At 61.0% G+C, this 67,266-nt stretch overlaps 3 protein-coding genes across 10 annotated transcripts; all 3 read left to right on the forward strand.

The window, feature by feature from the left end:
• The first annotated feature begins 725 nt into the window (after window positions 1–725).
• Window positions 726–13,884, forward strand: MIDN (midnolin). Of its 2 annotated transcripts, XM_042794964.1 has the most exons (8): window positions 726–904; window positions 2,758–2,983; window positions 4,024–4,111; window positions 4,432–4,494; window positions 10,072–10,461; window positions 10,988–11,120; window positions 11,227–11,541; window positions 13,544–13,884. In XM_042794964.1, the coding sequence occupies exons 2-8, from the start codon at window positions 2,766–2,768 to the stop codon at window positions 13,804–13,806; spliced, it is 1,470 nt and encodes a 489-aa protein (XP_042650898.1). In that variant the 5' UTR covers window positions 726–904; window positions 2,758–2,765; the 3' UTR covers window positions 13,807–13,884. The 2 variants fall into 2 exon arrangements, with proteins under 2 accessions (XP_042650898.1, XP_042650899.1); XM_042794965.1 differs by lacking the exon at window positions 726–904 and having other exon boundaries at window positions 2,209–2,983.
• Window positions 13,885–41,686: 27,802 nt separating this feature from the next.
• On the forward strand, window positions 41,687–46,556 carry LOC104356337 (cold inducible RNA binding protein). 6 transcript variants are annotated; one of them, XM_042794449.1, is made up of 8 exons: window positions 41,687–41,792; window positions 42,531–42,639; window positions 42,726–42,832; window positions 43,215–43,353; window positions 43,449–43,533; window positions 43,660–43,727; window positions 44,152–46,212; window positions 46,391–46,556. In XM_042794449.1, the coding sequence occupies exons 2-7, from the start codon at window positions 42,537–42,539 to the stop codon at window positions 44,166–44,168; spliced, it is 519 nt and encodes a 172-aa protein (XP_042650383.1). In that variant the 5' UTR covers window positions 41,687–41,792; window positions 42,531–42,536; the 3' UTR covers window positions 44,169–46,212; window positions 46,391–46,556. The 6 variants fall into 6 exon arrangements, with proteins under 6 accessions (XP_042650383.1, XP_042650385.1, XP_042650384.1 ...); XM_042794451.1 differs by having other exon boundaries at window positions 46,108–46,212; XM_042794450.1 differs by having other exon boundaries at window positions 43,663–43,727.
• Window positions 46,557–50,167: 3,611 nt separating this feature from the next.
• Window positions 50,168–55,786, forward strand: FAM174C (family with sequence similarity 174 member C). Of its 2 annotated transcripts, none has more exons than XM_042794962.1 (3): window positions 50,168–50,695; window positions 51,011–51,172; window positions 51,788–55,786. In XM_042794962.1, exons 1-3 carry the CDS (start codon window positions 50,415–50,417, stop codon window positions 51,789–51,791), a joined length of 447 nt encoding a protein of 148 aa, XP_042650896.1. In that variant the 5' UTR covers window positions 50,168–50,414; the 3' UTR covers window positions 51,792–55,786. The 2 variants fall into 2 exon arrangements, with proteins under 2 accessions (XP_042650896.1, XP_042650897.1); XM_042794963.1 differs by having other exon boundaries at window positions 50,169–50,695; window positions 51,056–51,172.
• Window positions 55,787–67,266: the final 11,480 nt, after the last annotated feature.

Here is a 67,266-nt window from a genome sequence, read left to right on the forward strand (position 1 = left end):
GGGCCTCCCACGCCCCCCACATGGGGGGGAACCGGGCTGTGGCCTCTGCTCCGGGGCACCAGGGCATCACCCCCAGCACCACTGGTATGCCAGCCCGCTTCTCCTCCACTCCACAAAACATTGCAGGGCTGAGTCTTTGTCCTGGCTGTGAAATAGGCGGTTGGGCAGAGGGAATCCCCAGGGGAGGGATGGCCCAGCCTCGCTATTAGACATCAGAGACTCTCCACTGGGAACCACTTTGAAGCTCAGCTCCCCAGGAGAGCTCAGCCCCTCGGTTCCCTGCGTACCGACTAACATAGACCCCAGTGACGGGGCACCTGGATGGGGAGAGGTGTCCAGACTGTACCCCGCTCCCAGCACCCGCGGGGGCGGGTCCCCCGTGTCCCCCACTCCCCACCCGCGGGATGCAGCGGCCCCGTGTGCTCGTGAGTGGCGGGGGGCTGAGCAGGGATCGAGACCCCCGGAGGGGCAGAGCCGGGACCCCGGGAGAGGCTGGGACCGGGAGCAGGGGGACGCCGAGACGGGAGCCGGGACGGGGTACAGGAGGCTGGGACCCCCAGGGCAGGGACCGGGAGGGACAAGAGCCGGGACCCCCCCCGGGAGCGAGTTCGGCCGCGTCACCTGCGGGTCCCGCCAGGGCCGAGGCCGGGGCCGGTGCCGGGGCCAGGCCGGTCCCTGCCCCCGCCAGGCTCCACCCCGGGCGGTGCGGGATAAAACTTGGGGCACCTCCCCGGCAGCTCCGCGTCAGGGCTGCGCTCGGGCCGGCTCCAGTGCTCGGGAGGGGGCAGCGCACCTCATCCCCCCCCTCCGGGAACTTTCTGGGGGTCTCTTCTTCCCTTCGGGCCGTCGGAAGCAGCTCAGCCCCGGCCGCGCCGGGGACCCGCGGGGCCGCGCTCCGGGCTCGGTGAGTGGGGCCGGGGTTGGCGGTGGGGGGGTATCCACGGACCGGAGCTGCGCGGACTCGCCGTTCCCGGAGCGGGCGGGGTGGCCCCGGGAGCGCTCCCCGCCGCCGGGACGCTCCGTATCTCCGGTCGCTCGGGGCTTTGCCTTCGGGGCACGGGCTCCCCTCGCTCCGGCTGCCGGGGACCCCAAGCGCGGCCTGCCCCGAGGTGTGTGTGGGGGTCTGTGTGCCCCACTCACCCCCCATTGCGCCCCGGGGAGCGGCCCCCCGGCTCCGGGGGGGGTGGTGGACGGGACGGGACTCTCCGTTCCGCGGGCTGGTTCGCTCCGTGGCGGCGGGCGGGCAGCGGCCGCCGGGCCCCTTGGTGTTTGGGCGAAGGCTCCCCGGGCCCCCCCGGACCCCCCCCCGGGCGCAGGAGGCGTGGCGGGGCCGGCAGGGGGCGCCCGCGCTTTGCTGACTCATAGTCGTGTCCCCCGACCCCCCCCCCCGCGGCCGTTCCGCCCCCCCGGACCGGGGCCGCTGAGTCCCCGCGGCGGGATGTGGCGGGGGGGGTTCAGCCCGGTGCCCGGGCAGGTCCCCGCCGCTGTAACGGCGTCACCGGGCGGGTGCGTGTGACCGGGCGGGTGTGACCGGCCGCGGGTGACTCTGCGTGTCCGTGTGTGTGTGTGTGTGTGTGTGTGTCCCGCCCTTTCCGCCTCGGTGTCCCCGCGTCACTTGGCTCCGCGGGCTCCGGCTCCCGCCCGGCCCAGCGGGCAGTCCCCTCGGCCCCCTCCGGTGGGTTGGGGGCCGCTCCTCGACACCCCCAACCCGCCGCCGCTCTCCCGTGTCCCGCCTTCACCCCTCCGCGGCGCCCGGGCCTCGGCTCCCCGGGCAGGGGCAGCCCCGACACGGTGCTGCGCGCTGCCGGCCACCCCTCCCCGAGCCGTGCCCGGGCCCGGCGCCCCCCCGGGCCCCCCCGCCGCTGCCCCGGGGCCCCTTTGTTGTGGGCCCGGGGTTATGAATGGCTCCCAGGCGCGGCGCGAGGGCGCGCGGGGGGCGGGGGAGGGGGCGGGGCCGCGCGGCCGCGTGGGCGGGAGGAATCCGGCCGGGCCGCCCTCCCCCTCGAGCCACGTGGGGAGCCTGCGCCCCCTCCCTATTGGCCGCCGCCGCGGATGTCTGGGCGCTGGACGCGCTCCCATTGGCTACCTCCGCCGGAGGAGCCGAAGTGAATGAGGGCGAGGCCCCGCCCGCGGGACGTTGCTACATTGTAACTTCCCCCCCTCCCTCCCTCCCGCCCTCTCCCCCCCCCCCCCCCCCCCCCCGGTCGGGCGCTCTCACGGCAGCGCGCGGCGGCGGCCGGTTCGGCGGGTCCGGCCCCAAAGAAAAGGGGGGAGCGAGCGGCCTCCCCGCCCCTCGCCGCGGCCTCCGGGCCCGCACCCCGCCCCCAGACACCCCGCACAGCCCGAGCGAGCGGCGGCGAGGAGAAAGGGAAGGCGGCGGCAGGCAGGGCAGGCAGCCGCTTCCACCACCACCCCCCCCCCCCCCGCCGGCACCAGCGCCGCCTCCCCTCGCCCCGCCGGCAGCGGGAGAAGAACGGGAGGGTTTTTATTTTATTTTTTGTTAAATATTTTATTTATTTCGCCTGGGCCGCGGAGGGCCCGGCCGGTGCCAGCTCGGCCTCGGGGATCGCCTCCCCCCCCCCCGCCCTCCGCCACCACCCCCCTTCCCGGTCCCCCGCACGGAGCACTCGGAAGCGCAGCCGGAGTTCCCGTGGGCACCGCCGGGGCGAGCGGCGGAGCGGGCCCCGCTCCCTCCTTTGTCCGCTCCCCGCCCGCTCCCGCCTCGCCCCCCGGCACCGACCGCCGCTCCCCCCGCAGTTCGGCGGATGGACCCGCAGCCCGGCGCCAGGAGCTGCAGCCGCGGGGCTCCCGCTTGCGAGGCGCTCCCGAACGAGCCCCCCATGAACCTCTACATCAACACCACCACCGGGACCCGCTATGAGCTCTCCGTGCCCGCCGAGGAGACGGTGGAGGGGCTGAAGCGGCGGCTGTCCCAGCGGCTCAAGGTGCCCAAGGAGCGGCTGGCGCTGCTGCACAAAGAGAGGTAGGGCTCGGCTCGGGGGGGGGCCCGCCGGGGTCCCCATCCCCCCCCCCGGCAGCGGGGCTGGGCGCGGGGGCGGCCCCCTCGCACCGGGCTCGGCACCGCACAAAGGCTCCCGCCCCCCTTCCCCCCCTGCCTGGCCCCATTCCTCCGCGGGTCGGCGGGGGGGGGGGGGGGGGGAGCAGCCCGGGGGGCCGCGGGCGGGGGCGAGCCGGGGGCCGGGGCGGAGGGGGGAGGGAAGGGGGGGGCTCCGGGCCGTGCCGGGGACCGGAGCGCAGCCGCCTCCCCCTCGCCCGGCCCTTGCCGGGGCTTCCTTTGTGGGCGGCGGGCCCGGCCGTGCCCCGCGGGGGCCCTGCCCTTTGTTCTGGGCTCAACTTCGGCGGCGGCGCGGCCCGGCCCCCCCCGAGCCCCCAGCGCCGGGAGGGCCGGGGGCGGCTGCGGGGAGGGGGGGGGGGGTGTCGGTCCTTTGTTTGCCAAAAGGCCGGGGTGAGGGGGCTGTGCGGCCTCCCCCCACGAGTGGAGCGGAGCCCGAGTGGGGCCGGGCTGCCCTGCGCAGTGCTCAGCCCCAGCCTGGAGGAACTTGGAGAGTCTCGCCTGAAGCGGGGAGGGGGGGCCCGCGTACATTTGCCGGCACCTATGGGTTGGGGCGCAGGCACGTCTCCCCGTGCTGCCTCCCCCACCCCACGCTGGTCCCAGCTTCAATCCCACCCTCCTCCGTGGGCAGGTTTCCTGTGCTAGCCCCCCCGCAGCCCCTCGCTGGCTCCCTCGCCCCAATCGCTGCAGCACCCCTTTGCACAGAGCAGGGGTACCCTGGCACCGGCCCCCCCCTTGACGCAGGGGGCAGATGGGGACGAGGCTGTTGAGCAGTGGGGGGGCTGGGGTCCCCTCCTGCCCCTCAGGTGCTGGGTGCGGGGTGCATTGTGGGGGGCTTACTCCCCTGGGAGCAGCCAGGCATGCAGCTTGTGTGTGTCCCCCCGTGTCAGGTGAGTGTGGCCAGGGCCACGCTGACGCCGCCTCTGGCATTTCCCTCCTCTCCCCCACAGCCGCCTCAGCTCTGGAAAACTGCAGGACCTGGGGGTCGTGGAAGGAAGCAAGCTGACACTGGTGCCCACCGTGGAGGCCGGTTTAATGGTAAGAGGCCTTTTTCTGCGGCTCCCTCCCTCCCTCCCACTCGTCCCCATCTATTATTAAAGCCCCGGGCGAGGATGTGCTGGCAGCCCTGCGGCTCCGCTGCCCCAGCCCTCGCTGAGGAGGCAGCGCTGGGCTGGGCACGGCAGCAGGTTTAATATTTCACTGCTTTTCTCAGGGCTTGTGTAGAAATAGTGGAAGTGACATGTCATCCCTCCCCTCCTGCCGCACAGACGCCCCCTCCTTCTCTGCATTTGTAATGTTAATCCCCCCCTCCCCTCCTTTTTTTTTTTTTTTTTTTTTTTTTCTCTTCTTCCCTCCAGTCCCAGGCGTCCAGGCCAGAACAGTCGGTGATGCAAGCTCTGGAAAGCTTAACTGAAACTCAGGTGAGAGGCTTGATGCCGCGGCACCCCTGGAGACAAAGGAGGCTCCGTGGGGTGGGGGGAAGGGACTGCTGCGACCGGACTCCTCTTCCCCTGCCGAAAGGCTTTGGTGTTGAGTGCCCTGTTGGGGTTTCACCTTCAGAAGGGGTTGGGAGCGCTGAGGGTGGTGCCCGGGGCGGGCACCGTCATCCTGTGCAGCGCCCAGCGCAGGGAGGTCCCACGCTGCAGCGCTCGCAGCCCAAACAAGCCGGGAGCCGGGGAGGGCAGAGGCGCTGGGAGGTGAAGTGACTCATTCAAGGTCACGCAGCAGGTCGGCGACAGAGCCAGGCAGCCCCGGGCCCTGCCCCGGGGTGTGGGGACACAGCCCCCCCCCCCGGCAGCCGCCCACCCTGGGGTGCAGAGATGGGGCTGGCTCCCCGTGCCCCATGGTGGGGGGGTGCCGGGGGCTCGTGGGGCCACTGGGCCATGCTGGGGGGCTTGTGGGGCTGCAGAGCCCAGCTTTTCCTCCCAGCACCCTGAGGGCTTGCCCCCCTCTCCTTGGAGCCGTCCTTGGGGGGGGGGGGGGTGGGAGTTGGCCGTGCCTGGGCATTGTGGCAAACTCGGTGTGCGTTCTCGGTGGCCTTGGGCTGGGGCGCCGGGTGCCGAGGAGGGGGTGCGGCGGGGGGGGGGGGGCCTGTGTGTGTGGAGGGGGGGTGTTGGCAGTGCTGGCGGGGGCTGTGTTTAGAATAACTGTGAAGTTTCTTGGCGGCTGGCGGGGCGGCCTCCAGCGCGGGAGGTGTCACTGGAGGGGGGGTCCTCCACCCGCGGCGGGGGGGAGCGTTCCCAGGGCTGGGTGAGCCGCCGCGGGTGCGCGCGCAGCCGCCGGCCGCCTGCCGTGAAGGTGGAATTTACCCCCAGCCGTGCAGGCCCTGGCTTCTTTGTTTTCAGTCTCTTTATTATTGCTGTTAAACTCTTTCCTTCCTTTCCGGCCAATGCTGCAGCTTATTTTTTTAAAAGGGTTTTTTCTCTTTCTTCTTTTTTTTTTTTTTTTTTTTTTTTTTTTTTAAAAAAAAAACCTGCTTCACTGCATTTGGAGAAGGGGGCTGTGAGCCCCTACACTGTGCCATGGCTCGGACCGCGGGGGGCTTAGCAGGGGCACAGCCGTGCCCCCCATGGGGATGGAAGGCTGCCCTGTCCGTGGGGACCTTTGCTGACCCCTGGTGCCCTTGGCTGCCCGGGGTGACCTTGACTTTCAGCAGCTGGTTTAACCCTGTGTGGGCCAAGGGGATGAGCTGGGACCAGGAGTCCCACGCCAGAGGCTGGCTCCTGCCTCTCCCCTCCCCAGCCAGGCTCCCCATGGTGCCTGCTTTGCTCGCCCGTCCCAGCTGGGGTGCAGAGCTGCAGGAGGGGGGCTGGTTCTGGCAGCACAACCCAGGGGTCCTGGTGTGTGTCCTGCAGCCATTTCTGGCAGGGCTGTGCACACCCCCCAGGGGTGGGCAGCGAGGTGGGATGGACTGGGGAGCAGCAGGGCCAGGGAGCCCATGGAGCTGCCCGGAGCAGGGGGATTTGGGGTACCCCCTGCATCTGGGGGGGCAGCTGCTCCTGCAACGCCCAGCGTTGTTCCCATTGGGTGGGTGGCCACGGTCCCGCCAGCCATGCACGGCAGAGGGGAGGGGGTGTGTGGGGGGGTTACAGTCTGGTGGCCCTGGTTTTCCCCTCGGGGCTCTGCCAGGCGGGCCGGGGGTCTGGCAGCCCCAGCGTGCGGCGGCGCGGGCTGCGGGCAGCAGCTCCCTGCCCACTGCAGGTTCCTCCAGGGTGGTGATTCAGGAAACCGGGGCTGTGCAGGAGGAACCGCCAGCACCTGGGGGGGTGGAGGACTGAGGCGGGGGGGGGGGGGGTGGGGGGGGGTGGGGGGGAGCAGGAAACCACTCCTCTCATTCATGCTTTGCTCGGCTCTGCCTGCGTCACGCATCCTCTGGCAGCGCAGGGAGAGCTGTGCCGGCTTCCTCTGGGGGCGGCGAGGGGGGGGGGGCCGGGGCGCTGCCACCCCCTCCCCACCCAGGTGCCTTTGGGGAAGTGGCTGCCGGGCAGGAGGTGACGCTGCGGCCGGGGTCTTCCTGGAAGGGCTCGCTGTGCTTCCTTCCGCCCGGCACGCTTGGCGCCTGCCCCCGCTTTCCAGGGAGCCGCCGGCCCCGGCGCGGCAGCACCGCGGTGGGCAGCTGGTGTTTGAGCCCGCAGCTTCTTCCTTCCCCCGGTTGCAGAGCGCTGGGGGACGGCGGGGGGGGGGTGTGGGGGGGGGATGTGACATGGCACGGGGACACATCCTGCCTGGCCAGCCCGGGGCTGCGGCCAGAGGAATGTGGCTAGGGGGCTCTGGCCCTCTGCCCTCCTTGGCATGGAAAAACCCCCAGGCCACGGTGGGACCCGGCTGTCGGCCACAGCTGCACCCGGCTGGACGCCGTGACAGGAGGCTGGGGGGGGGGGACATTTCCTGCTCGCCCCCCCCCCCCCCCCCCGTCCTCAATCTGGCCTTGCCTTTCCCCTCCGGCTCTGCCAGGAGCCGAAGCAGGACAGTTTGCCTGTGTTTTTGGGGGGTGCTGCCTTCCCTACTGGGGGCTGCTCCCCTCCCCGGCGAGGGGGGGGCCCAGGGGTTTCTGGGGCTGGGGGCCGGGGTGACGCGGGGCCAGGCGTTGGAGCGAGGCGGGAATGCAGTGTTCTCTGAGTCATCGGCGTTTCTGAGAAGCAGCCGGGAGACACTTGCCCCATCCCTGCGGGCCCCCAGCCTGGCACGGTGCAGCCGTGTCCCCTCCCAGGGCTCGGTGGGTCCCGGCGGACCCCTGGGCCACGGCGGTTTGGGGGGGCCCGGTGGCCCCAGGCCTCTCAGCGGGGCTGTCCCAACCCTGGGGCTGGGAGGGACACGGGGTCCCTCCCGGCTGGCTGTGGGCGGCCAAGCGGGCGGCTGGGTGGGACATGTTTGCATTGGAGCGGCCTGGTTTCGCCGGGGGGGGGGGGGTTGGCAGGGGCGTGGGTGTGGGTGCCGGGAGCCCCAGAGCTGCGGTCCCACCAGGCCAGCCACCCTGCCCGGGGCACCGCCGGGACCCAGCCGGCTCCATGCCGCAGCTGAGCCCCCCTCCCCGGGGTAGGGGGGAGGCCGTGGGACCCCCGCCCTGGCCGAGGGAGGGGGGGAAAGGAAGGGGGTTATTTTTAGTGCCGCCGGGAAGCGCCCGGCAGCACGGGCTTGGCGTGGGTTTGGGGTGCTCTGGTTTCTCCCCGACGCTGGCGAGGGGTCAGGCAGGTGTGAGTCACATGGAGCGGTGAGGCGGCCTCGGGTGCCGGCTGACGTCAGGGGGGGGCCCCGGGGGGGGGGTGCGCGGGGCTCCCCCGAGCAAGGGTGGCCGGCAGTGATGGAGGGTGTGCGGGGCTGGGGTGGGTGCCCCCCCTGTGTGTGGGATGGGGCCAGGAGGGCTGCAAGAAGACGCCCCCCACACACACACTCAGGCTTTCGGTGGGGGGAAGGATGGAGCTGGGCTCTGCAGGGGGGGTGGGCCCCTTCCCCTCCGCGCCCTGTGGAGCTGGTTTAGGTGTGTGTGTGTGGGGGGGGGTGTCCTGTGGGGTCCCTGTAGTTGCCCCGTGGGGAATGTCCCACCTACACGGGCTCCGTGGGCAGGCGCTGCCTGCTGCCGCCTGCCCCGGCGCTGCTGCCCACGGGGGCTCCGTGCCGGAGTCGTGACGGCAGCGCCGGTGATGCCGAAGGGGCTGGTGTGGCTGGAGCCGGGGTGGTCGTGACCGAGCAGGGGGAGGGGGGAGGATGACATGGTGCTGTGTTCACCGGGAGATGGCGAGGAGGGGGGAAACACACACACACAGACACGGAGCTGCCGGTCGGATGTGTGTCCATCCCTGGCTGCTACGGGCAGGGAAACTGAGGCAGAGCCTGGGGGGGGGGGTGGGGGCAGGATGGGGGGGGCTGGGGTGCCGCTTTCCTGGGGCCAGGCGCTCTGTGCAGGCACACGCGTGTGCGCACACATGCCCATGCGCACGCCCGCCGTCCTCTCCCGCCCCCTCGCCCCGTAACCTCCGTGTCCAGAGCTGCAGTGTCTCCTTCACGCCCACCTCTTCCTCTGCAGCCTCCGCCTGACACGCTCGGGGCTTTGCTGCTGGTATTTTTAAAGCTGCTTTTCCCACGGCTTCTCAGAACCGGCCTCCGCTGGAACGGGGCGCGGGGGAGCTGGGCCGGTGGGGGGGGGCGGGGGGGGGGGGCCGTGCCCTGCAGAAGTGCTGGCCTGTGGCAGCGGCTGGGGAGGGGGTGGGGGGGGAGTGGGGGAGCGCAGCGCCGCAGGGACCGGCTGCACCCCAAAGGGGTTGGGGGGGTTGTAGGGGGGTGTGTGTGTGTGTGTGACGTCTGCTGTAGCTGTGCATGGCGCTGCACGTGACGGGCTGGGGACACCAGTGCTTGGCTGGCGGCGGGGGGGGGGCGGTGGTGGCGTCATCCCCATTAGCTGTGACCCGGTGTCCTGCCCACGGCACCGCCTGTGTGGCTGGACTGGACGGGGTGGGGGGGTGGGGGAGAGGCGCGCACACACACACACACACACACCGACTCCCCCCCAAATTCCTCCCCCCCTCCATGGCAGCACATGCAGAGGCGTGGGGGGGAAGTACCGTGGGGGGGGGGGGTGTGGAATGTGGAGGGATGCTCAGCAGAGCTGGGGGGGCTCCCCTGTTCCCTGGCGCAGATGTAGAGTGATTTATGTATCTGGTGGGGGCTGAATGGGGAGGGGGGGGGGAATGGAGCAGGTGTTGGGGATTGGGGGGCCCTCCCCTCCTCTCCCCTCCCAGGTCCTGAGCAGGGTCAGGCCCCTGCTCTTGTCTGGGCGCTGCAGCTGCTCCATCACCTGCCCACGACGGAGCCTCAGGGGGTGGGGGGCAGGAGCAATCCTGCAGCTGCCCCCCCCCCCCTCCTTGGGCTGCCTTTTGGGTGGGGGGGGAGGTGGGCTGCCCTCCTCTGCCTTTCCTGCCTGATAGCCCCAAATCATGGCCGTGGGCATGGCAGGGACCTGGCGTGTCCTCACCTGCCCCCCCCCCTCCCCCCCAGCCTCCTGGCAAGGGAGCTCGCTCCCTGTGCTGGGGAGGGCAGCCCCCCCCTCCCACTGCTCCCCATGCTGGCACTGGGCTGGCCGGAGGAGCGGCGCTGGCCCGGGGGGGTGGGTGTGCAGCTGCACCACAGCCCCTGCCTGGCCCTGCCTGCTGGGCTGTGGCTGCTTTGCTGCTGGGGGGGCACGGCACAGCCGTTTTGTGCTGGGAAAGTCTGGAGAGGGCAGGAGGGAGAAAAAAAATGCACACACCCCGCCCCCCCCTCAGTGCTGTCAGCTGGTGGAGCTTCAGGCTGGGGTCGTGCGGGGACGGTGGCCGGTCTGGCCCCCCCAGGAAATGGTGCCCTAGTGACCCGTCCCCACGGCCGCATGGCCCCGGGGTTGGGGGGGGATACCCTGCAGGGGCAACAGCCCTCCCCCTGCTCGGCAGCAGGGATGGGGGGGGGGGCTCGCTGTGTGCGGGGGGCTGACGGCGGGGGTGGGGTGTCTCCTTCTCTTCTCTCCCCAGGTCAACGACTTCTTGTCGGGCCGGTCCCCGCTGACCCTGGCCCTGCGCGTGGGCGACCATATGATGTTCGTGCAGCTCCAGCTGGCAGCTCAGCAGAGCAGCGGGCAGCTCCAGCACCGGCACGTCATCGCCAGCCGCGGCGAGGCGGGGGCCGCCGCCAGCCCCCACTGCCGGACGCTGCACGGCAGCACCGGCTCCGGTTTCGCCCGTATCCCCGTGGTGCCAGCCTGCCAGCAGAGCCCGGCCCCCAGCCCCTCCGCCCCCGCCGCGCCAGCCCCCCCCATGTACTGTAACGCCCCCCACCCCGCTCCCGTCACCGCCGGGATGTTCCGGTCGCACGGGGCCAGCGCGCAGACGGTGAACAGCAGCGTGGTCTCCTCCTGCTCTGAGGTGAGTCGGGTCTGGGGGCTCCCGGTGCCTTTTGGGGGGGGTGGAGGGGGAGAGGTGAAGCCATGCAGTTCTCAGCCTCACTGTGCCGATGCCCTTCTCCTGCCTCAGTTTCCCCACACGTGGAACAAGAAGGTTCCCTTGCCCAGTTTGCAAAATGCCCCCAGGTCCCAGGGCAGGGGGGGGGACTGCCTTGTCACCGCTTGCTGCTGCTGCTTCTCCTCTCACCCCACCTCACACAGCACAGCTGGCCGGGGCAGGGGGGTGTGTGTGTGACCACCAGGACCCCCAGGGCTGGGGACACCAGTGCACAGAGGGGTGGGACAGTCCCAGTTCCTTGCGTCCCAGTAAAACTGGGGCCGGTGCTGCCTGCTGGACCCTGCTCCCTGCCCGCTGTGGGGGGGGGTCTCCTGGTGTGACCTGGCTGTTTGTGGGGGGCCGAAGGCCAACCCTTGCCCCCCCCCCCCCCCAGCACACCTGGGTCCCCTGCCCGGAGGCTGATGGGTGTCTCTCCTTCCCCCCCACCCAGGTGGAGTGCGGCACCCGCAGCGGCAGCTCCCCGGGGGGCAGCCCTGCCCCCACGGCCCGGTCCCGCAAACCCGGCGCCGTCATCGAGAGCTTCGTCAACCACGCGCCTGGGGTCTTCTCAGGGACCTTCTCCGGTACGTGGTGCTGAGATGGGGGGGGGGAGGTGTGAGTCTGGGGGGGGGGGTCGGGGAGCTCTGCGAGTCTCACACCCACTTTACTCCCCCTCTTCCAACCCCGCAGGCACTTTGCACCCCAACTGCCAGGACAGCAGCGGGCGGCCGCGGCGGGACATCGGCACCATCCTGCAGATCCTGAACGACCTCCTCAGCGCCACGCGACACTACCAGGGCATGCCCCAGTCCCTGACGCAGCTCCGCTGCCAGACGCAGTTCTCTTCCTCCTCCTCCTCCTCCTCCTCCTCTTCCTCCTCGCCCCCCGCCTCCCCGGACCTCGCCACCAAAACTACCTCAGAGCCGCTGCCGGCGGCCGCGGCCTCCCCGCCCCTGCACCCCGTCGTCCAGTGCCAAAGCCAGATCCGGATGTGCAAGCCCAGCGGTAAGCCCGGCTGCCTCCGCACTGAGGGGGGGTGGGGGGGCGTTTGGGGGGGTGTGGGGGGCTGTGTGTGTGTGTTGTTCCTGCTGCCAGCCCCCGGGGTCACCACGACCAGCCGCCCTGCCCGGTGCCAGGGTTTGTGTTCGGCACCTCTGTTCGGCGTCCTGGGATGGGCAGAGAGGGGCTGGGGAGCCCCTGCAGCCCCCTAGGCCGGAGCTGATGCCCCCCCCACCACCACCTTTTTGGTTTTTTTGCACGGGATCACTCCCCACAACACCCCCCTGGAGCCCGGTGCTGGGGTCACTTTGGGCTTTATATATAAATTATTTTTCCCTGTAACGACTGGCCACTTGCTGCTTGCTCAGCAGAGCACCCGTGGGGGGGTGGCAGCAGGGTGGGTGAGGGCGGGGCCCCCCCATCCTCCCCCTTGGCCAGGGGGGGCTGAATGATTGACAGGTGTCACTCAGGGTGAGGGCCCGGTTGGCTCCGCTGTGGAGAGAAAGGGGGGGCGGGGGGGGGGCTGGGGGTGTCCCGGCAGCGTGTGGCCGCAGTGTCCCCATCTCTGTCCCCAGGGAGCTCGGGGCCTGTCCCTGCTGTATGGGCGGAGGTTTTGGGGGCGGACAGACACCCCCAGACTCTGGCTCCTCGCCCACCTCCCCATTCCCAAACCTAGCAGCCCGGGCTGGAGGTGAAGGTGGGTTTGGGAAGAGGGGCAGACCCCCCCACCGGGGCGTGCCAGGCAGCTCCCATGGCCCCCCCGGGCGGTTGTGGGGTGCACACCTGCGCGCCCCGAGGCCGGAAGGCGCCCAGAGGTGCCCGCCCCGGCCCCCCCCCCTCCACGATTTGCTTAGAGAAAAGAAGTGAAACTGCTGGTGCCGGCGGAGGGGGGGGGGGCTCGCCCTCCCCCTCTGGGTTTTCTCTTCCTTCTCTCCCGGCCAAGGGGGATTCGGGCCCCCCCGGGGGTGGCTCCGTGCCAGCTCCCAGCCCTCGGTGACGTGGGTGACCCTTCCCTGGGGCCACCCCCCCCTCACGGTGGGGTGCATCGGTGGGGGGAAAACCTGCCCACTCCCACGCCCCCCCCATCTGGGCTCACCCCACTTGGCCTGAGCCCCCCCACACCCCTTCGACCCCTTTGCTTGTTTTTGTACCAGTGTGAAATTCCCAGCAAGGTGGGGGGGAGACACCCCCAAACCTCGCACCAGTGTCCAGCCCCAGTGGTGCCTGTGCCGGGGCCACCTGCACGGCACGGCTCTGTGCCGAGACCCCTTCCCCTGCTCCAGGGGGGGCTTGTTTGAGTTTTTAGAGGGGGGCTGTCCCCCTGCACCCCCGCTCTGTGCCCCCTATTTCTGACATGCATTGCGGCTGCGCAGGGCTGCCCCCACCGAGTCTGGGGGGGCTGTGGTGGGCTCTGTCCCTGTCCCTCGGGACCCGCTCAGGTCCCTGTTGTGCCGGGCAGGGATTGCTGGGGCACGCTGTGCCTCGAGCCTCCCCCCCCCCCCCATTTTGGATGGGGGGGGCCGGACGGGGGCTTTTCCGGCCGTGTTGGACCAGCTGTGTTCTCTGTACCCCTGTCCCACGGTGGCTGCGTGGGGGAAACTGAGGCAGGAGGGAAGCAGAGCCTGCTCTGTGTGGCTTTGCTGTGTCCTGAGACACCCCCCCCCTTCCGCCCCAACCCCGCCGCTGCAGATGGGGGGTTTGGTGCCCCCAGCGCCCCCCACCCCCCCCGCCGCAGCCGCTCTCCCGGCCAAGTTTGTTCTGGAGCGGGATCCCTTTTTTTCCTCTTTTCCCAGCGCCGGAGCCCACGTCTGGAGCTTCAATTGTTCGTCCTCCCACGCGCCGCAGCGGGGCCAGGCCCGTGCCGGCTGCCGTGCCGCGGCGAGGAGGCTGGGGGGGGGGCAGCGGGGCACACACCCCCCCCCCCCCCCCCCCGTCCCTTCCCCATAGCACCCCAGACAAAGGGTCTTCCCGGGCTGTTGGGGACCCAGCGCCGCCTTTGCCGTTGCAGGGGACCGCTTGCGGCAGACGGAGAACCGGGCGACGCGGTGCAAGGTGGAGCGGCTGCAGCTGCTGATGCAGCAGAAGCGGCTGCGCCGGAAGGCTCGCCGGGACGCCCGCGGGCCCTACCACTGGCTGCCCAACCGCAAGGCCGCCCGCACCAACAGCAACAGCAGCGTCTCCAGCGAGGGCAGCCTGGACCTCGACTTCGAGGACTCGGTCTGGAAGCCGGAGGTCAAGGCGGACATGAAATCCGAGTTTGTCGTAGCATAGAAGCCGTGCCCCCGGGGGCGGGGAGGGGGTGTGGGGGGGTGGGGTGTAGGGGGGGGGCGTTTTGGGGGTTTTTGAGGGGGGCTCACACACACACACACACACACACACGGGGCTCTGCCGGAGGGGGGGGGGGGGCAGACTCTGATGGGGGGGTGGCCCCCCCCTCCTCCCGCCGCCCCGGCTGGCGGTGGTGTCATTTCTGTTGTCATGGGCCAGATCTCCTCTAGATTTGCCATCTCCTGCGACCCCGACCCTGCCCGCACCGGGGGAAGCGTTTCACTGGGGGGGGGGGGTGCAGATTCACACATACACACCCCCACACACACACACACCCCCCCCATCCCCAGCTTGGTTGGGTTCGGGGACACGGAGCGGGGGAGCAGGCAGGAGCCGCCAGCCCCCTCCCACAACCTCCCCAGCTGGGATCGAGGGGGTCCCGGCCCCCTGGGGGGGGGGGTCCCTGGGGGATATCAAAGCTGCTGCTTTGCTGTGAAGAGGGGTGCAGTGGGGGGGGGCTCTGGCCCCCCAGCATCGGTTCCCCCCCCCCCCGCCCCCCGGTGCAAGCAGGAGGAGATGAAGTCTCTTTCGGAGGTGCTGGGGCCCCCCCCAGGTTTGGGGGCCATTTGTTTTCCTTCCCTTCTATATGTAGCATTGCTCGGCTGCGGGGCTGGGCCCCCCCCGGGCGGCTGGGGGGGACACGCATGTGCCTGGGTGCCGCTGGCCCCGCTGCCGCAGCCAGGGTTGGGGGGGGGGGGGGGGGGGGGGGGCTTTGTTTTGGGGTGGGTTTTCATTTTGATTTTGGAGGGAGAAGAAATGGCGCCTTCCCTCCGTGGCTGAGACCAACTTCCGAGTCGCTGGACTCTTTCCCGCCTGCCTCTTGGTTGGTTGGATTTTCTTTTCTAACTTAAAAAAGGAGAAGAGGAAAAAAAAAAAAAAAAAAAAAAAAAAAGAATAAATAAACCCAGTACTCGGTCATGGCTGTCCGCAAGCCGTGGGGCTAATATTTATAGACATTAATTACCCGACTGAGCCAATACTGACATAGTCTTGCATAGGCCGTAGAAATCCTTTTTCTTGTCCGACTTTGATTTTTTTCGTCAGGAGATCTGTGCAAATAGAGAACCCATGTGATGTGTTTTTTGTCTGTAAAAGTCTTTTTTTGTGTGTTTCGGGGAGGGGGGGTGGGGGGGAGAGCGAGGCTTTCGGTCTTTAATATTTTATTTTTTATTTTTGAAATAAATTTGGGCAGTCTGGATGCAACCGTGCCTGCTGTTGCTGTTGGGGGAGGGGGGACGGGGGGGCTGTGCAGGGACAGCCAGGCACCCCGTCCTTTAAAAGTCATCAACCTCTGTGCACATGTGTGTTCAGCATGACACTTGCACATGTATGGCCATGCACATACGTGCACAGGTGTTGCCATGCACATATGTCCACACCTAAGGCCATGCACAGGTGCACATCCCTAGGCCCGACCTCACAGACGTGTTCCCCACTGCACACACGTGCATGCAGCCATGCACAGCTGCACACGTGTGTGCCCAGCTCTGCACATACGTCCACATACCAGTGCACAGCTGCACACGTGTGTGCCCAGCTCTGCACATACATCCACATACCAGTGCACAGCTGCACATGCGTGTGCCCAGCTCTGCATACGTCCACATACCAGTGCACAGCTGCACATGCGTGTGTCCAGCTCTGCACACACATTCACATACCAGTGCACAGCTGCACACGTGTGTGCCCAGCTCTGCACATACGTCCACATACCAGTGCACAGCTGCACACGTGTGTGCCCAGCTCTGCACATGCATCCACATACCAGCTGCATATGCGTGTGTCCAGCTCTGCACATGCATCCACATACCAGTGCACAGCTGCACACGTGCCCAGCTCTGCACACGCATCCACATACCAGTGCACAGCTGCACATGCGTGTGTCCAGCTCTGCACATGCATCCACATACCAGTGCACAGCTGCACATGCGTGTGTCCAGCTCTGCACACGCATCCACATACCAGTGCACAGCTGCACGCACGTGTGCCCAGCTCTGCACATACATCCATGTCCCAGTGTGCACACCCGGCTCCGTGGAAGGACGGGGGCACCCAAAAGCGCTGGGGGTGCAGTGACGGAGCTGCCCCATCCCCCGGGAAGGGGGACCTGGGGTCTCCTCGCCCCGCGCACCCATCCCGGCAGCCGGCTGCGGGGACGTGCCGGGGCCGGCGTTCCCAGCCCTCTCCGGGTGCCGGACCCCGGCCCGTGGGGCTGCGCGGCGCTCGCCCGACCGGGTGCGCCCGGTCCCGGCCGTGCCGACGTGCTCGGCCGCTGCGGCGAGGAGCCGGGCCGGTTCCACCAGCCGGGCTGGCCGTGGGTGCTGGCACCCTTCCTCCCGGCCCTCCTGCGTCACAGCGGGGTGGCCACGGGCTGGGGCGGAGGGGCTGGTGGCCACGAACCCGCTGCCGCCCCGACGCCCCGGTTCAATCCCCCGGGGCCCGGCACGGCCGTGCCTCAGTTTCCCCACCCGCAGCCGCAGGTTTGTTTCCCCGCCCCGGGGAAGGTGACGGGTGGGGATGGCCCTGGGGACACCTGTCAGCACCAGCCCACCCGCGGGGGTCCCGCTTCCCCCCCACCCCTTCAGCCCCTGGGGGGAGAGCTCCCTGGGGTTCCCCGGGAAGAAACAAGGGGCCCATGGGGCTCAGGGTGTCGGTGGCTGCGTGGGAACGCTGTGGGCTGGAGCACCCCCCCGTGCTGCCCAGCACGGTGACACGGTGGGCACCGGCACCCCCTGGGGAATGGGGGGGGCTGAGCTGTGGGACTGTTATTTGGGGAGGGGGCAGGAGTGGCTGCGCGTGTCCCCTGTGCCTGTCCCCGTCCAGCCCAGTCCCTGCACCCCAGGAACTTGGCGGAATGGGGGAAGTGAGGAGGGGGGATGATCTGAAGCCCCACGGGGGACCCAGCACCCCACAGCCAGGACAGAACGGCCTTTCCCATGGAGGAACCCCCCCCGGGGGGGCCTGGCCGTGCGGCTGGGGGGGCTTTGCCGGACTCCGAGCCCCCGGGGGCGGCCGAGCGGCGGAGGAAGCCGAGCCCGGGAGAGGAAGTGGCTCAGGTTCCTGCGGTGACATGTGCCACACCGGGCGCCCCGCTGCCCGCGCCCCGCTTTGACGTCATTTCGGGTAGAGCGCGCCCTGGGCCACCCCCCCCCCCCGGCACCCCCCCCCGACACCCCTGGCCCACGCCGCTCACGCCAAATTTGGCAACGGGAAGAGGAGCCGCTCGCCGCGCCGGGAGCGGGCGGCAGAGGCCTTTTAAGGCAATGGCTGCCCGGCCGGGCACGCGTGGGACACACACACACATGCGTGGGACACACACACACACGTGTTGCACGCTCACGCCTGCCTCTTTGCACATGGGGGGGCACGCTCATGCCCGGCCACCGGCGTGCACACGCTTGTGCGCAGTGGGATGCACTGCACTAGGGGGGGGGGGGACAGACACAAACGGTCACACTGCGGGGGGGGTCCCCTGGGGACTCTGACACACCCCCCCAGCCCAGCCTGGGGGTCCTGATGTCGGGTCCCAGCCCACAGGCTCAGCTCGGGGGTGGGGGGTCCTGGGGGGACCGGGGGGAGCAGCGGGGATGGGGCAGGGTCAGTGGCGTGGGGGTGCGAGCTGCACGTGGGATGGGCCTGGCTCTGAAGCACAGCACAGGATGGCACCGTGTGGCATTGCATGGCCCAGTATGGCCCAGCACGGCACAGTATTGCACGGCACAGCACGGCATGGCACAGTATAGCCCAGCGCGGTCCAGTATGGCCCAGCACAGCACAACATTGCATGGCACAGTATGGCATGGCACAGCATGGCACAGCACGGCGTGGCCCAGTATGGCCCAGCACAGCCCAGTATGGCCCAGCACAGCCCAGTATGGCCCAGCACGGCCCAGCACGGCCCAGCACGGCCCAGCACACCACAGCAGGAGGTGTCTGCGGCGCCACGGGAGGCAAGCTGGGACACGGGGCGCCGCATCGCGCCACGGCACCGGGGTGACATCACCGCGCCCGGGGCCGGCAGATGCTGGTGATAAAGTGGGGGGGTCGCTGGGGGGGGGCCGGGCAGAGCCAAACTGGCTGCCCAGCCCCGGCACCTGGGCGCTACGCACCCACCACACCCCATCTTGCCTCCTCCTCCTCCTCGCTGCCCCCAGTCCTGGCCCCCCACCCTGCCCCGGTGCTGCTGTGGGGCCAGCCCCATGCCGGCGAGGCTGCACTCATCCCAGTCCTCCCAGTATGGAGCAATCCGGCAGCGCCAGTGTCGCGCCTTTGGTGTGGTGCCCGCTGGGGAGGGGGGTGGGGGGTGTCACCCTGCGGGTGTGCGTCCGTGCGCGCTGGCGGGTGCTTGCACAGGGTGGGGGATGCGCACGGGTGGGTGTTTGGGGGGGGTCTGCATGCATGGGGGGGGGGGCTGTGTACGGGGAGGGGGTGGTTGTGCATGCAGAGATGTGCACACACGTGTGCAAACACACACTCCCTGCACACACACACACACACACACCCCCGCTGTGTCTTGGCCCCCGGGGGGGGGATGATTGTGCCCTGGGCTTGGATGTGCAGGGCTGCAGGGCCTGGCAGGGAGCGGGTGCCCCCCCAGCACCCCGGGGATGGCCCCAGGGTACAGCCCGTGGCAAACACCCAGTGAGCACCCGGTGAACAACCAGTGAACACCCAGAGAACACCCAGCAAACACCCGGTGAGCACCCAGTGAGCACCCAGCAAACACCCAGTGAGCACCCAGTGAACACCTCGGTGGGGCCGTGGCCACCAGCCTGCGGCAGATAGTTGCCCTCAGCAGCGTGGCCGTGGCAGGGTGACCTGACCCGTGGTGGCTGTGGGTGCCACCCAGCACAGGATGGGGACCCCCAGGGCCCCCCCCCCCCCCCCCCCCCCGAGTCATGGCCAGCGGGTGCGGGCGGGTTGGAGCGAGTGCACAGCCCCCCCCCCCACCCCGCCCCCACAGCGCAGGGTGCGCCCAGGAAACACCCACAGTGGGTGAGCAGCTGGCAGCTCCCACGGCCCTCCCGGCACACCCGTGGGCCCCAGCGCACACCCACAGCGCCGGCCACGGCCGCAGCCCCGCACACGCCCGGCCCAGGCGCATGCAGGGGCTGCACGGCAGCTCCTTGCACACGCAGCCCCTCGCACACCCACCCCCTGCACCTACACCCCCTCCCAAACACCCCCCACCCCCCCAGCACAGCCCGGCCTCACCACGGCTCTTTCCCATGTGCATGTCCCCCCCCTCGCCTGCACACACATGTGCACACCCGTGTGCGTGCACATCCAGCGTGGACCCGGCTGCTCAGCATGCCCAGCCCCACACCCGTGTGTGTCCCCGGTTCTTCCATGGCTCTGGGCCCCCCATGGCTGTGGGGGTCACCCCGGCCCAGGCAGGACCCCCGGCCCCGCAGCCCCCCAGCATTGCCCGCCGCTGGCGGGGGCACCGGCGGTGGCTGGTTGGAGAGAGACGGCGCTGGCGCGGCTCTGCCAGACGCCGGGTGGGCGAGAAGCTCCCGGCGTGTCCCTGGCAGGAGTCGGGAACGCAGCGTCTGCCGGTAGCGGGGTCCCACGGCGGGGGTGAGCCCCGGCCCCCCCCCCCCCAGGGGCTGCAGACCCGCTGTGGCTAGGGCACCCATGGGTGCACCCTGGGCATCGCTGTGGGGTGAAGAGGATTCCCCCCAGAGAGCTGATCCCCCTACGCTGGGCCCCGGTGCTGCCGTAGGGCTGGGCTGTGGGCAGGCAGCCCCGGTGTGGGGTGCGGAGGCAGCAGGGGGGGGGGCCCGGGGGGGGCCCGGGGCGGGAGCTGCCGGAGCAGGGACAGATCCTGGAATTAAAAACATTCCAGGAACTGACTTTGAACCAGATAAAATAACAAGCGCCGCAAGGAATGTCTCACCCCACCCCCCTGGCTGGCCGTGGCCGCGGCCCGCCCCAGCCCCACGCGCTCCCCCCCGGCCCCACGGTGCTCCCCAAAGCCACCCGCGGCCCCACACGTGTCCCCAGGCCCTTGCACACGCGTGTGCACGTCGGGCACACAGCCCATGCACGTGTGCACGCCTGCAGCGCGGATGTGGGGGTGCAGCCCCAGTGCCCAGGCTGTGGTGCTGGTGCACTGGGGGGGGGGGCCGGGGGTCCCCTGGGGGTGCGGGCTGAGCACCCCATCTGCAGAGAGGGGCTGCAGCACCCCCAGACCGGGCTGGGTGGGTGCCCACATACAGCCTGGGTGCAAGCAGTGTGTGAGCACACGTGTGTGAACACGGCTGTGCACGCATTGGGGTTGTGTGTGCACACCAGGCCCCCTCCCCCCCGCCGTGACCCCTGGCTCCCCCCGTGGGGTGCAGAGGGTCCCCCCATGCGCTGCCCAGCCCCCCTCAGCCTGGCCAGCGGCCCAGCGTGCCTGGGTGGTGATATCACCGCGGGGGGGGGGGCCCCCGCCGCCCAGCCCCCTCCCCAGGGACCCCCCTGGGGCTGGGTCAGGGTCGGAGCAGCAGCAGGAGCCCAGCCCCACGGCGCCGCACTGGCAACCAGCACTGGCCACAGTGGGGCTCCCAGTTTGGCCACCCTTGCTAGCTGATCCCCAAGTCTCCTGCTTCCCCCGTGGGGACCCCCCCCAAAAGAATCTCCCAGCTTGGGGGGGGGGGGGGGGAATGAGCTCAGCCCCCCCCAGTTGAGTTCCATGGGGAATGTCTGTGGTGACAGTGGCAGGGGCAAGGGGTGTCACCCTGTGTCACCCCAACCCTGGCGCCAGCACCGCGGGGGTCCCGGGTGGGCAGCGGGGGGGGGGGCGGGGGGGGGCTGGCACACCGTGACCCTGGGCAGCGTGGTGAAGCCGGGGGTGGACACACACACACACGGGGGCCACACCGGTGCGTCACCGTGTTTACGAGGACCTTGAGGAGCCCTCGTGACGTCCGCGCTGGCCCTGCCAGGTGGCCCCGTGCCACCACCGCCGCGCTCCACCCCGGCCGCCGCTGAGATTTTCGGGGCTGGCATGGGGCCACTTGGCCCCTGGTGGCACAGGGAGGGGGCGGGGGGGGGGGTGTCTCTGTGTGTGTGTGTGTCCCCGAGTCTGTCGTCCCCCCCCCCTTTTCCACCGCCAGCTGCCGACTGAGCAGATGGGGCGGGCGCAGGACTATATATAGCAATGGGACCCACAGGTAGCGATGCGTCAGCACGCGGGTGACGCAGCCCCGGCGAGCAGGCGACGCTCGGCCGTACGCCCCCGCAGCCAGCTCCCGGGGGGCCACGGTGACACCCCCCCACACCCCGACCCCCCCATGCCCTGTCCCCCAGGAGCTGGGGACACGCGGCTGCTGGGGTCCCCCAGGGGCTGCTGACGGTGGGAGGGTGTGCAGCCCTTGGCTGTGCTGCATGATGGTGGGGCAGGGGGGGAAACATGCCTGCACCCCCCTAACATGTGTGTGTTCATGTGTGTGCGTGCCCCTGTGCATGTGTATGCATGCCTGTGTGCATGTATGTGCGTGTGTGTGCGTGCCTGCGTGCACACGGGCCCTGAGAGGGCACGCTGTGCCTCTGCGCGTGCCCACGCGTGGGCCCACGCGTGCACAGCTGCAGCCGCGCTGCCCGCGTGCCCGTGTCACCGTGCGCGTGTGTCCCCTCGTGTGCAGAGCCGTGGCCGCGCTGCGGGGTCTCCGCTCTGCCATGCCGCTGCGTCCCCACGCACCCCCCACGCGTGGCCGAGCTGTGTGTGTCCCTGCGTGTTTTGCTGCGTGTGTGGCCGTGGCGTGTCGCTGCGGCTGTGTGCGTGGCGGCGTGGCTGGAGGGGGGGGGTGTGTGTGGGGGTGACTCAGCCCCCAGGCAGCCCAGGAATGTGTGTGTGTGTGTCCCCCCCCCCTCCGCCCAAGCCTGGTGCAATGCGGTTTCCTCCGCCGGCCTGTGCTGGGAACTGGGACCAGTAACACCCCGGGCTGACCCCGGCCCTGCTGGGAAGATAAGGGGGTGCCACCCCGACACCACCCCGCCTTTGGGGAACCGTGGTATGGGGGCAAGGGGGGGGCACTGGGCAGGGCTGCGCGCTTTGGCCCTGCGGCTGGCAGGGAGGGGGCCCACAGCGGCCAAGGGTCACCCGGGGACCCCCCAGCTCTGACCAGTGCACCCCCCCAGGGAGCCCCAGCTCTGACCAGGGTACCCCCAGACTGGGGATAGGGTTCCCCGGCAGCCCCTACCCATGAGCAGGGTCAGCCCCGGGGGTGCCCAGCCCCGGGGTGCCCAAGGGGGGAGCTCCAGCTTTGGGGTGCTGGCAGGGCGGGGGGTCTCTGGCCCCTCTGTGTGTGCCTGGCTCGGGTGTAAAGGGGGGTGTCCCGTGGGGGTGTCCGGGGGCACCCAGAGCTGGACACTGCAGGGGAGAGGGGTGCTCCCCGCGGGACGTGCCGGGGGCTCCCCGGCCCCATATGGAGCGCGGCCGGGACGCGACCCCCGCCGGGATGTGCCGGGGGGCGGCGACTCCGCTCCGCCCGCGGGCTCCAAGCCGGGTCTTCCCCCCGCCGGCCAGCCGGACCCCTGCCCCGCTCCGGCGGGAAAGCCCGGCCCGGATCACCGGGCAGGGGAGCGGGATGGAGCCGGGCCCCCGCTGCCCTCCCCAGCCCTGGGAGGGGGGCAGCGCGGGGGGCTCGGGGGAGGGCAGGGGTCTGCACAGGGCCAGGCGGGCCCGGCGGGGAGGGGATTCGGCGGGGCTGGACTCCAGACTCCGCTCCGGGCTCCAGACTCCGCTCCTGGATCCCTAATTCCGTTCCGGGCTTTCCGCGCCGCCCCGGCCCCGCTCGGCCCCGCGCTCTCATTCATTCATAGATCGCGCCGCGCGCTCCCGACCCATTCATTCACGGCGGCGCGAAGGAGGCCCGTTACCGTGGCAACCGCCCCCCCCCACCACTTCTCCCCCTCCCCGGAGCACCGCGGGGCGGGGGGGGCGGGTTCTGGGGGGACCCGCTGGTGCTGAGCCGGGGCCGGGGGGGGGGGTGTCCCTGTGCACCCGGCTGCAGGCGGGGGGGGCTGTGGCCGTGGTGGTGGTGGCTCTTCCGGGGGGGGGGTGTCCCCTGAGGGTCCTGCGGCTCAGCCACCCCCACGCACAGGGCGGGTGCCACGTCGGCGTGGGGCAGGGGGCGGGGGTGGGCCCCCCCCCGGGCTGTGGCTGCCCTACCCGGCGCTCGCCAGGCCCCGGCGGTTTCAGCCATGGGCTGGGTTGGGCAGAGCCCCCCCTCGCCCACCCCCCCGGCCCCCACCCCGGCTGCGGCGCTGAGCTCCAGCCCTACAGAGAGGGGGGAGCCCCCCACACCCCCGGAAAGCCCTGTGGGCACGTGGGGCCCTGCCCCGGGCCAGGGGTGCCAGAGGTGCGAACCTCCCGCACTCCCCCCTCCTCAAAGGGGGTGCCCCGCTCCCTTACATAAAGGTGGGTGCGAGCGTGCACATGGGTGCACCCACGGCGGGGGGGGGGGTTGGGGCGTGAAGGGTGTGGGGGTGGGTGGGTGTGTGTGTGCAGACCCTGCGCCTCCGGCTCTGCTGCAGCCGTTTGTCCGTCCCAGGTCCGGCTGTGTGGGGAGGACAGACAGGGGCTGGGGTGCTGGGGGCACTGGGGTTCCGCAGTGCCCTGGGCACTAGGGTGCTGTGGGTGCCAGGGTGCAGTGGGAACTGGGGTGCTGTGGGTGCTGGTGTGTGTGCGGTGGCAGAAAGCCGAGGGCTCCAGCAGCAGAACAGGGTGAACTGGAGCCGGGCAAATCTTCCTGCAAGTCCCTCCTGCCTCCCCAGGGTCCCCGGAGCTGGTGGGGGGGGGGTCGCAGCTGGGGCTATGGGGGAACCTGCTGCTGGGCTCTCAGCTGATGTTCCGGCCCCATGCATGGGCTCCAGCCCGGGGGGGCCGAGGCCAGTGGGCGAGGGGGGGGCTGAGCGCGGGTGCTTGCACGTCTCGTGTGGGTTTGCGCACATTGAGGGCACGGACAGATGAGAACATGCGTGTGCGGATGCACACACGTGTCGGTGCTTCCTTACACTCCCCGGGTACATCTGCCCGTGCAGGGCCACGCGTGTGTGCCCCCACCCTCGGTCGCTCGCCGGCGTGTGCTGGGCCACGCACACGCATGTGGCGGGGGTTGCCCTCACGTGCAGCCGTGTGCGCTCGGCCGCCCGCACGCCGGGCCCCTGCCTCTCGGTGCTGCCGGGGGTGACTCACAGGCTCGCAGAGGAAGCCGTGACTCAGGCCTGGATTCCTGCTGCCCTCCCCTGCCACCGGCTATCACAGCCACGTGGAGCCTGCGGGTCCCGGGCCGCCACTGGCCCGTGGGGACATGGATGGGTGCTGGGGGTCCCTGGCAGGCTGTTGGGAGCAGGGCCGGGGGGCTGTGCCCCTTCCCTGGGTGGCTGCGGGCCGTGGGGGTCACTGCGTGGCCACGGGGACCCCGGTGCCTTTGGGCGCTGGGGGTGGCATCGTGCACACCCCAATTCCCTCTGGGGTCATGCTGGGGCACGCTTCCCCCCGGGTGTTTCAGGTGGTGTCGGCTGTGCCAGCCCTGGCCGAACCCAGTGTGCCGCCCCCGGGCAGCAGTGCCAGGTACTGCCTGGGCTCCCCTCTGCACGGGGGGGCAGGGGGGGCACCTGTGGAGCCGTTACCTCCGCTGCGTGCCGTGGGGCGGTCACGGCGGTGTACCTGGCGCTGAGCATTGCCCGTCCCGCTGCCCAGGCTCCTGCCACCCTCCCGGTGCCCCCGGCCGGTGGCTGCTCCCACGGGGTGGGTGCTGGTGGCTGCGGAGGGGGAGTGGTCAGCGGTGCTGTGCAGTGCCCGGGGTGCTGTGCCGTGCGGTGCTCAGGCCACTGTGCCCTTGGTGCTGTGCAGTGCCTGGGGTGCTGTGCCTGTGGTGCTGTGCGGTGCCCGCAGTGCCACGCGGTGCCCACAGTGCTGTGTCTGTGGTGCCATGGGGTGCCTGGGGTGCTGTGCCCGGGGTGCTGTGAAGTTCTTGGGGTGCTGTGCGGTGCCCGCGGTGCTGTGCCGCGGCACGGGCAGCCCCTGTGAGTCAGAGCGAGGTGGAGCCGCTGCCCCCTCCCCGCTCGCCCCGTTCCCAGGCCCCGCTCGCCAGAATCGCTTTCGCAATGACTGGGGCAGCCGCCCCGGCCCTTCCCTCCAGCGCCGGCTCTGCTGAGCTCGCCCTGGCCCCGGCCCCCGGCGCTGCCCCTGCCCACGCTGCCCGCTGCCGCGCATCGCCGCCCCGGCACGGCTGCTGCCGCTGGGTTCGCCCAAATCCCCTTAACTCTGCCCCTCGCCAGCACCGTGGCATTCACCCTCCTGAACAGACCTCGCGTGTCCCCGTGGGGCTGCCATCCCCTCCGTGGGGCTGGGGTCTGGCGGGTGGCTGGGGAGGGGGGGGGTGGTGTCCCGGTGAGTGGCCACCGGGGCTGGTGGCGAGTGCCCGCGGAGCCGGGGTGAGTCAGCAGCAGGCAGGTGGGGAGGTGCGGGGACGCACAGGGAGTCGGGAATGACTCATCTGTTAAACAAACAAACAGGCGAGTCTGTGTGAAGCGGCGCTTCCTCTGCGCCCCGGCAGCGCTGGGGGGGAGCTGCCGGTGCACCCCGAGTCCCCCCCCCTGCGCCGGGAGCCGCCGTGGAGCTGCAGCCGTGCGCAGTGCCGCACACATGGCACCCCTGTCCCCAGCCGCTCCCTGGGCCGCTGGCAGCGTTGCGGTGGGGTGCACCAGAGGGGGGGGGGATGCAGGGGGGGGGGGGGTGGGTGGGGGGGCTGCAGCCCGAGCTGCTTCTGGTTCGGAGGGAGACACGCGGCACTGCAGGGACATTTGGGGGGATGTTTCTGGGGTCGCAGCAGCAGCTCTCCAGAGCTGCGAGGCTGGGCCGGCGCCGTTCAGGGAGTGATGGGGGTGTGAGAGAGAAGCAGCGAATCCGCCCCCGGTGCGCCGGTAGCTCAGCCCCGAGGAAAACCCTCGAGAGGCTCCGCGGCACCCGCCGGCGGTGCTGAGCTGGCAGCCAGGATGGGTGCGGGGCTCCCTGGGCTCCACCGTGCAGGGGGGACCCTTGGGTGGGGATGCGTCCCTGGTTGTGCAGGTGCTGCGGTTGAGCGGGTCCCCAGGGGCGATGGTGAGGGCTGGCAGCGGGGACAGGAGGGGACAAGCCCCGTGGAGAGGCTGCTGGCAACTCCGACCTGGCAGGGAGCCGGGATGGAGCCGGTGCTGAGCTGGGTCGTGGCCAGTGGGCACGTGCCCGGGCAAGGGGCAACGGGGCTGGTGTGAGGCCAGTGGGGACGAGGGGCACCGAGAGCAGCACGTGGCGGCTGCTGGAGCCGGGGCAGAGCACCGTGTGCGAGCTGCCGGCTGCAGCACCAGCACTTCCAGGGCAGGGGAAAAAGCGGCGCTGGGCCAGGGGCTGAGCCGGGCGAACGGGCTGAGTCAGCGAACGACGGGGCTGCCAGCCCAGCATCGATCCCGGCAAACTCACAGAAAAGCAGACCCAGGCTGCGATTAATAAAGTGTTGGAGCACCATGGCACGGCTGCTGCTCACGCCCGCCAGCCGCCCGCGCTCGGCACGGCCCTGCCTCCAGCCCGCCGTCCCCGGCACCTCGGGTGAGGTTTTATTTCCAAAACCCGTTTTTTCAGAAGTCAGCAAGTTTCTGGGCACAGCAGAGATCTTTCCTGGGCCGGCAGCTGGGCGTCCCGGCTCCTTTTGGGAGGGGAAGCACAGCCGTCCCCGGTGGGCACCGTGCCCGTCCCCACCACCAGCAGGATGGTCCTGGGGGTCCTGGACACTGGTGGGGTGACTGGGCACGGGGATCCCCAAACACGTGCTTTTTGCCCCAGGGTGAAGGTGCCTTTGCAGGAGCTGCGGTGGCCAGTGCCGGGCGGGCGCTTGGCTCCGGCAGCCGGGGATTTCCCGGCTCACCTGGTGTGGGGCTGCCCGGCCTCTCCCTCGGCCGCCGGGTTGTAAAACCCGACCGCAGGCAGCGGCCACGGCCGGCCTGCCCAGGCACCCTGCGGCTCGGCTGCGTGCCCCGTCGGGCCGGGAGCGAGCTGGGGGGGGTGGCCGACTGCCCAGCCGCGCCTGGTCCCGGTCCTGCACCCCCCGGAGATGCAGCTTGAGCCCCTGACCCGCAGGTCCCATCTCTGCTCCAAGTTTTGTCTGTTCTCAGCCCAAAGCCGCTTCCTCCCAGCCCTGCTGGAGCCGGGGCAGAGCCAGCGCGTCAGCCAGCGTTGGACGGGGGCTCAGAGCAATGCCGTGCCCCGGCACGGGGTCTGTCACCCCAATCCTTGGTGGGACTGTGCCATCCCCGTCCCCACCAGTGTGACCTGGGGCCCCCCACAGACACGCGTGCCCTTGCCAGCACGGCCCAAAATATCAGGAATGTTTTGTGGTGAGGCTGGAAAAAGGGTCATCCACTTTACTGGATTTTTTTTTCCCTTTTTTTTTTTTTATTTTTTTTTTCCTTTTTGCTGTTTTCTCCACTGTGTGTTGTGGGTTTGGCCTGGGGCCCGCGGCGGGCGCGGGTGCGTGTGTGTGCGCAGGCATGTGATGAGCCGGGTGTGACGGGGCTGGTGAGGTCTGCGAAAGTGCTGAGCTGGTGTGAACCCGCCATCCCCATCTCCTCCCGTACAGCCCTTCCTGGAAGCGGCTGCGGGGAACGGCCCCGCCGGGTGCGGTACGTGGGCAGCCGTGCCCGTCCCCACGGGCCCGGGGGTGCTCCGTCCCCGAGGGAGAGCCCTGCCGTGGGGCCGAAGGCTGGGGGTGCAGGGAGGGGGTGCTGGTGCCCTGCTGCGGGGGGGTCGGGGCAATTCCCACCTGTGCTCCCCGGTACGAGGGGCCGTGCCGGGGCAGTGAGCGGCGCATGTTGGGCTCTGGAAGAGGCACCGGTCTCTCCTGGCAGCTCGGGCTGTGCCGAAGCGATCCCGGCAGTGCCCGGCATGGCCCCTCGAGGGTCCTGGCACACCCAGGCGCGAGGTCTCCAGGTGTTGCTGGCAAAGCCGTCTCACCTCAGGAATTTTTGCTTAATTTAATTTATTGCCAATTAACTTAAACTTCTCATCGCCGATTTGGGCATTGAGGAAGAGGAAAACATAAACAATTCAACAAACACTTCAGTAAACATCTTCCCCCCCCCTTTCCCCCTCAACCCCAGGCTTGTGACCCCCCCCAGGTCCCCCACGTCTCGCCGGGGGCTGCACCCACCCGTCCCGGCTCCTTGGGTGGGTGATGTGGACGGGGGGGTGGGTGCTGGCTGTGCGGTGGCTCTGCGGGCCGGGGCTGGTGGGTGGGTGACCCTGCGCCGGCGTGGCTCACGTGTGAAGGGTTGGGTGTCACGTGTGGGCTAACTGCACGCTCACGCGCGGATGAATCGGGCACTGGGCTGCAGACCAGCCGTATGATCATGCGTGTGCCATGTGTGCGCTCGCGTGTGAATGAGTCGTGTGCTCGTGCGCGCGCACTCACGCGTGTGGCAGTGGCGTGCTCACGCGTGAACTCCTCGTGCTGTCACACGGGGATTAACTGGGCGCTCGTGCAGGAATTAACGGTCGTTCTGGCGTGGAGTGTCCGTGGGTCCTGCCGCGGGCTGGCTGGGCTGACACAGGAGGGATTTGGGTGCCCAAGGGTGCCACAGGGTCCCCGGGGGCTCGTGCCAGCGCAGCAGAGCCCTGTGCCAGGAAACCCTTCAGTCTCATCAGAAAGGGGCAGAGGGAAACTGAGGCATGGAGGTGTGAGGTCACTGCTCAGGAAAGGATGGAGCTTGTGCCTCGCCGCTGCGCTGGGGCGGAACCTGGCGCGCTGGGGGGGCAGCTGGGGCCTGTGGAGGGTCTGGGACCCTCCCGATGCCCCTGCTCGGCAGTGCTGACCCCGCTGCCCTGTCCTCCCTCCTGGGTCGTGTCCCCAGCCGGGTCACAGGGATGTGCCGCTGCCCCTGGCTCTGCTCTTTGCCCCTTTCCAGCCTGCCCAGGCTGTGACCCGTCCTGCAGCCACGATGCCAACGCACCGATTGGCACCGGTCCCCATCCCGTCCCCCGAGGCCCTGTGGGACCCTCCAAGTGGAGGCAGATGTGGGGTCGGAGCTGTGCCACGGCTCTGCCTCTCGCATTCCCCTGGCCATGTCCCTGGGGACCATGCTGAGCCGTGGCACCGAGCCCCGGGGCTGGTGGGACCCGTTGGTGGGTGCCTGGTCCCGTGGCACGGCTGGGGACATCACCACCCCCCAGGGGTCCCTGTGTCGCTTCCCCTTCCCCACGGTGGGAGCGCTGGGGCTCAGCGTGTCCCCCCACTGCTGACTCAGGGACAGACAGGAATAGAGCCGGGCGCCCTGACTCACGGCCTGCGTGCCAAGTGCCAGGCAGCACTTCCCCAGCTGGGGGGGGGGGGGGCACCCAGCAGCCCTCACCCCCTCCCCCTTGTCCCTGTCAGCCCCGTCCCACCCCCGCCAGAGCGAGGGAGGGGACCCCGGAGCAGGGGTCCCTGCTCTCGTGCATTGGCTGTGACACACCCCCCCCCCCCCCCGCTCTGGAGCTGGCTCTGTCCCTCCTTCTGTCACCAGGCACAGGGAAGGGAAAGCGGAGCCGCTGCCTCTCGCTACAGGACCCTCCCATGACACGTCCCCTACCCACGGAGCCCCCCGAGCGCTCGGTGCCTCTGTGTGTGTGTCGGGGGGGGCTGTGCCGAGGAGCTGGGGCAGCCTTGGGGGACGGTGTGTGGAAAAGAACCAGTCTACCCAGCCCCCGCCCCCCCCCCCCCCCCCCCCCGCCCCGTGTTTGCAGCTCCCCTTGCACACGCGTGTGCCCGCTGCACCCCCAGACACACATTTATGATGGGGCTGAAGCACGCACCTGCACCCCCGGCCCCCCCCAAACGGCCGTCTGTCTGTCCCCTCCCCCAGCTCCCAAGCCAGCCCCCCCCCCCCTTTCTCCCGCCTCTCGGAGAGCGTTTTCCCGCAGTGTCTCCATTGATAAATCCGGAGCGTTGTCAGGGAGACGCTGCAGTGGGGCGCAGCGGGGTGCAGCGGGGGTGCAGAGCTGCCGAGGGGCCCAGGCACGCGGTGCTGGGCTGGGGGGGGGGGGGGGGGGGGGCTGATTGGGTGTGCACATGTGATTGCACACGTGTGTGGTTGCACACGCGTGTGCACAGAGGGTGCCAGCCGGGCGGCGTGCGTGCCTGTGCGTGCAATGGGCAGGAGCCGCCCCCCGGGGCAGAGCGTGCACGAGTGTCCGGGTGTGCACAGGCGTGTGAGATCTGGCGTGTGTGCCCCGTGTGTGCACACGTGTGCCAAGTGGAGCGTGTGGGCTGGGTGCGCAGGGCTGGGGGGGGGGGTGGGGGGGCTCGGGGACCTCCCCCCCCCCCCCGGAGCAGAGCTGGAGGACGGGGCCTCTGCAGCAGCCTCCACGCCGAGGGTGGTGTGGGGGGGTGTATGTCCCCGTGCGCCTGTTCCTGTGCACACGTGTTCCTGTGCATGCGTGTCCACGTGTGTGCGTGGTCCCACACTGGGTGCTGGGGCTCTCCCGGCTGCCGTGGAGTGCTCAGGGGGAGCTCAGCGTGGTTTTGTGGCTGCACCGCGCTGGTTTTGGGAACCCCCTGGGGGGGGGGGGGGGGCGGGCTGGGGCCCTGTGCCAGGGGACCCCCGGGACCACCCACCACCTTCAGCATCGCCGGGCGGCTGCAGCCCCCGAGTGCGGGGCTGAGGGGTGGGGGGTCCACGCCTGCACGCTGCCACGGCCACGCGTGTTCGACCCTGCAGATGTGGGCGAGAGCCGGACGCTGCCGGCGCCCGGAGCCCCGAATCATCCTGCGCCAGGACCGGGGGGTGCTGGGCGCCGGGAGCAGCCCCAGTTGCAGCCAGGAGCTGGGGGTACCTCTGGCCGGCCCCTCGGCGTGGAGCGGGGTCCCACCCAGGAGTTGGGGGACACACACAACACGCACGGACAGGACCCCACGGCACGGGGCTGCGGCACCGCGGGGCACACGCGTGGGCTTCGAGAGCACACACGTGTGGTGCCGGGCGGGCAGGATCGGTGCCGTGCGTGTAGCGTGGCTGCCCTCTGCTGCCACCGCCACGGCAGTGCTCAAGCACCCTCCGGCACCGTGAGCACCCGTGGGTGCAGGGCCCCGGGGGCAGCGGGGCAGGATGGGCCAGCTGGGGACAGGGACGGCCCCCCAGGACAGGGGACACCCCGAAGAACTGGGGCCGGGTCACCGAGCGGCTGCTGGAGTGTGGCTGTCCCGTCTCACCCCCCACACCCCATTTTTTTGGGGGGGGCTGCGTGGCGGGGAGTCATGCCCATGGGGACACAGGTGAGCGGTGGCAGAGCTGTGCACCTCGTCGGAGCTGCCCGGCTCCCCCCAACCCCCCTGGCAGGTCGTGGCAGCCTGCCGTGGGGCTGAGCACCGTGCTGGGGCAGCGCTGCACCCACCCGTGACCCCATGCCAGGGTGTGTGTGTGGGGGGAAACAAGGGGTCCAGGCTGCAAAAGCACCAGGGTGGGGCAAGTTTCTTTGGCCTGGAGCCTCCCCCCGCAGCGCCGAGGTGTCCTGACCCCACGGCAGCGTGTGGGGGCCGTGGGGCAGGGCAGGGTGCAGGTGTGGGGGCCGTGGGGCAGCCCTACGGTGAGGCTGCAGCGGGCTGTGCACAGAGGGGTGCATGCTAACACCCCCCCACACACACATACCCCCCCACCCCCCCGCATACCCACCCTGCGGGGGGGCCCTGGGAGCTCTGCAGAGCCTGGCCGTGGGCCTGTGCCCCCCCCCGCTGCTGCCAGCCCCCCCGCAGCGGTCCCTGCGTGGCGGGGGAGAGAGAAGGAGGGGTGGGCCCAAGCGCAGGAGCCGTGGGTGTTAAAACAGGAACCGCAGCCCCCGCTTCCCGGATCTCAACGCTTTTTTTTTTTGCCTTTTTTTTTTTTTTTTTTTTTTCCAAAACACGAACCCAGGGGGTGGGGGGTGGGGGGTGGGAAGTTGGGCAGCGGCCGGTCCCCTCGGCCCCCCGGGGGCTGCCCCCAGCCAGCGCACAGCCAGGCTGTGCAGGGGGCCTGGCTGCAGCCCCCCCACCCTGCACTGAGCCCCCCCGGCCGGGCACAGACTCCGGGCTGGACCCCGGGGTGCCCCCAGGCCCACGAGTGGGGCTGTACTGGTGACACTGGGGCCGGTCCCACACCAGCCCCACGTTTGCTCAAGCAACAGGGAGGTCAAATACAGGACCCCACAGTGCTGAGGCCCGGCGTGATTCATCACACTGGTGCTTTCGCTGCCCTCCCTCCTGCCCGGCCCACACGGGTCGGGGGGGCTGCACCAGGGACCCCCCTGTAACATCCTCCCCCCCCAGCCATAACCCCCCCCTCCTAGCCCCCAGGCCCGTGGGAGTGCTCTGGCTTGGATCAGCCCCACTCTTCCTGAGGGTTGAATTCAGTGGGGCTGGTGGAGACACCCCCACGTGTTCCCCACAGCCTGGTCCCCCCCCCCCCCCCCCGGCTCCCACTCTGCTGTGCCCCCCTTTTGTGCCCCCCTTTGTCCACAGAGCCGCCTGTGCTGAACAATAGCAGCGCTCCCCCCCCCCCCCCCACGCCACGCCAGCACCCCGTGGGCTCCCTCCCAGCCACACAGGGATGGGGGGGCTGCGAGGGGGTGGGTGAGAGCAGGGGAGGGGTCTGCAGAAACGCTATTAAAAATGAAATGTGTGTGTCCCCCCTCACCCCGTGCAGCTGGGGCGAGATTACCCAGCAGCTGGGAGGGAATTAAGCAGCATCTTGATTGCCTGGTTTTTAAAGCAGCGGGGAGGCGGGGGTGCAGCCCCGGGGAGGGCTGGTTTCTGGCCTTGGTGGTTCCTGGGGGGCTCTGCTGCTCTCAGGGGTGTTGGGGTGCCGGCCTGAGCTCGGTCCCATCCTCCACCTTGCCGCGTTGGGAAGCAGGTCACGTCCAGCTCCCAGCAGGGCGGAGGTGCCAGGGGAGAGCTCGGCTTTCTGGGGCAGCACCGGGCTGTTTAATTAGCAGCCAGCTGCAGTTTTCCAGTGCTTTCGGGGCTCGTCGTGGCCTGGGGTGGGGGCAGATTTCCAGCACGGAGGGGCTACATGCTGGTGCCGTCCCCAGGGACGTGGGGGGAGCTCAGCACTGGGGTGCTGCAGCCCCTCGCTCCTGATGGGAGGCTGACAGCCCCCCAGCTGCCCCTCCCCCCCCCCCGGCCGCTTTGGGGGCAGCGATGCGGGGAGGGCTGGGGGGGGGTAGGAAGGGGGCTCTTGGACAGATTTTCCCCGAGGGAGAGCGCCAGGGTGGCCCCGGGATGCTGGGATGGGCATCGTGGCTCCTTGCGGGATGCCGGGCGTCTCGGGTGCTCTGGCGAGGCCGTCGCCAAACCCCGCGGGGGGTAAATCGGCTTTCCCCCAGCGCCGGGGTGATCTGAGGGCACGAGTTGAGGGTGAAGCAGGATGGGGAGAGAACTGCAAGGACAAAGGATGCCGGGGGCTGCCGAGATCCCCCCCCCCCCAAAAGTTCCTGGCTCCTGGAATCTCTCCCCAAAGCCCAGGGCGGCCTGTGCAGGGCCAGAATCCGGCCGTTCCCTGCTGACGCTGGGCTCCCCGGGCAGGTGCGGTGCTGCCGGAGGCAGAGACCTTGCCTCTACCTGCCTCCGTTCAGATCAGCTCGAGGTGGGGGGGGGGGGAAGAGCGGGGGAAGTTTCCCAACTGGTTTCCCCACCTTAAGGGTCAAAAAGAGAAAGAGTCGCATGACTCGGAGCTTCGGGAGAGGCAGCGTGGAGAGAAAGTGCCCCAGCCAGCCAAGAATCCGCGCCGCTGTCGTTTCACATTCCTCCTCTGCGGCGCTGAGGGCTCGGGGAGAGCTTGGGTTACAGCCTGGCCGGCGGAGCGGGGAGGCACCGAGGGGGGACGGTGCAGGATGAGCTCATGCGAGGCTGCGGGAACCTTCTGGGCAGGCAGAAACGTTGATGCTGCAGTTCGGGGGGTTTCTGCAACCGCGGCTGTTCCTGCAGAATCCCGGCGCTCGCGCCGCCGCTCCTTGTGCCGACAGCAATTAAAGCCGCTCCGGAGGGGCTGCACTTGTCTGCGGATCTCGAGGGGATTTACGTTCCCTCGCCCTTGCCGGCGGGGAAATGGCAGCACCCGGTGACTTGCTGAGCAGCAGAGAGGGAGGGAGGGGGACAGAGGTGTCCTGGGGAGCCCCGGGGCCCTGGTGCAGGGAGCTGCACCAAAGGCCACCCCGCATGGGCTCGGGGGGGGGACGGACTTGAGGCCCCCAGCCCCACTGCAAATCGTGGCAGCAAACACCAGCATGCCACCCGGTCCCTGTGGTGTGAGGGAGTGTGTGGAGGGGGCCAAGGGGTGTGAAAAAGCTCCGATTTCCTCCGGCACCCAGACTGGCTCACCTCGGTGCGTATTTCACCCTTTTCTGGGGACACATACCGTGTTCCTGGCAGTTTTTTCCCCTGCAGACTGTGGGCAAAAGCCTTCCTGCATCCCCAGCCCTCTGTCCAGCAAGGTCACTGTCTATTCGTGCAGTGGAAGTTTGTTATTGTGTCCTTGGGTAGCATCTCCTGACCTTAAGAACTCCTATGCTGCAAATACTCTTAGATGATGATTAATGAGAGCTTATATAACCGAGATGAGTACTTAATACAGCTGGTAGGTTGACAGGAGTGAAGGTGGGAGAGAGAAACGCACGTCTCTCTCTGTTGCTGCTTTTTCCACACCAGAAATAGCCGCCTTTTGCACCGGGGGCCCCTGGCAGATGTGGGTGTGGGGGGAGAGCCCACCTACGGGGCCCGGCGGGGCCCTGCTAGAAGGGGCAGCAGCCGGGGCAGACCCCCACGGGGGTTTCCCAAGCAGCCCGGGATCCCGTGGGTGCGAGCAACCGGTGCTGCTGCACCAAAGCACGTTGCCCACGGCACAGCCAGGCTCTCCAGCGCAGCAGAGCTGGGAGGTGAAAGGTTTTATGCCAGTAAAGCATCGCGACGTAACCAGCGGCTGTAACGTCAGCGCTGATGCCTGCAGGCTGGTAATGCTGGAAGAAAAAGGGACAAATCCCACGGCAAATGCCAGACCGTGGCCCACGCGGGCTGACGAGGCTGATGCCAGAGCCGCTGCGTGCCGCGGGGGGGAGCGGGGCACGGAGAGCTGCGGGCTCTGTGGAAAGCCTGGCCTCTTCCAGAGGTTTCCTGAGGGAGCCAAAAACTGCAGCCACCGCAGGAGCAAACGGCAAGAGCCCGGTGGGCTTCAGCGCTCCGAAAGCTGGGGGGAAACAATTTGGGCTGAGCTCTTTGCAGGCCCCTGAGACGATGGCTGATACGGAGCTGCTGATGGCATGAGATTTGATCTGCCCTTCCAGCTAGGACGGCAAAACCAACTGCTGGGCCCGACGTGCCGGTCCCTGCCTCTGTGCTGCTGTCGGACCCCAAAGCCCGTTTGCTTTGCGAGCTGCGAAGCGGCAGCCGGACGTCCCCAACGTGCCTTTCGGGAGAGGGGCAGGGCCAGGGGCACACCGGCATCATCTTGGCTGTGCTGGTGGTCAGGCTACGGACGGATCCTCGGCACGGGTGACCAGCAGCACGATGTGGGGAGACAGGGCACAGCCCTTGCTCCCGCGTGCCCCAAAAAGAGGCCTTGCAATTTTTTAGGTGTGGTAGCAGCACTAGTGTTTAGTTTTTTCCAAATTTCGGCTCTATTTGGGCAGGTATGGATGGTGTGACAACAGGAGTTAGTTTTCCATAATCTGGCTGAGAAGCACAGCATCAGATAAAACTGCTTCTCAGAGCCAAGCCATTTACATTGTTGCCTTGGTTACCATGTGCTATTTTCACCATTTTCCTAACCTCAGCCTGGGTGCGCCGGGATCCCCAGCCCTGCCTCCCCTCCCTGGAGGCACGGAGCATCGTGACGGGGCTCTGTCCCAAGACTGGGTTTTCGTGGTCCAGGGGTGCTGCCTTCTGGGTTTTGGTTCTCACCGTCCTCGCCAGGGACAGGTCTCCTGTCCCAGCTCCCCCGAGCTGGTCGGGGTCCTGCTTGTGTCCCTTCCTCGCCCCGGGGCACAGGGACAGCCCAGCGCGATGGGAACAGGCTCTGCCCTTCGGGATGGCTCCTTCTCAACCCTGGCAGCTCTTGGAGGCGAATCCCTTCGGGGTGGGCTCTGCCTTCCCCGTCATCAGTTCCAAACTGGTGAGCTGTGGAGGAGCAGCAGGCAGGGCCGTACCTCCCGCCGGCGATCCCGTCTGCGTCTCCGCAGCGCCGCTGCCTCCCGGGTCCCCGGCTGCAGTCCGGCCTCCCGCCCCGCTGTGAAGCCCGTGCTGCTCTCAAACGGGGGGGGGGGGGGGGGCCCGCTCCGTCCCCGGCGCCGGATTCATTCTTTGCTGGTGTGACAGGGATGGAGCGATGGAGACGCGGGGCTCTGGGGACAGGGTGCTCGCGTGTCGCAGGGGGACGGTCAGAGATGATGGGAAGATGCACGAGACGGAGCTAAAGCCGGGACTGGCAGAGGCTGAGCTCTCACCGGGGTGGATCGGGAACTGAGCTCATTTCCTACTACCCAGGTTTGGGTATCCCCTTGCTGCTGTAACCCCCCCCCCGCTGCCTTACGGCACTGTGTGCCAACCCAGATTTCATGGAGCTTTTTGCGAGCCTTGCTGTGGATCTGATCCCTTCGCTCGCTGCGGCTTTGTCCTACAACTTGGTAAATCCTGGTCACAGTAACTCACAGAGAAAAACGCAGCAGCAACGCTTCTTGCCATGGCAACGGTATGATTGCGTCAGGGCTTTTTTTTCAAACTGCAAAGCTGGATAAGCAACTCCCTCAGGGAAAGTAGTAAGAGAGATGGGATTTTTTTTTTTTTTTTTTTTTTTTTTTTTCCTGTAGGCTTGGGAATGCCAGTTCCCAAATTCAGAACAGGCTTCAGCATTTCATTCCTTGCTTCTGGGTCCCAGGCGGGCGATGAGGCTGTGCGTGGTCGTGCAGGACAGACTTGCTGGGGCCAGAAAGAGCCGGGGCAGAATGGCTCCGCGTGCTTTCCCTGTGCCGTGGAAGCCCCTCTGCTCCGCGGTGCCGGCTGGCCTTGCGGAGAGCTCAGGAGGGAGCAGTGGGTTCGGTGAGGGACGGGCTGGAGGCCAGGTGGGACCCCTGCTTCAGTCCAGCCTCACATTCCCTTTTTCCCAGCAAAAAACAAAGGGAGAGGAGGTGGCTTTTCCGCCGGGGCGGTTGGGTTTGTGCTGGCGGGCTCGCCCCTGCCGCCCCTCCAGCCGCCGGGGCTGCAGGAAGGGTGGTCCCGGGCTCTTCGCGTCAGCTCGGCAGGAGGAACACGATGCCGGAGCGCAGAAGCAACCGTGGGCTACGTGGATGTTTCTGTTCCCTCCCCAGCCCTGCTGTCACCGAGCCTGTGTAAGCCACAGCCCCGAGAGCGGACCACAAGACGACCAGCCCTGTCGCAAGGCACCCATCCGCCCTTCCCACCCTGCCCTTCCTCCGTCCCTCCCCGGGAGCTCCTCTCCCCAGCCCTTGCCTGAGGCGGCAGTGCCGGGAGGATCGAAAGGCTGCTGGGGGTTTGGAAACCTCCCCAGAGCGGTGCCTGGGGCGGATGGCTCTGCTCTGCCCTTGGGGACGGTGCCAGGGCTGCCGAGCAGGTTTGGACTCGGCTGCTGCGTGGCTCTGGGTGAACCCCAAACGGCTACACACCCTGGAAAAGGCCCATGAGTGCAGGGGACCGGCAAAAGGTCCCTATAAACACAAGGCGGTAAGCGTGGCTCGGTGGGGAACCCCCCCAAAAAAACCCCACAGCCCTGCGGGAATGGCTGCTTGGCTGGAGGATGCACCTGAGGCAAAACCCCCTTGGAGGCAGAGGAGAGGCTTGTATAGCTCTGGGATGGTGATGAAGGTAAGGGCAGGAGTGCAAGCGTTCAGCACATCTCATTGTACTGGTGCTCCCTGAACGTATTTTGATGTGTCACTAAATGCCAATGTGCTGCTGGACGGGGGGCTCTTTCAGGAAATGAGTATTTTCATTTCTGTGATGTTTGGTATCGTAATCCGTCACTGGAGGTTTCAAAAAATGGGTGAGAAAAACATCTGTCAGGCATGGGGTTGCTCAGTTCAGCAGAGATGATCCCCGAGATCCCTTCCAGCCTCTTGTGATTTATGATTTAACGATGATTGTGCACCACTGCCTACGTGTAGGAAGACACAGGCCCCGCTCCGAAGGGCGCGCAGTTCAAGTCGGCTATTTGTGGTCCCTGACGAAGCGCCGGCGCTTTCACCATATTAGGGCACTGCAGCCACAGTCCCTGCTCACAGACAGCTACAGGTGACTGGAAATGGGCTCTGGCCAGAGAAAACAGGCGATGATGCTGGGCTCTAAAACTCTCAGGGGTATTCGGATGTCCCTGTGTGACTGGCACAAAGTTAACTCCGCGCGCTCTTTCCTGGGTGCTTTGGGAAGGGGCTCTAGGGAGGTTTGCAGGAAAGTTTGCTCTAGTGCCATAAATCATGTGCGTTCTGTTGCGTTGCTCAATTAACTGCCGTAACCTCCTCTGAAATCAGGCAGGTGAGTTACCTGCTGGGCCACTCCCCGGAGCTGGTTTCAGCTGTAGCCCCGTGGCATGTGTGAGACGTCCCCTCGTCGAGTCGGCCCCGGAGCCCCTCGCCGCAGGCTGAGGTGACGGACGCTGCGTCTGAGGCCCCGGGTCTGGCGGGAAGGAACAAGCAGATCTGGAGCACAGGAAACCTCTCGAGAGCTGCAGAACTGGGACGGGAGAGGAGGCAGCACGGGCGATCTCGATTCGGCCTGGCTCTCACAGGGCGACTCCGTCAGTGGCAAAGGCACAGCATCAAGGCACGCCCGAGTGAAGCCGAAATCACAGTTTTGGGGACAGATCCAGGCAGAGCTGCAATTGCCATTTGCTGTCACAGGAGCTACACTGGTCCCTTTGTCCTGCTGGGACCACAGTTCTGCAGCAGCACAGAAAGGTTAACAGAGCTATTTTTTCAAAGCACCTGACCTGCACTGGCTTTGCCATGAGGAGTTAAAAATACAATTAAAACCAGCATTTGTCCCTTAACATTTGCAGTACCGATAGCCTTGGGAACGGGCCGGCGGCACGGCGCTGCTCCTCCCCTCCAGCATCCCAGGGCGGCTGTCCTTGCTGTCGCTCGCACCGCTCGGAAAATGGATCAGTGCGTCAAGGTCACTTTATCTGCCCTCGTCATGGACCAGAAATGCTCACGTTAATGTGTCTCTAATTTAATCAAAATGTCGGGGACGCGAGCTCAGGGCTGGGCTCAGTTCTTCCCTCTTCAAGGGCAAAAACTGATTTGCAGTCTCTAACGGCAGACGAGCCTCCTTGTTCCTCCGGGCCACGACTGGTGCACTGACGGACCACATGGCCCCACGCAAAATTAGGCAGAATTAAAAAATAACCCACGTTTATTCAGTAATTCAAACATGGAGTTTAAAATTGAAAGACCCTCCTCAAATCAGGAAACAGTTTTTTAATTTGCATAAAATATTACACTACTTTATCGTTCCATTCACAGTTTCATCCTGTTTTTAACTATTGCTCTAGCATTTTCTGAGTGTTGAACCTTCTCCTTTTACTGCAAAACATCAGATATGCTTGGTTATATATGTATAAAATGTATATTATCATTATTCAAAGGTCTTAATTCACTCTCAGGACTGGAAAGTTAGTAAGTTTCTTCACAGTAAGAAAATAATAATGTTAGGTTGGTGCCTCACCAATATTGGGTGGTTTTGCGTGTTTCCAAGCACTGTGGTGGCAGCTGGCGGTGCGAGGCTGCAGCGTGCTGTCCCCACCAGCCCCTCGCACTTGGCAAATCCCCCGGTGCTGTAGCACCAAAACACAAAACCCGCAGACAGCGTGCTGTTGTGAGAGCCGCGCTGAGGAGTAACGAAACACCTATTTTTGGGTGTACAGCTGAGATTGGGGCAGAGTACAATACCGAGATTCCTCTGTATTTCATAATTACTACATGCGCTTGTGTACAAAACAACCCTTTTCCTGTAGACCCCAAACCGTATAATAAGTCAGAGAGGAAAAGCCCAATTTCCTCACTCTGCGAGGCAGAGAACGGGTACTCGCTGCTTTGACAGAACAATAGTGGGCAGACTTCTTTGCATTTCACTGTGGTTTCTTTTTACTCTATTTCAGCGCTCAGTTAGGAAATCAATCGCATTATTCGTGAAGAAACAGCCCTGATCTAAGTAACTCCAGCGTTTTCATTCTGTGCAACCCTGCTCTGACCAGGACGGCTGGGAGCGCTGCCGCGGTGCAGGAGGGAGGCCGGGGGTGTGCGGGTGTGCAGGCGTGGGCGCACGCTCCTGCTGCTGCAAACTGCAAAGGAAATTACCCAGTCGTTTCTCCGCGGCAGAGCTGATGTGGCCCGGTGCTGCCTCCAGGCAGGGGGACAGATGAGGTGACCTCCACAGACTTGTCCTCACCTTGTTTTCTTCCACCCTTTCTTTCTGGCTCTTGGCTGCATGCCACCGTTTCCCTCCTGTGCGTCAATTCCTCTCAGACGTTTTAAAATGCTGCTCTACATTTTCCAGACAGGACTGTAGTTTTTGTTTGAAAAACTGGAAAATTTTATTTGTAGGGCTTTTGAAAGCAAGGTAGCCCCTTGCAGAGACAAGTGTTTATCTTTGCCAGAGTTTCCTCTTTCAAAAAGGAAGTTTGAAATGCTGAAGACATTCTCACCTTAGAAAAACCCAAGGGTGGGCTTTTAAACATTTTGATGGAAAATGGGCTGAGCAAAGTCCTTTTATTATTTTTTTTAAACAAACCCATTTACGCTTTGGAACCAGCAATGGGGCTGCTTTTTACATTCGTTGCGCGGTGCTCTCCCTAGCACGCGTGGGAGTGTGGAGGCACCAGCACGACACTTCAGAGGAGGAGGCTGCCTCGCTGGAGAGATTATTCACTCTGTGCTGCCTGAAGAAACGGGTGAGGCGACTTTGCTGCCTAACCCTGCTGCGGGACAGGGGGAGGAGGGCGGCTGCCCCGGGGGGCTCTGCCGGCAGCGCGTTTGCAGGGGCCCGGGAAGGCCGTGCGTGCAAGGGGTGATGAAGACGGGACCCTGGCTCTGCCAGGGACAAGGGCACCTACCGCCGTGCCGCGGAGCCACGCTCTGGTAGCGAGGCCTCGGGACACGCGTGGACAAGGCAGGGCCTCTGCGCGGCTCCGGCCCTGAGGCGCCGGGGACGGGCCGCCCCTCACGGCCTCCCTCAGCGGAGGGGAGGCGGCAGGCCCCACGGGGCGGGCAGGCGGCCCCTAGGGAGGTGTGGGGGCACGCAGGGCGGTGGAGCGGGCCTGCCCGGTGCGGGCGGCACACGGCAGGAGGCCGGCCCGGCAGCGGCGGGAAGGCGGGCGCCGGCGGCGGGCAGCACTCGGCCGCCCAAGATGGCGGCGGCGGCGCCTTTGTCTGCAGCAGCCGCCGCATTGCCGCGAAAGGGCGCGAAACTGGGGCAGCGTGGACACGCCCCCGCCGGGCGGGAGGGGGCGGGGCGGCGGCGGCCTGCGGCCAATCAGCTGCCTCCACTTCCTACCCTCTCACAGGGGCTCTCCCGGCCGGCGGCCTCCGCGCTCTCAACCAACCCGCGCCGCGCGCCGCGCCCCGCCCACCTCGCGGGTGGAGAGGGCGTGGCGTGTGTGTGTTGGGGGGGGTGGGGTGGGGAGGAGCACCGCGGTTTTGTTTTCGCTCCCTCCTCCCCTCGCCCCCCGCCGGCGCTCATGAATATTAACAACCTCCAGTCCAATCAGGTGACGCTGCGGCGGCGGCGCTTTGGTGACGCCGCTCGCCCCGTCTGGCGGTTGGGGGGCTTATCTGCATATCCATGAGGTGGGCGGGGCGCGGCGCGGGCGTTTATAAGCCGCCGCCCCGCCAGCCGCAGCGTACATCGCGCTGAAGCTTTGAAGTGCTGCGTGGACCCCGCACCTCCAGGGCACCGGTAAGGCGCCCGCCGCGCTGGGCGAGCCGCGGCCCCGCTGGGCCGGGGAGGCTCGCTGCGCCAGCAAACGCGTCTGAGGAGCGGAGGGCTTGCTGCCTGGGGGAAGTGTGGAGCGGGTCGCCTGTCCCGCGGCGCGGCCGTCCCCCGCGGGCGCGAGGAGCGCGGCGGAGCTGTCCCGGCTGCCTGCTGTGCGGGGGAAGGGGCCAGAGGAGGGGTGAAAGGCGCCCTCGGAAACAAAATGGCGACGAGCCTCGACCGTGCAAAATGGCGGCGGGCGGGAGGAGGGGCGTCGGACTGCGCCTGCGCCAAGTGGGCGGGCCGGCACGGAGGGGCGGGGGTCTTGCGTCCCGGGCGGGGGTCGAGAGCGCGCATGCGCGTTGGGCCGGTGGGGGCCGCGGCCTCGGGAGCGCCGGTACCGGGCGGCCCCTCCGGGCTGCGGCGGGACCTGAATCTCCCCGGGATCTGAGCGAATCTCCCCGGGATCTGAGCCTGCCCTCAGCCTACCTGGTTACCTGAGCGCCGCCGGGTCCTTGATCCCCTGCCCGGGGGAAGGTGCTTGTTCTAGAGTCCGCCTATAGGGTATCCCTGTGTAATGTAAAGCAGCACTTCACTGGAGGTTGAGTGTGTGCTTCGTATAAATGTGTGAGGTTATCGCTGATGTTATAACCAATTTAATCTTTCAGACCTTTTGGAAATAATTATTTTGGGATCGTGACTTCGAATATATTGACTTTGCAGGTCAGAATGGCATCAGATGAGGGGAAACTCTTTGTAGGTGGACTGAGTTTTGACACCAACGAACAGTCATTGGAACAAGTCTTCTCTAAATACGGACAAATTTCTGAAGGTAAGGTTGCAGTGCCAAGCTGTGATGACTTCCAGAGATGCAGTAGGATGCATGGGTGCTGATGACTTTTTTTCACTCCTTTATAGTTGTTGTGGTGAAAGACAGAGAGACTCAGAGATCCAGAGGTTTTGGCTTTGTTACTTTTGAAAACATAGATGATGCAAAAGATGCAATGATGGCCATGAACGGAAAGGTAAGGAGGCTTTGGAGCAGCTTATTTCCTAAAATGTAATAAGCATTAAATGTGTTTCTGTTCAGTGCCATGCAGGAAACCAGATAGATACTAGTATCTTAAGGAACTTATGTAAAGTATTAGTTGCTAAAGTTCTCTGAATTAACATCTGTGACTGAAAAAATAGTGACACTTTATGGGAATACCTTTGTATACTGTTTAAGCATTAGTTGTGTAGTTGGCTTAGTTGTGACGTGAAATAAAACCTTTGTAAGAACTAGTAACTGATACTAGAACTGGTACTACTTAGCTTACAGTGAAGGTGTGCAACTCCTTGTATGTGAGTTTTGCTACTTAAATGTTACTTAAATATCAAGTTGGTTTATTTTTTTCTGTATGTTAGTCTGTAGATGGACGTCAGATCAGAGTTGATCAGGCTGGAAAATCATCAGAGAACAGATCTCGTGGCTACAGAGGGGGGTCTTCTGGGGGTAGAGGCTTTTTCCGTGGTGGCAGAGGTCGGGGCCGTGGCTTCTCTAGAGGTGAGTGTGTGTGTGAATGACTTCCAGTGTGTGAAGTGGTAATGGCATTTGTCAGAACGCTTTAAAAAAGCCCCATGATCTGGTGTCTGTTCAAGGAGGTGGAGAGAGAGGCTATGGCGGAAGCAGATTTGATTCCAGAAGTGGAGGATATAACGGCTCCAGAGACTACTATAATAGCAGGTAAAGTCATCACAACTGCTTGTGGGTTGTTGGGAAGTTCTTGAAGTCCATTGCCTGCTGGACATGAATGTCAACAAGCTCCAGAAACAACTGAGCAAATATAAAGCACATGTATGTTTTTAACAGCAGGAGTCAAGGTGGCTATGGTGACAGGTCTTCAGGAGGATCCTACAGAGACAGCTATGACAGTTACGGTAAGTCTTGGTTCAAATGGGAATGATGAGTACGTATGCTGTAGGAACTCTCTAAACCTTCTGACCCTGTACTCGAGTCTGGAAATACTGTAAGGCTCAGTTGGACTGTACCACTATTTCTGTTCTTGCCCTTAAGAACCAATCTGCCAGGCTTTGGACGTGGTTGTGCCGTTTAAATTTCTAATTTGTAATGCATGTGTAGGAGTTGCTTGGATCTAAGGCAAAGCAAGTTTTTAAAATACGTTCCTCGAGCTTGAGACTAAGACAAAACTCGGATGCCCTAACAAACTTTAATCAAGGGTGGGGGAGTTCTCTTACGGTGTAGCGAACTAGCACTAGCTTCTGAAATAATACAAGGGAGTAAAATGCTGGAACTTGTCTATGCTTCAGTGCCTTTACAATTGTGCCTGCTTCTTGTCCTCAGCTACACACAACGAGTAAAAATCCTTCCTGACTCAAGATCGTCCTTCCAATGGCTGTATTTATAAAGATTTTTGGAGCTTCGCTGAAATCGTTATTGTGTAGTACATCTACTTGTATTTTCACTTTTGTAGTATTATCAGTTCTAATCTTGTCAAACACAGCCTGACAGCTTCTGATATAAGATGGTCTAATTAGACTTTTCTTTAAGAAAGCTCTGCTTTCAAGTGTTTTTAATCTTTTTTGAAAGCACTTCAGATTTTACTTTATCCTTCATGATGAGCCAAGGTGTTTTTTTTTTTTGTTGTTTTTTTTTTTTTTTTTTTTTAAAGTTGGTGAAGTTGGGGCCCCAATTCAGTTTCTTTTGAGATAGAAAGGACCTTTAATTCAATGTTCACTGGAAGCTGAACAAGCTGTGGACTTTTTTTTAAGTGCATTACCTTCGTCTTTTGTAACATTCCTTTAGTGTAGCAAGGTAGGAATGCAGCCTGGGTACAAATTGGAAGGCAAACCACCTTGATATATCTAAAGAGAAACTTGCTTGTATGTTCAACCTGCATAACGGTATTTTTACTGTTGTAATGATGTAAATTACCCAGAAATAGACTTGCAAACTTACCATAAAAGAGGTTCTTGAAAATGTTTATTTATATTGTCCTTTTTTACTGGAAGAAATATGCATATTCCATTGATATTGTATTTGAAGTGGTAAAGGATTCTTGTATACAGTTTTCTTTGGCTTTACGAAGCCTATTAAAAGACCGTCTGAAATGAACTCTGCTCCTGACATTTACATTTCATTGCACAACACAATCCTGGAAGATGAAGAACAGTCTAAGTGAGGATGCCAGAGGAGAGGAGAAGACTAGTGATAGTGTTAAGAGCAAGCCAGATTTATTGACCAGTTGCTAGAGTTTAATCTGAATTGGTCTTGACATGTGGATTCGTCAACATACTTTCACATAAGAATAGTCAAACTTGTCTAGAGGCAGAGGGCTGAAAGTGTATACCTTAGGATGTTCTAGCACTCAAAGCCTAAGTCAGAAGTCGAGGGAATGCTAGTGTTAGGTAGGATAATTGATGTTTCCTTAGAATACTGAAATAGCCTGCATTGAAAAGCTGTAGTGAAGAATCAGTCCTTTAGTAACTGGACTAGTTACTAGCTTGACAAGAGTGTTCAATGGTAGGTAAATTGCCGTAATTAGCTAGCTTTGTCATTGCCTTACAAGTTCTAAGAATTCTTTGCTAGCATATGGAAACTGCAGTGTCCTTGGAGAAAAGAAGTGTTGTGCCTCCAACAGAAACCTCTGAGACGAAAGCTGCTCTCTTGGCTAGTTCATATGTGGAAATAGTCCTGTAATTCGAGGTAACTCCTTTTGCTCATGTCCGCATCCTTCCTCTTGTTGAGAGCTCATTTGAAAGTCTAATGTACCTGTGAAATATTCCTTTTGACAATTTTGGTCAACTGATGGAAAAATTTTAACCCATGCCGTATGCAACCTTTGGCTTGTGGCACAACTTCAGTTCCACAGATCAGAGTTGGGCATGCAGTCATGTCTTGCTAGTAGGTATGGAAGCAAGATGGGAAACGAATTCCCTGACTTGATATGTGTTCATCTATTGAGAATCTTCCTAGACTTCATTAAGTTGCTCACTTTAATTGTAGCTTTCTTTGCCATCCTACTTGTTGCCATTAACTTTTTCCCATAGCCCACACTTCCTAAGCAGCCATGTCAAAGTGGTTAACTCTCTGCTTAGGGATCAAATGATACATTGGCTGGCATATCAAAGGCATCAGCCAGCCCTGGAACAGTTTTCCCAGACTGTGCTTCTGTGATGTGATGGGTTCAGCGAATGGCTTGTGAAACCCTCGTATATGATGTGACTTGTGTTGGGGGAGGTGGGTGGCAATGTAAAGTCTCCGTTTGATATTTTTATTAATGCATCTTTGCTTTGGCAGGCTGAAGAGAAGATGGACATGTGACATGGAAGCTGAGTGGGGATTCTGAGGAAGGAGAGCATTCGTTCCAAGGAAGCAGGACCAAGACATGAGTTTGCCAACCAGGTAACATCTCTTCAATCCACCTCCCACCCCTGTAGCTTTTCCTGAGCCAGAAGGCTTGGTGCTGGTACTGTTTCACGGTACTGTTCTGTAGGTGGTAAAGTCTGATCAGTAGTTTCTAGGTGAGAATTCCTGTAGTTTTTTCTCTGCTTTTAAATTCACTGTCTTAATTTTATTTCAGCAATGAAATGCATCAGAGAAGACAAAGAAGGACAGCCATTGACTGGAGTGGTGGAGATGAAGATCTTTGAGCAGTGTTGTTACTGATTTTTATATAGGCCAATTGAATGAGGAAATAAGTCAATTAAGCTAGAATAAAATACTGGAATGTGGAAAAAAAAAAAAAAGAATCTCTGTAGTACATTTGTGGGGAAACATAAGAATGCTAGTTTGTAGCCAAGGCATTCAACAGAAATCTAGTTAAGTGGTGTATAGCCCGGCTAAAAGTACAAAATAAAGCAGTGCTGTTGTGGTTTGGGAGGTAGACAGAGAGGGTAGCCTGTCTTTAAGGGCAAGTTTGAGGAAGGAATTAAATGGTGTCATTGTAACCTTGAATTGTGGCCTATTAAGTTTGTTCATCTTCAAAACTCAGTAGTGAAGCAGCTACATCTGAGGTGAACTGTCAGATGAGCAATTACATAAACAAGGAGTCAGTACTTGTGTGAAACAGAAGCTGCTGCTGCCAGTTGAAATGGTAACAAGTACAAAAGTCTAATTTGCACTTAATTGCTAAAGCTTTTTTGAGTGCAGATAATTATTTCCTTGCATACACACTAGAGGAATTAAAATTGTTCTGTTGACGACAGTTGAGATGGGATGTTACTGCTCTTCTCAGAAGTGGCTGTACATTTGAACACACAGCAGTTTTCAGGTGGGATGTGAGATTTGCCTGTCCTGCAACTGATGATATCTGTGTGGTTAAGTACTTGGGCTCAAGATAAGGTTGCCCCAGGTAACCCAAACTTCCTAGTTTGGGTTTGTTTCTGTGTTGGAATTTTCTAGTAGAGCAATCTCATTGAGTGAAAACTGTTAGGAGCTTGGAGATGGGAACTGGAACAAGGCACGCGTGGAAGCAGTACTGGGCTGTGCCGCTGGTGAGTACTGCAGCTAGAGGCTTCAGATGGGTGGTGGGAGGGTTCAGACTTACGAGGCTAGTAAGATAGTACTAGTAGGATGGTAACTGGATTCACTGATCTGATTAATGCCCGTACAGCTGGGGCATGGTATGAGCTGTCTGGATGAGTTAATGAGCCCTAGCAGCTGGCAGTTTTTTAAAAGTTGTGAAATACTTGCCTGTATTTAAAGAGGAGCTGCATAGTCAGAACAGATCCAACTGCTCTGTGTGAATGGGAAATTCAGCCCAGGATGAAAGGCAAATAAGCCGCCAATTGCAGAGACTGCAATTTTGTATTGATTCCTTTTGACTCTGGAATAGAATGGCTAATAAAAAACTTAGTGCCATCTTCCTTAATTAGCAGATGTTGCCTTTTATTTGCAATGTCTATTGTATTCTGCAGAGACTATTCTGTGCAGGAGTTAAAACACTTGGCTTGTGTTGTTTAATTAAGCTTCTTGATTGTTGCTTTGTTAACTGCTGTAATTTCTTTTGCCCTGCCTTGCATCCAAACACCTCGTAGCTCCTGTACCTGGCCTGCAGGGCTTGCGCTGCCTGAGCAGTGTGGTGCAGGGCGCTAAAGATCGGCTTTTACTCTGTAGAAGGGTGGGTAAGGTGCAGAGCAAGGGAACTCAAATTTCCTTGCAGGAAGTTTGTGCTTTGATATTGATGAAATATTTAATGTTTTTCTCATCTATTGACCTTCACTTGCTCCCCAGTAAGGTTACTGGGAGAATTTCAGCCTTCTGTGGTAGTTGGGGTATGCCATAGAGATCAAACTTTCTAACCCCAACTTTGTTGGTGTTTTCTCCTGCCCAGTTTTGTCCCATCTTCCAAATGGACCATCAAAAACTGACAAGACAAACTGCCCTTTTCTTCCTCTTCTGTATGTGTAGAATATTTGATCTTAATTTTTTATTCACTTGCTGCCTAGTCCCTGGCTTGTATAGAAGTCAGATGAGTGCTGGTTGCTGAATTCTTCCAGCTGGTCCTTGACTCCAGCTCTTGTGTGCTGCAGCTTATAAGAACTCTCCTAAGTAGTGGTGGATGATTTTTGATACATCACACTAACTCAAACCATCCTTAGAAGTCTGCCTTTCAGGCTGTCATCTTCGATACGCTACACCCGTGTCTTGCCACGCTACACCGCAGAGCGGAAGCAGATGACTTTATTTCTACTCTGCCCCTGGTCTGATCCCTGGCACGGGGCTCTAAAGTGAGCGTTGCCTTCCTGAGACCCGAAGTGACCGCACTCATTTGGCTCAGACTGGATCGATGCACGTGCTTGGTGTTCATGAAAAATGAGGTCTCGTTCCCAGTTAAACCCTGAAAATGTAGCAGCTCAACAAGGAGGATTTATACTGCTAGAGAGGCTGACAGCTGTGAATGTATTTTTGGCAGCTTTGAAGAGAATGGGGCAGGAGGGTGCAATGTGATATGTGAAGGCAGTAAGAGGGTTTCTGATGGTCTCTGCTACTGCTGCCCACTCACTTTATGTTAAAAGAACAGTCAATTGCTTTATCCTGCTTTTTTCTCCCCTTTTTTTTTAACTGATACTTATCTGGTTTTTGTGCTAGGTCCCACTTGAAGGACAGCAGTGTATTATGCAAAAAAGTCTGCTCGTGTAGCCCAAGTGTCTTTGAAGAAATTATGTGGGTATTGTGCCCAGTAACAATTAGTGCTGCAGCGTGTTTGAAGGGCAGAATGATTGAGTATTCTCTAGTCCATGATGTAAAGCCTGGTTATTAAGGATGGCTGTGGTGGTTTGCCAGCCTACTGAGGCGTAGCTTTGAATCTGCTCTCCAGAGCAGACAGCGTGATGGAGGCCAGACACTTAGCTGCCAGAAATGAACTAAATTAATGGGTGAAGTCAGCTTTAAAAACTTGCGCTTTTATTAAGAAATGTGTTCTCTTGCTGGGAGTCTCAGGCTCAAAAGAATTCAGTAGGGGAGTAAGCAGGGTGCCTGCTCATGAGTCCCCCATTGCAAGGATGAGTCCGCAAGAGCCCTGGGGGCATTCTTGCATGAAGAAAGGGAATGATTACCAAGCTTGCTTTCCAAAACCTACTTTTCATCTTTTTTTAACCTTTTTCAAATTATCTTATTCAAATTATAAGTGAGCAGGGTTTAAAAAAATAAATCAGCTGACACACTTTTGGGGGCTGTATCTAGCAATTCACCAGTGAAGATTTTTGCATGTTAATGGAGGATGTTACTAAATATAGGGACATAAGAGTGTGAGAAACCTTTGCTGATAAAAATGCAGTTGGGTGACGTTTAAATGAATTCAAACTGTAAATACTTACAAAGCATTATTTGAAAGGTGTTCCTAAATAGGATGCTTGTATGCGTAAACCCAGGCAGAAATAATTAATAGGTGCAAAAATAGAGGCCTAGTTTAGAGGTGCTGATATTTTGGCATTACTAATTACAACGCTGCATTAATGATTTGTTGCTGGGTTGAGCTGAGGGAAGAGCTAGCTGGAGGGAGCTGGATGAAAAACCCAGTCACATCCTCAGGAAGATGCTCAGGGGCCTCGGACCTGCTGTGACATCTGCTGGGGGTGGCCCATTGCCAGCCAAAATGCCTTTTTTTCTTCAAGTCCGGGCAGCTCCAGGCCCTTCCTTGAGAGGAAAGCTTACAGGTGGGAGCGGAGCTGTTGCTTCAGGGTGGCTGATGGGTCCCTCCGGGTCAGGCGGAGAAACAAGGCGGGGGGTTAGAAATGCTCAAAATGTTCGTGTTTCAAGCAGCGTTCGCTCCTGGTCGGGGAAGTTGCCGTCACGGCAGCCCTGAGGGAGAAACGACGGCCCTGAGGGGGAAAATGGCGGCCCGGAGGGAGCGAGGGAGGCTTGCTGTGAGGCGGGAAATGGTGGCCCTGAGGAGGTGATGGCAGCTGCGAGGGGGGGTCCGGCGGCGCCGCGGAGGACTCGCCTTGTGACGGGAAAACCGGCGGCGGGGGCAGGCCGGCCCGGAACGGCGCTGCCCCGGAACGCCGTGTGCGGCTCCGCCGGGCCCGCCCGGTTCCTGCGCCGCGCCGTCCCGCCGCCTTCCTGCGCCCGCCCCGCCGAGCCGCCGCTCACCCGGCCCGGCCATGCTGCGGCCGGAGCCCTTCTGCCTCCTCCTCCTCCTCCTCCTCCTCCTGCACCTCGGCCGGGCCGCCTCCCCCGCTCCTCCGGCCACCCCGACCCCGCTCAACGGCACCGGCGCCGCCGCGGGGAACGCGACCTGGCCGGGCCCGCCGCCGGCATCGCGGCGGCCGCCGGGCTCGGGGCTGCGGCCGGGCTCGGGGCTGCCGGTGCTGAGGCGGGCCGTGTACGTGCTCAGCGCCCTCTCCGTGCTGGCCGCGCTCTATTTCCTCCTGCGGGCGTTCCGGTGAGTGCGGACCGGCCCGCGGCCCTTCCCCTGCGTCCCCCGGGCCCGCGGGTTGTGCCCCGTTTGCTCTGGATCCCCCCCCCGCCCACCCCCCCCGCCAGGCCGGAGCTGAGCTTCCCTGTGCATCCCTCCGGCTGCATGTACAAAACGCCGCTGTAAATAAATTCATGCCGCTGTTAATGACCCAAGGTAATTAGCAGCGATGAAACGTCTCCTCGTCCCATTCCTTTATCCCCTTTGGCTCATCGAGGCCCTGTCTCCCCGCAGACCTGTCGTGTGGCAGCGTGCTCACCCTGTGCTCTCCGTGTCCCTCAGCCCTAGGTCAGAGGGACCCCGAAATGAGCGCAAAACTCATTTCAGGTTGAAGAAACCGCAGCGGAAGAAATACGGCCTCCTGTCGAATTACGATGAGAACATAGAGATGGCCTCACTCGACAGCGATGAGGACACGGTGTTTGAAACGAGAAATCTGAGGCGGTAAGTGGGTGTTCTGTGTGTTTCTCTTTTCCTTGTGAGGGGCTGAGAGGCTCTTTTTCTAAAGGCGTGGGAGCTTTGGCACAGATCCTATAGCCAGATCTGCATAAATTAGACTAATGTGTGTGGTCTCTTTGTGTTGGCACACAGACTTTATCTTGCCTTTCTTCATTTTCTGACCAAGCGCACTGAAAGGGACGTACCCCAGTTTGTTTGGGGCACCACTTTGTGCCTTGTGTTTAGCAGGCCCGTAGGAGGGAGAGACAGCCCTCATGTCCAGTCTGAGCCTCCCTGCATTAGACAGGGAAACAAAAACTCCTGGTTTTGTCAGTTTAGGAATTGCTGCCAAGTCACATCGCAGCTAAAACTCATGGTCTTGTTGGGGCATCCATTCCTGCTTTCACAGCGATGTGCTTTCATCCCGTAGATCAGGCAGGTTTGATTTCTGTGGAGGATGTTTTTTTAAAGTGGAGGAGGAATGTTACCTCGGTGTAGCTCGCTGTCTGGCCTCTCAGCTCCCCCAGCTGTTTTGAGGGTGGTAGTGATCTTTCAGGTTGTACATGCTCACTCTGATGCTGGGTGTCTTTTTTTTTTTTTTTTTTTTTTTTTTTCTTCCAGATGATTTGGGACCAGTGGCACCAACTGCACAGACTGACCGAGGGGGTGCAAGTCCAGTGGCATCACCTTACCAGTGCTCAAATTTTATTTTTTTACATTTGCTTATAATGACTAATAATTAAACACTTCCATAGCTGGGGTAGGGGAAAGGGGACCAAACTTGTTTTCTTCACACACATTTTTGGGGAAAGGTGGAGCTGTAAGCTAAGTGATGCTGCATTGGGTGCTGTTAACTGCACAGAGAGATGCTGAGGAAAACGTGACTCCTGGATCAGTGCTCAGTATTTGAAATCGTACTGCTCTGGACTCAATTACTGCAGCTGTGTCTGCTGGCCCATTGGTATTTTATAGGTGCTCATGTCCCTCTCTACTGACTGTGGCAGTCAGCTTGAAGTATCAGGCGAGTGGATTTCTTTTGCAGGCTGATCCTCTCTTAATGCAGCATCAGGTTACTTCTTTAGGAATGTCTCTGTAATCAAATCTGATCTGATAGGAGCTGGGGGAGCTCTTGTTGTCTGTTACTAGTGTGGTGGGTGTGAATAGCGTTGTGTTAGCTCAGACAGAGAGCAGCTTTTGGAATGAGTTAAATGCATCAATTTTCTTGCAGTGGCAGTGTTAGCAGTTACACATGATAATACAGGTCATTACATGGGTTTACACAGCAAAGACATGTTTACAAATTAAAGCTGCCACTTATCCCAGAGGAACATTTCTCCAAAAGAGCAGTCGGTTGTGTAGCCTGTGGGGCTGCGAGTGTTCAGGCTGTTCTGCCCAGCTCCAGTGGTGTGTTCACCAGAGAAATGTGTGACATCTACCAAGCGTCTGGATTTTGTCCTGCGGCCTCTGCCTGAGATGACCTGAGAAAGAGCTGGAGTGCTGCGGTGTGAGTTGGAGAACCTGAACTGCTAGTGTGATGAGTAACCTGTCTCTGAGCATCTGATGACTGGAAAAGGAGGACCCAAACCCCTACGAACTGTGATTCTTAAGGCAAGACAGCCCTGGCTCAGAAATAATCTCTTCTTGAAGGGTACTGGAGTTTCACTCCATTTGCTGGTACTTGAGCAATGTCCCACTGTCAGCCCAGCAAACTGGGATGGTTCTGTGTGGGTGTTTGGGGTCTTATTGTGTGGGACCAAAATGTGAATGTGTTTAGACGGTCATTGTTATGTGGGTCTGCTGCTAAAATGATAAAAACTGCTTGCAAAGTGCTCCTGTTTATGGCACGTTTTAGCCTTGAAGGGAAGGCCCTTCCCTGAAAACTATGGGCAGTGCAGGCCTGTCCCCTAAAGTCCCAATTCTACCCCAAACTGGTAGTGCCTTTGTTCAGGAGAACCCAGGGGAGTTACTCTGCAGGCCAGGGAGCTCCCGGCCTGACCTTGCCTTTAAGATGAAGATCGAGAATGTCTTTGGAGTAACGGCTCCTTTCTTTTGGTTAGCAAATCCTCTGTAGATAACGGGACAAAACTGACAACAGAAAGAGCTGGGCAGAAGGGATATCCTTGTCAAACAGCCAGGACAAATGGTTTTGCTGCAAGTCACAGGGGAGCTCAGGGTCTAGATGCTGCTCTGGAATCCCTCATGAGGCAGCTGAGTGGTGAGATCCTGGCGCTCACTGTGCCAGGGGCAGGGTTTCTCAGTGCAGAGGGGGTGAAGTTTCCTGGAGAAAGGTCACCCCAGGTGCTGGCAGCTCTGTCTTGCACACGTGCAAAAGATTTTTAAATATATATATATTTTTAGTAATGCTGTTATGTGAACACAGCACTTGGACGTGCCCTAATTTCATACCATTTGTATCCTTTCATGCCTCTTAGGTACTTTCTGCTTGTTTGGCTGATGCAGAGATGAAAGCGTTTGCTGCGTTCCTCTGTGAGGACAGCAGTAATGGCTGAAGCTGGCCGTTGCTGCCCCTTGGGTGATCAGAGAGCTTATTTGTGTGGTTCGTGGTGGTGTATCTCCCTTGATCCTGCGCAGGCTGGCAGGTCTATGCACATACTGAGAACTTTCTCTGGCTCTTCAACTCCTTCTACAGAGTTGTTTCTTGCATTGTGCCAGGTAAAGCTGACTGTATTTCAGTCCACTGGTGTGCCCTGGCTCAGCACTGTGACTGACATGCTCCTTGGCCTTTCTTTATCTGAGGTGATTAACTTGCCCATTCTTTAGGCTCTGCTCTTCACTGGGCAGACGGGTTTACAATTTTTAAGTTTCCTTACCTAGCAGGAGTGGATGATTTTTTAAATGTTAACAGTTGGATGATTTTAATCAAAGAGTGCACCTCAAGCCGTAGGTTCTGCCATGAAAATAATTTGGATAGAAGTTTACTTTACTGTAATAAGTATTTAGAATTTGAGCAGGGAAAGATGTGGAGGGGTACAGCCAGAGCACGTAACGAGGTCCTTGTTCTGGTACTATGCAGGCAAATGGTTATTAAGGTGAAGGCCCGGAGGGTGTGCCAGCCGAGCGTCTATGCACCACGTACCTGTTTACAGAATATCTCTGCTGGCTGTCTTTAAAGGGGTGGAGAATAAAAAGTTGATTGGGGGTTGAAGTGCAGCATTGCTATCACTTTTATTCTGATTCTGTTTTGGCTGGAGACAGGTTTGAGCTGGAATCAATGACCCTGTGTGACTATTTCCATTTTCCCCTGAAGCATCCTGTATCTCGGAAGCAGTCAGTAGTCTGGATTTGCTCTTCACAGGCCAAGACATTGCATTCCTGCTCTGTTCTAAATCATTGTTAAAGGCATTTTCTGAGAGGAGAAAACAAGGACACTGATTACAGAGCTGAGACTCCTTCGAGGACAAATCTATTGCTCGGCACAGCTGTTGCTGATCTCCATTTCTCCAGGAAGAGTAATTTGGAGCTATCGCAGCAGCTTTGCCGCACAGCGGTGGAACAGTGCACCCATGGGCAATGAGCGTGAGGCCAGTGCAGGCTGTTTTGGTCAAGGGGGTTGGATCTCACTAGTAGTAGTGGCTTTTAAAGCCTTGCATTATGTTTCCATAATAAGAGAGCAGTTCAGTAGTTACTTCCGTTACAGTTTTAGTTATTCTATGTATATCTGATACCTGTGTTGATAGCCTAGTAGGTCTCTTTGCAACGGTTAGATCCTCTAGTAGTTTTTCAGAACAGATTTAAATACACGGATGCAAACAGATGCACGTGTGCTCTGAGCCAGCTGTGTGCTAGAGCTCTGGCCTGGAGCTGCAGGGCTGCGCCTGTGCAGGGCTGTGCTTGTACGAACACGCGCCGCTGCGCAGGGGAGCGTGTGCCTGTCCCTGGGCAGGCTGATGCCTCACCAGCTACTGCTGCACTTTTCTTTCTGCAGAGTAAATCGGGGTGTTAGTGCGAGGCTTTCCTGCTGGCCTGGGCTCCTGCTGACCCTTGCCAAAAAGCTGTTGGAGCTGGCGGGCACGGGGCGATGACGACTGAGAGCAGAGTGCGCGGTTCCCTACGATGCTGCGCATTCGCCAGCCTGCATGTGTCACAAGTGACTGCTACAGAGTTCTCTTAAAACAATCACTATTGTTTAAGCCAAAGCCTAATTTCAAACGTTTACATAATTGCCTCTCTGATCTTCTTGGAGGGCCGCATCGAATCCTCTCCTGTTGATACTGAACTCCTAGGCGAATCGACTGGACCGTCTGCTGAGGTTAATGAGATTGACTGAGAGCAATATGAGCATCAGCTCTCTATTGTTAATAACGTGCTTCTGTTTTGTTTCATTTGTACGTGTGACTGGAATGGGATCTGCAGTGGTGGAGTGCTGCGAGACGGACCTGTGGTCTGAGCAGATTGCCAAGAAGTCAATAAACCAGCACTTGAGTGCATTGTGTCGTCTGCTCTCAGAAATGGAGGAGCTAGTCTTTCACCCTCCTGCTTGAATTGTTGATTTATTTTTAAATAGCAACCAGTCCTGTATTGATTGATTGGTTTACCTTCATTTACAGCATCCTCCCTCCATTGTATCTTGAAACAAATGAAATAAAGCATTCTGTTTCACCCCGTGCCTCCATGGCAGCGTGCTTGCCCACCGGCATTCAGGGTGGTTTTGTGGGGCCAGTTTGCTGCTGAGCTGAGGGGATGGTGCTGATGGAGCTTTTTTCTGCCCTCTGCACATCGCCTTGTGCTCTGCCTGGCGACAGAGCTGCTCCCTTCTTGTGTGCGAGACCCACGCTTCCCTCCCATTGCCTGCTGCTCACCTTCGCCGATCATCTTGGGGTTTGTTTCAATTTTCTAAAGTCTCCTCCTCCCGTTCCTTTCTCCCTGTTCTCACTTTAATTCATTTTCTTGTCCAGAAGACTAAGTAAAATCCCTGCAAGGGTGATCCCAGCCTCTCCGCAAGTTACATTTTTTGGGAGTTGGGAGGGAGAGGCTGTCCCCTGGGGGGAGGGGATGTCCTGGCTCCTCAGCCTGAAGATTTAAAGCCTGAACAAAATTAAGGGTGTTGCCTGGCACGAACATCTGCATTTCCCCCATCCTGTGGCCGAGGGTGGCTGTGCAGGTTTCGGTCGTGTAGGTGAGCGAGTCCCCTGTGGTCGTGTCCCTCGGTGGTGCCCCGGATCAGGGGGCTGGCGAGAAGGGCAACCCTGTAGATGGCACTCGCAGACCAAAGATGCTGGCTGATGGGGCACCGGCAACACCTGGCGAAGCTGAAAATAAATCCCAATGGCTTAAAAAGACAAGTCTGCCCTGCAGCAGCTTGCCAGGACGGGGCTGGAAGTGCCCTCTCAGGGGCTGGGGGAGCAGCAGAGTTTGGGGCTGCTCTTGGGGTGCGGGTTACCTGGAGAGGGTTTCTCCCAGCTGTGGGTGGTGCTCTCGCCCCTGGCTTCATCTCAGCTGGGTTTAACTGAGCCCTGTTAGTACTTGTCCATAAAGGCTTTTTATGATTCTGGGACAGACAGAGTTTTAAGATACCCTAATTTGATTGAATTCAGCTGTAGGCTCTGGAGCTGAGTACCACGAGGGAAAGGCTTGTCTGTGCAGAGCACAGAGTTGTCTTTGGCTAGTCCAAGGCTTGGCATAAACCCCAGCAGGGCTAAAGCCTGGCCCCAAAGTTTGGTCCCTTCTTCAGGTCGTGTTTCCCAGTCCATGTGCCACCAGTACATGTGGCACAGCGTTGCACAGACATGGGAGAATCCAACCCTACCGCAGCAGCACCCCTTGGCGTGCACCTGGCCTTGCCCGGGGAGCATGATCTGCAAAATTAACTGCTGTGGTTAACGAACTAATGGAGAGTGTTCACCGTGGCAGCAGTATGGGCAGGGCAGCATCATGCTTCCAAGCCCTGGTCTGTGTGAGATGCTGGGGGCGGGCGGTGGGATGCAAGCCAAGAGCTTGTTCATGCTGGGGGTCAGGGGGCTGGTAGCCCCAATTAGCACTAATGGCCACGGCCTGTGCCTGCTGGATTAGCCAGATGGGTTGTCCTCCACACCAGTTGCCTGGCCCAGTTCTCTGCTCTGCTAAAAGCCCGAGCTATCACCTTCACTGAGCAGAGGCTCTCGCTGGGGTCTCCAGCTGGGGACAAGTTCAGGCTGGCTCTGGCTGGGATTCCAGTCACAAACGCAAGCTGGCGGCATGGATCTGCTCTGAATTTATTTTAAACTCAAGTTAAAGTGCTCTTGATGCTTTGGATGCAAATTTCCTTCCTTGAAATGGGAACTGCAGGCCGTTTGCTGAGTGCTGGTAAGCTCTTTTGATTTCACTAGCCTGTTTGCTGCTGCAGCATTGTACCTCGCCGCCGTGCTCCATGGAGTGCAAAATAACCTCTGCGGCAGGTTTCTGGGGGAGGAACCACCTCTCGGCTTTCTGGTGGCATAGAAAAGTGCTTTTCTTGCTCTCTGTTCCCAGACCTGTTTTTTAAAGAGGATTCACATATAGAGCTGGGGTTTTTTGGGTGTGTGTGTGCAGACAATAGTCTGTGTGTGTGAGATTTCTGGTCAGTGTATGGATGAAGAGGTGGCCCAAGTCCCTCTAGTCACCTAGGGAGGGAAAAAGAAGAGAGAAACCTAGCGTTTCGCTGGGTCTAAAGGATGTTTCGGTCATGGATTTCAGAGTTTTTTATCAAGGAGGTAGATTCATCTAGTACCGCAGAGCAGCCTGGTGTTAATAGGTGGCATTCCCTGCGTGGGCAGATCCCCACGCCCTGGGCAGGGACCGGCCAGCCGCTGTCACGGATCACACCGTGAACACACCGGGCCCTGGGTCCCCGTCTGTGGACGGGCAGGCCGGGGGTTAAGCCTTGTGTTCTGCTTCTTGCTTCACGCGGGTCACCCGCGCTTTAGATTTCACCTTTGTGAAATAAGGAGACCTGAGGAATCTTGTTCACGGCTGGCTTGCAACCCACGCTCGAAACCCCGAGCTGGGCTGGGACTGGCCGGACACGGCGTAAGCTGCAAGATGAGTGAGGCAATGAGTGGTCGTGGTAAGATGTTGCAAGTGTTTGGTTCCATTTATTGCTAATGCGGTTGCTGAGCGGCTCTAGGGACTTCAGGGGTGACCAGGCCTCTTGGGAGTGGAACTTCCACGCACCCATTTTTAGCTGCACTCTCAATTTTGCTCCCATCTTTCTGAAGGTGCTGTCGGTGTCCCTCCAGCCCCGGGGGTTCCTCGCAGGGAGCGTCTGTGGTAGTTTTCCTCACCAAATGTTGCAGACAAGATGGTAGACTTAATCCTGCAGCGCCCTGTGGGTACTGGAGTCCCTCTGCAATTGCGTCTCCGTGTTTATTGTGGGATACAGGCTGCATGTTGGGAAGGTAGCTGGAAATGTTTGAAAACCTGCTGTAAGTCTCCTCTGATGTCTTTTCTGTTCCACTCAACAAAGCTCCTCTACACAACTAGCAGGATTCTTCTGTATAAAAAATTAGTTGGCTTTTTGTCTAAATCCTTCTTCTGATCTTTATTTTTTTCCCTTACATGATGGAAAGGTGAATGGAAGTGGCACTTCAGCCACAAAAGCCTTTCCTTTAGAAACATTGGTTGTTTTTGTTTTAAAAATTTTTAAAGGGGGCTTTGCAGGGGAGACTGGAGAAGCATTTTCTTTTTAAGTTACGCTAGGGAATAAAAGTATAAAGGAAAGAAATGATCATAACTATACTGGCAACAGAACAATATTTTTTTTTTGAGTACCAGAGCTAATTGAAGAAGAAATTCACACAACAATTTTTGCAATCTAAGGATGAGTAAACATTAAAGGGGATGCTGTACTTCTGATGCATGCTAATGTATGACTGCATGCATGGAAGGGAGAAGATGTCCCTAAAATTAAATTTGAGATGAACATCTCAGATGTTACACTTCAGTATTTTCTTCTTTACGTCGCCAGATCAAAGGCACAAAGCCCACGTCCAAGGATACCTGTTGAGAGGCTGAAGCTTCAATGCACCTACAAGATGAAATTGCTAGAAAATGGGGATGTCTGGTCCGACTCGGTGGAGGTGCTTCCACGGACTGTGGGATTGCTGTGGATCTGTACGGATCTTGTTTGCTTTGGCAGGGTTTCTTATGGGAGTTCAGAGCCCCCCCTGCCCATGTAGAGGTGCTTGCAGACAGTTACCAGCCACTTTAATTAACATCAGTTTCTGGGATGTAGGCAAATGGGGGGCTGACACGGTGGAGCACCTCACCCAATTCCTGGTGATGTATTGTCGCTTCCAGCGCTGGCAAATTGAACCGAAACGACATTGAACTCGTGTGTGAACGTGCCCTCGCGTCGGCTGGCGCCTCCGCACTCCCTCGCCTGCTGCAGCTTCTCCTGGTTTGGGCACGTTTCCACGCTGGCCGTGCTGCAAACCACAGCAACTGTTGTTGTCGGCACTCGGGGATCCTCTTGCTCTCTTTGCAATCAGAGCAACGCTCCCGTCTGCTGCTTAATAAGAGCCGGGAAATGGAAGTGTCGAGATTTGCAGGTTTTGCAGCTAGAGGAGACCATTATGTTCATCGTGCTCAGCCTCCCGCAGAGCACCGGCTGGTTTGTCCTTTTTTTCTGTGCGGTGAAACTAGACGGTTTCTCTTGGAAAGGATGCCAGCATTCGTCTGAAACAACTGAGCGGCAGAGCGTTTGCTGCATCCCTGATATGCTGCTAATATGTTCTGGTGGTTAATTACTCTCACTCTTTTAAGGAAAAAAAAAAAAACAACCCAACCCTCACGTACTTAAAATAATCCTAATAGTTTCATTGTTCAATCCGAGCTGAGTGCATGCTACCCCCTCTCTCTGGCAGAAGTGGTGTAAATGCTGTTTGTCATAATGAAAAACCCGCTTGTTCACAGTGTTAATGCCCCATCAGTTGAGGGGTTTGAGCCTTCGGGGTGGGGGGCACGGTGCTGCTTTGCCTCCAAAACCCCAGGCAGGGCTGCAGAGTGGTTTTATCCTGGCACTGCCTTACAGCGGTGCCTTCTCCGAGCACATCCCAGCCGAGGTCGACTTCTCCAACAAACGCCTCTTTCTGCTCTCCCTGCCCGGCATGTGACCAGCCTGGGTGCTGCCCGTGGGCGCCTGCCCAAAACTACCTTGGGGCATTTTGCAAAGCTGTCCCTCCAGCTCCCACGCCCAGGGCCACCATCGGGCACCGCTGGCGTTGTCACCCAGCTCTGGAGCATCGATGTCATGCTTGTCCCACCCCCCGAGGCTGCGTGGTCGTAATTTGTTCATTCAGCTTTTGGGCGCATCAAATCTGAACCTTCTGCCTCCGCTCAAGGCAGGTCAGAGGCATCTTGCTGAAATCTGGGGGGGCTGGCCTGCCTCCCCTGGCTCCTGCAGCCGAGGGCATCCCTGGGGAGCAATTCCCAATGGGATGTTTCCCTGGAGGGATGGAGGGTTTGCCGTGGCACCAGGCTGGGGAGCCTCATCATATAAATGGGGAATCTCAAAAAAGATGAGCAGAACTATGGCAGTGTGGCGGTCATTGTGTGCAGCTGAAGGCACAGCGGGGCCTGAGGACATGTTGGTTCAAATTCTCTGGTATCAGGGTATATTCTGATCTCTCTTTTTTTTTTTTTTTTTTTTTTTTGCTGGTGTTATTTTAATCTGCTTTTCTCTCACATCCACATCAAACTCCCTCTTTCTGAAGAATGCAGAGAGGTATTAGGTTTGTGCCCTTTGTGAAATATAGCAAAGGTTTGAGATACTGCTTTTTTCTTTTAGAACTGGAGGTTTTTATCCATGCTATAACTTCAGCTTCTCCGCAGTCATCGTTTTGGCTTCTCAACTGGCTTGGATGAGTGCACTGAAAACGCTTTTCTGTGTTTATTAGAGGAAGGGCAGACTATGTGTCCTTAATGAAGGTTCCCATTCCTTTCACACATGCGCATGCAGGTATTAGCTGGTGGCTCAGGCCGTTTTAGAAAGTGATGTTCAAACTGAAATAACTTTCCTCCTCCATCTGAAGCTGGCAGGAATGTCCCCATTGCTTTATCAAACTTCAGATCGAGGTGTTTGTTATGCACCGTATCCAGGGTGGTTGTGTTTCCAGGAGCATGTGAAATCCCCAAGAGAAGCCTGGTTTTGGCATGCAGTCAGAGATAGCCCTTTCCCTCCAAAGTGTATGTTTTCCATGCAGAAAATAACGTCTAGGGAAACTTTTTTTAAATGAAGGAAGGATTAAGGCACAGCGAGAACTGATTTGCCAAGGGGCTTCCAGGGGAGCAGTGGCAGATCAGAGAACCGAAGCGAGATCCTCGGGTCTCAGCCTGTGTCTGCCCCACCACCATTTTTCTTCCCTGCTCTTTGGCTGCCCGCAGCATCTTGCAGGATAATCAGGACTTCGATTTCCATCCTCTTAAAAGAGACAATTTAAGGAGATTTCCAGGGGAGCAAAGCTGCCAGCTTGCTCCTTGTCCACCTCCCCTTCCCCTCCGTTTCTGCAGGTCATCTCTTCACAGCTGAAGATGTTTTTCTCTCCCTTTCTCTATCCATGCACGCTCCTTTTAGAGGCTCTTTGCTCTCCTCACTTTCCCACAGCTCAGAGCCATTCTCCCAGCTTCAAAAGGTTTACTAATTACCCTAATGAGGTCAGGAGAGACCAAATGCTTCTGTGACTTAAAACAGGGGTGGGAGGGATTTGGAAGGGGGGAAATATCTTGGCTTGTGCCTATACCAACGTGTCTGTGGGTAGGTAGCGCCTCTACCTCCACTTGCTCTCCCCCACTTTCCCATCTCGAGCAGAAAAAAAGAAAATGTGGACAGAAGGTCTCAAATGTATCAAACAGCTTTTAAAAAGAAATTCCTTTTGCCTGTCAAAAGAACAAACAGATACACCAAAAACTGTCAGAATTAGTGTTGGAGTAATTGCAGAAGCTCTCCAAGGTTAATGCTCCATTAGCGAACAGCTCTCACGCAGCTAAAAGCCAGGACGAGACAGGTTGTCAAAGGCTTGCTGGAGATTAAAGAGCTGCGTTCCCAGCCTAAACTCTCTTGTGGATGTTGTTTGGAAGGGGAGGGAAGGGGGGTGTTTGTGGGATGAAGATAACACCAGCCATGGCTTGCGCTGCCGCGGCATCGGTGGAGAAGTGTGACCCAGAGCTGGAATGGTTTTCAGACCTCGGTGAGGTCCCTGCTCCCTGGGTCGTGGGGTTTTGGAGAGTTTGCTTAAATACTCCACCAATTCTTTAGCTCGTTTAGGCCAAGTTCCAAAGCAAATCCTGCGGGCAGCTCCAGCCCCGGGTCTGCTGGCAGCCCAAGACACTGGGACCAGGGGAACCCTCCTGGTTTGTTCTGAGTGGGAGACGCGTGGGGTCCCCGGAGAGGAGTGGGGTGCTGGAGGCCCTGGCAGTTAATTCTGCCCAGGTATCCGCTAGCCCAGCGGGATTTGCAGCGAGCAGGGCATCAGTTTTAAATTGAATTGGGGCCTGGTTTCATCTCCCAGGCCAGTATAAGGCTCATTTAAATAGAATTGACCTTGATTTTTCTTTTGTGGAAGAAAGGAAAACCAGTCCTAACTTCCAGTGAGGCAGCACCCTCTGTGCCCCAAATATTGCCCTGGGGGGTGATTTAACGGCGCCTGGGAAGACATAATAGCAGTTATGGATCACCTTTTCATGTAGACCTGAGTTTTCAGCATCTTCCAGCAAGGCAGTGACCTTTCCTAATGCCTGTGGGTCTGAGCTCAGGTTTTTACTTCTTATAAAGCAGAGCTTTGTCTAGGAGCATTTTACCCACGGCGAAGGTGCATTTAGAGAGTCGAAAGAGGCAGTTAAACTCGCGCAGCCTTGGAAATGCCACGCTGAGGACCAGCCCCAGCCATTTCCATCGCAACTTCCCTGCGTGTAAACAAATACCCACTCAAAAGAGGCCAGCGGGTTCCCGCTGCTGCTCTTGATCTGAATGCGGACAAGGCTGGCGTGACTGTGTTCTCTGTCAGGGCTGTCGCTGCTTTAAAGCTATTATGATGGTGTTATGATAGTGCCTGAGATCCCTGCCAGGATCAGGGCTTTGTTATGTTGGATGCTCTGCACACAGATGCTGAGAGCCAGTCCCCATGCCGTAGTGTGGCAGCCTCGGCTGAAAAGGCTGAGGAGAGAATGGAAAAGGGGAGGAAAAAAAAAATAAATGTGCACGAGGCAGAGCCTTGCGGAAGGGGCTGGCTGGGGAGCAGGGTGGTCCCGCAGCCCCCAGACCCGGCCGGGGTGGGGGGGATTTCTCCTGTGGAGGGGTCGGGGCTCCGAGCAGCGCGGACACAACGTCCCCTTGTACCTGCGGGAGCGGCTGCACCCCCCGAACGAGGGGCCGGGGTCCTGAGCCTGGCACCCAGCTCCAGCACAGCGGGACCTGCGCGGCAATGGGCCCGTTGCTGGTGGCAAATGGCTGGAAGTTAACTGGAGAGAGGAGAGTTTGAGCTGCTTGCGAAGGGCCGGTGTGAGAGGCCTCTTGAAAAAACCAGCTGTGAGCAGGGGGAACCAACAATGTCATAATTAGAGAATGAAACCTTTCCTGTTCTTTTCTTTTCCTATCCTGATATAATTTGTAATGATTAGACCTGGGGTGCAGCACAACCAGACAATGCAAGTCGTCTATACAAGAGCAAAACAAGACTCCTGCACAGACCCTGTCTCTTTATTAAGTTGATTTGCATTCATAATCTTCATTTGCCGTTATTATTTTTCCCCCTTGTGCTTAGTGAGTGGTATTAGCATAAAGTCCCTTTTTTCTTGTTTTCTATTCACGCTCAAGGTCAGAGACTTAGTGAGACACTGACGAAAACAATCTCTTCCTCACCCTCTTTTAATTCTTTGCAGAAACATGTCCTGGGGATTTTAACATAACAATTGATGGGAAAGGAGGGGGGAGACCTGAACAGAGCCCTTTCTGTGCTGGAAACAGAGCTGCCCAAAAGAGAGATGCAAATCCAGGAGAAGGGAGAGGGGGAAATAGATCTCGGAGCAGCACCAGTCCTGCCTCATTTCTCTTAAATGGGAGAAGTAATCAAGCGATCGCGCGGGCAGGTGTCCTCGAGCTGTGTTTGGAGCAGACGGTGCTGGTGGGGGGCTGCCGACGCACCTCCAACCTGCCGAGACCCTGACCTGGGGGTCCCCAGGGACAGCCCTGCCCTGAGCACCCCCCGGTTACCTGCCGCACCCCACCGACACCTCGCCAAGCTGGGGACACCCCGATTGTGTCGGGGTGCTTCGGCCAGGGCACGGGCGGTCCCGGCTCTGTTCGCGGGGGACGATCCTTCCCTGGGGTCCGTTCCCCGGTTTCTCTGTTTCGTTGTTCCGAAGCCCCGCGGTCGCAGGGACGCCCCATTTGGGTGAATCTCCGGTCTTGGGGATGAGGTCCTGGAGGCAGGCTGCTCCCTGGGAAGCCCAGCGCAGGGGCTGGATCCTGGCAGATGGTGGCTGATGCTAATGGTCCAACTGGGAGTGACCCGGCCGGGAACGGGGAGGGATCAACTTCAGGCAGAATCGCTCAGTTGGAAGGGACCGACAACAACCGTCTGGTCCAGCTGCCATCGCCAGGTCCACAGCCCCCGCAGTGGGAGCAGGCGATGCTCTGTAGTGGGGAATGGGGGCTCCTGGGGCCGATTTCTGAGCTTGGGAAGGGGCAGGGGTCTTCACAGGGAAAGCCCCAGATCCTCTGAATCCTGCTGTGTCAGTTCAGTACATGAAGCCGGCCCAACGTCTCCCTCCTCAGCCTTCGAGCCAGGGCAGAGCTCCCACACTGAGCTGTGGGGACAAGGACAACAGCCGAGTCCAAGAGAGTCTGGTTTTACCACGGCTAGAAGATTAAAGGAGGAGGGAAAGATGAAAACCTCAGCTAATTGCTGAGGGACTCGCATGGGGCAGCCCCCCGGGAAGCCCCTCTCCCTGGCCGCGGAGCTGTCGGGCACTGGCTGTTTTTTGGGGTGGTTTCCAGCTCCTTGGTGACTGCTGGCAGATCTGACACTGTATCTGGGGCCAGACACATGGGACAGGACGAAGGGAGCACCCGTGTTCCGCTCTGCACAAGTTGGGTTCTTCCAAACCCTTCTTCAGAGCCTGGCACCGGTGAAACTGGGCACAGGACAAAAATCCCCTTTTAGGGCCTGAGGTTGCATGTTACTGTCAATTTTGGTGGGGAGGGAGAGTGAGGAGTTGGTTCCTTTTTGTGTGCTTGAGCTGTGATGATTTTAATATGTATAAAACCATGTGAATCTCCGGTCTTGGGGATGAGGTCCTGGAGTCAGGCCGCTCCCTGGGAAGCCCAGCGCAGGGGCTGGATCCTGGCAGATGGTGGCTGATGCTAATGGTCCAACTGGGAGTGACCCGGCCGGGAACGGGGAGGGATCAACTTCAGGAGCCGTGACATGACCGATGGCTGGGCTGGAAAGGCTGGCGAGGGCTGAGATATGGATATTGTCTGGCGCTGCAAGCGCTGTGCACAGAAATATGTCTTATTTTACAGAATTGGTAGGCTGCTTTTTTTTTTTTTTTTTTTTTTTTTTCCTGAGGATGCTTCAGGGCTTTCAGTGCTCAGATGCGATGTGAGTATTTTCATGCCCCTTTAATGCTTCACTAAACAGTTTGAGATGTTGCCTCTTAATGCCCCAGTAAAGCACAGAATGCTCTAGAGCGGAAAGAGCACGCGAGGGAAAGGGGGGTGTTGGAAAAAGAGAAGAAAAGAGACTGTCAGGAGAGACAAAACCAGGGAGAAGTCATCTTTTCCCTTCCTCTCTCTGCATGTACCCGGTCCTCATTTGCTGTGAAGGCAGCTGGATGCTGAGGGTCCCCCCTGGCTTCTGCTGCTCCTCCAGGGAAGGAGCTGGGCTTCCCTCACCATCTCCAGCCCTTCCCGGACTCTGTCCCGAAGCCGGTGGGCACATTGCAAGGGGGGGAGATGGTCCCCGGGTCACCGGAGCGAGGAACAAGCTGTGGCTCTGCTTTGGACCCCAGGAGGGGATGCTGGGGGGGTCAGATGTTTGGGTTTCATCAGCCTTTTCCTGACATCGATCTTGGTCTCTGGTGTGCACGATGGGGCCAACATCCATCAGATAAATGCCTTACAGCCCACGCCATGGGTGCTGGCTCGCTGTCCTCAGCGTGTGTGTGTGTGCTTCCCAGAGAGATGCTAAACCAAGGGAGAGGCCAAGGGCAAGGGGGGGAAAAAGAGAGATTCAAAGTTTTACCCCAACAAGGCAAAGTTTGTGTCTCCTCCCGACCAGCGCCGAGGGGAGTCACCGGCTCTCCTGTTGTTAATTCAAGTCATTAAATTTCCTGCACTCTGTGTATTCCTCCCCGGCACCGCTTGCCCTGCCTGTTTGATCTGTAAGTACCAAAAGTACCGCCTCGGGCTGCAACATCGGCATCCTCGGTCGCCATAGGAACGGGAGCCGGGGCTCCCCCGCGCCCCGCTCCCCCGGGGCCCAGCTCCTGGGGCTGCGCTCTAATGAGCCTCTGAAGTCGGGCTTATCAAGGCCGGGCTACACGGCCCCCAAGGCCGGCGCGCTCTGCGGCAGGCTGCTGCTAACCTGAAAGGTAGAGTTTCTGTCTGAGCCAGGAAGCACAAAGACAGAGGTTATTGGTGTCAAAGAACTTGCAGATTGAGAGGCTAAACTGCTATTACATTTTTCTTAGCAGTGGGGAGTTCAAAACCGGGAGGAGGGAAGGGGAGAGCTGCGGCGGGGAAGGCGCAAGCTTGGAGCCGGAGCCAATTATTGCCAGGCAGGGTGGGAGGAAGACGGGGAAGGTGATGGAGATGTCTGCAACAGGGAGGGCTGGTGGGGAGGACGGGGGGGCTGCGGCTCAGGGCATGATTCATCGCTCTGCCACTGGTGTGTTTTAGGACCCTGGCTGCTGGTGGGGAGGGGCTGCAGCCCTCGGCTTCCCACCTGTAAAATGGGGCCGTTAATTGGTGCATTCCCCCTCCACCCTTCTGCCGGCGCTCCTTCAGCTGGAAACTCTCGGCAGGGAATTCATCCACCTATTTCTACACACTCATCTCGCAGCTGGTTTTCCCAAAGAGCCCCCAGCCATGAAAGATCCCGTACCCACACAACTCTTCATCTGAC

Source organism: Tyto alba, unplaced genomic scaffold (genome assembly GCF_018691265.1).
Source record: "Tyto alba isolate M040663 unplaced genomic scaffold, T.alba_DEE_v4.0 Super-Scaffold_20000042, whole genome shotgun sequence".
Taxonomy (NCBI): Eukaryota; Metazoa; Chordata; class Aves; order Strigiformes; family Tytonidae; genus Tyto; species Tyto alba.

Bases quoted from the DNA above. Each gene is read 5' to 3' on its own strand.
- LOC104356337 (XM_042794447.1), top strand. From the start codon at position 42,537: ATGGCATCAGATGAGGGGAAACTCTTTGTAGGTGGACTGAGTTTTGAC. The intron at 42,640-42,725 runs GTAAGGTTGCAG...ACTCCTTTATAG, and splicing joins ATACGGACAAATTTCTGAAG to TTGTTGTGGTGAAAGACAGA. The intron at 42,833-43,214 runs GTAAGGAGGCTT...TCTGTATGTTAG, and splicing joins TGATGGCCATGAACGGAAAG to TCTGTAGATGGACGTCAGAT.
- MIDN (XM_042794964.1), top strand. From the start codon at position 2,766: ATGGACCCGCAGCCCGGCGCCAGGAGCTGCAGCCGCGGGGCTCCCGCT. The intron at 4,112-4,431 runs GTAAGAGGCCTT...TCTTCCCTCCAG, and splicing joins CCGTGGAGGCCGGTTTAATG to TCCCAGGCGTCCAGGCCAGA. The intron at 11,121-11,226 runs GTACGTGGTGCT...CCAACCCCGCAG, and splicing joins CTTCTCAGGGACCTTCTCCG to GCACTTTGCACCCCAACTGC.
- FAM174C (XM_042794962.1), top strand. From the start codon at position 50,415: ATGCTGCGGCCGGAGCCCTTCTGCCTCCTCCTCCTCCTCCTCCTCCTC. The intron at 50,696-51,010 runs GTGAGTGCGGAC...CGTGTCCCTCAG, and splicing joins TTCCTCCTGCGGGCGTTCCG to CCCTAGGTCAGAGGGACCCC.